The sequence below is a fragment of the Lolium rigidum genome, chromosome 2 (assembly GCF_022539505.1).
Source record: "Lolium rigidum isolate FL_2022 chromosome 2, APGP_CSIRO_Lrig_0.1, whole genome shotgun sequence".
Taxonomy (NCBI): Eukaryota; Viridiplantae; Streptophyta; class Magnoliopsida; order Poales; family Poaceae; genus Lolium; species Lolium rigidum.
In genome coordinates this window covers 109,617,178-109,672,061 of record NC_061509.1, presented here as the reverse complement: position 1 = coordinate 109,672,061, position 54,884 = coordinate 109,617,178, and the positions used below count along the sequence as shown (strand labels likewise).

At 43.8% G+C, this 54,884-nt stretch overlaps 2 long non-coding RNA genes across 4 annotated transcripts; one reads left to right on the top strand and one right to left on the bottom strand.

Annotated features, from left to right (window-relative positions):
• Positions 1 to 20,340: 20,340 nt before the first annotated feature.
• On the top strand, positions 20,341 to 31,321 carry LOC124687083. 3 transcript variants are annotated; one of them, XR_006998080.1, is made up of 4 exons: positions 20,341 to 20,430; positions 22,978 to 23,186; positions 23,412 to 23,543; positions 31,076 to 31,179. It is a non-coding gene; the product is annotated as an uncharacterized LOC124687083 (long non-coding RNA). The 3 variants fall into 3 exon arrangements; XR_006998081.1 differs by lacking the exons at positions 20,341 to 20,430; positions 31,076 to 31,179 and adding an exon at positions 31,238 to 31,321 and having other exon boundaries at positions 22,824 to 23,186; XR_006998079.1 differs by lacking the exon at positions 20,341 to 20,430 and having other exon boundaries at positions 22,824 to 23,186.
• Positions 31,322 to 35,367: 4,046 nt separating this feature from the next.
• Positions 35,368 to 38,113, bottom strand: LOC124692220. The gene is made up of 2 exons (XR_006999412.1): positions 37,078 to 38,113; positions 35,368 to 35,950 (listed from the first exon to the last, which is right to left on the bottom strand). It is a non-coding gene; the product is annotated as an uncharacterized LOC124692220 (long non-coding RNA).
• Positions 38,114 to 54,884: the final 16,771 nt, after the last annotated feature.

Here is a 54,884-nt window from a genome sequence, read left to right as displayed (position 1 = left end):
GCCGATCCTAGACAGGGCCTAAAAACCAACACGAGGTTGATCCCGGAACATCCTTTCTAGGGCTAGCAAACGTCACCCTACACGCCGCCGGATCCTCCAACCCTTTGTAAGGCCTAACTATTGCGGATGTTAAACTAATCCTTGATGAACAAGGAGCAATCGTAACGGATCAGATCTACTAAACTATGATCAGCGGGGTGCCGCCCCTACACCCGAGATAGGTGTAGGAGCGGCTAGATGTGCAAGGGTCGCATAACGAAAGCATGTAATTCGAAGAACAATGCTAACCCTAACACATCTAAGATAACTACGTTGCTCGCCATCAAAAAGGCTTCAGCACGAGCAACGCATGAACAACGTGGGCAGGCTTGTGTTTGCCTAGATCGCAAGATGCGATCCAGGCAGCATGGTGCTTACCGGAGAAACCCTCGAGACGAAGGAGTTGGCGATGCGCCGAGATTTGTTTGTGTTGAACGTTGGTTGTTGTTTATTCCATAAACCCTAGATACATATTTATAGTCCAACGGACTTTCTAATCGTGGCGTGCACTAAACCGTGCACGGGTAAAACTCTAACTTCTAAACTAAGACACGATCTAATATGTTACGGATACATGGGCGCTCTAGCCCAACTTGGTATAAAAGGCCGATTCACGTATTCCTTCTATGTATATTCTTCAACTCCATCTTGATCGCGGCCCACCTCTGACTCGGTCAAATTCTGGTGATAACACATGCCCCCCTGGTTTTGGAAATGACATTTCCAAAATCATTATGCTCTTCTTTCGTCGGGTCATGTCGTGGCAGAGCAACAAACCGCCGCAGAATCCTCATCATGATGCCTTGCCCCCTCCACTTCTCCACGTGGCCGCAAAATTTTCCTGTTGGGCAACATCTCCTCGGAAACTGCTGTGGCATTGAATCCCCCTCATATCCCTTTTATTTAACCGTTCTCAACAGCTTGCGCCTCCTTCGTCCTCCTCGCCTTAGCACCAAAAAACCCTCTGTGCCACCATGTCTTCTTCCTCCTCCTCCGAGCTTTCCTACGGGTCCTCCTCCTCCCGCGAGACGCCGCCGGAAATCCGTGCCCCAGAAAAATGGGACGAGGAGAGCCACGCCTCCTCTATTTGGTCCGAGGACGACAAGTCCTTGACCAGCGGGGATGAAGACCTCCAGTTCCTTGCCGACGGGGAACTGGAGCCAGAAAGCGAGGACGACCGTTTCCCCTGGGACGGCTGCCCCACCTCTGAAGAAGAGGAAGAAGAAGACGACGACGATGACGACGACTCCCCCGAGGGCTACCCGCCGGCGAAACGTCTCCGCATGTGGTGGGACGACGACAGCAGCGATGATGAAGACGGGGATGAAGCCCCCGTAGAGGGCTACGGGAGTAGCGACGAGGAGCCCATCGGCAGCAGTGCCGATGAGAGTTCCGAGGATGACGACGAGGGCAGTGATGGCCCGTAGATTAGGATCTACTAGTATAGGCCTAGCAGTAGTAGATTGGTCAATAGACCCCTCTTTTGTTCTTCCTTCTTGGAGCAATCGGTTCTTTCTTTGTAAGAAATCCTGTTTATTAATGAAGAAATCTCCCCAATTCGGTATTGCCGATTTCTTTTGAACCGATTCTCACTGAGCCGATGGCAACGCATCGGTCCCTCGTAATCCACACTTTATCTCTTCGACCACAGGGTGACTGGAATCTTGGTCAAAACTCAATAAGCCGATGTCAACACATCAAGTCTTCATGAATTATCCTTCATCCTCTCGAACAATGAATTTGAGCTTCGTCGAATCGCCACCCTTGACGAAAATCGCGGCGCAGGACTAGCCGATGACCACTCAATCGTACTCCAAAAACAGAACATCCACCAGGCCAGCTGCCCCCCGAGTCTCAGTCAAGACGAAACAGAGACGAGGACACGACCTTCAGACAAATGGACCTGGGCTAGATCATGTATGAGAGAACTGCTATGCAGAGCCAACCGATTCCCGACAAAATCGGCTTTTCAGAGTAGGGATCCCTCAGGGTGAGCTGCCCCCCGAGCTTCTTCAGTCCTCTTCTCTGTCTTTGCAGGTCAGCCATTGAGCCATTGAACCACTCCATCGAGGAGTTCTCCCATCACAGCCTTTCCTCGTGGTCCACTTCCTGCTCCATTGATCCTCTGACAGTTATACCTCTTGAGTCGATGGCCATGCATCGGCTTTTATATCCTTAAGTCGATGTCTGCTGCATCGGCTGTGCTTAACATCCGCCTGTCTGGTTCATAGTTCATTGTTTGAATTTTATTTTCGAAATTTTTGAATTTTTTACGGCCGATTTATGCATCGTCCCCCATACTTTAATACTCATCACCAAAGGATGAAACACTTCTACTGCATATCCTGTGTTTTATCCACCTGGGTGCCCCCCCGAGCCGATTCTGTCAAGAGAATTGATGGTATCGGCTCTGTTGGATTACATGTTGAACCCAGGCAAGGTGGATGGTGAGGATAATTTTGGCCGATTGCTGGAATCGGCCTCCACGTTGCTTGCTCGGTGAAGGTTTTGTAATGTCCCTTCGTAAATTTTTGGGGCCGATCACAAGGATCAGCCTCGCCACGTTTGCTCATTGACGTGCTCTTGCTACTCGTTCAGGCCGGTAGATAAAACCAGCCCAATTTCTGACTTTATCATGTTGGTGCGCTTGTTGCCGTCCACCTTGAGTGCATCGTGTAATCGTGGAGCACTAAGCTTCGTTGGAAGAACGAGCACCATGTTTGTGCCAGCCGATGTTTCATCATCGGCTTTCCTTTGCTTGGGGCGCCACTCCATTTTCCGTGGACGACCCTCTTCATCCAGGGTTCGCTGAACCTTCGCAGCCAGATCAGGCCTTGCCTTCCTTAATGTATGCAAGTATAACCTCTTTGCTTCCTCCAGGCCGCGCAATCGCTGAACCGTGCGTTTCTGGGAACGGCTGAGTCCATCAGGGCACCACCTTGGCAGGTGGTACCTGTCTTCTTCTTCTCCCTCGTCTTCTGAATCTTCGAGATCTTCCAACCGAGGGGACTCAGCGCGTTTGCTTTGTGGCGGGAGAGGCCCTAGGCGCTTGAACACGGACACGTTGGCTGTCTCCGTCTTCTTCCGGTTGCATTCAGGCAGTTGCCGATTGTGGGCAATCGGTTCATTCCCGAATCCCGAGCAGTTGTCCGAAGAAGGGACAGCCCCGAGTGCCTATCCTCGTCGACTCGCTCCCCAACTTATCCTTGGCACGGCGCACGTGCTCCTCCTCCTCACGATCATGCCGACGACGTCTCCTGTCGTCCCTAGCCAGACGATCTTCTTCATCATCGTCGTTGTATCGCCGACGTTGGTCATACTGACTCACATACTTGTTGAGGAGGTGATCAGAGAGAGGTCGTTGATACCTTATGTTTTTCACCTCTTCCTCTGTGACGTAGCGCTTGCCGTCTTGGCGGGGCCGATCGCGTGGAGCGGCTTCCTCTGTATCTTTGCTATGAGAGCAGCTGCCCTCATCTCCGTCCTTACCAGAGTGGTGTCCAGGTCCTATCATGTTGATATTGCATGAGAAATCCGGCTGGCACCCTCCATGGTAAGTGTACTCCACCATGTTTACGGCGGGGAGGGTGTGTGTCGACCTTCATGGCGTATTGGTTGAAAATTAACCGTCCGTTTTCTATCGCCATTTGGATCCGCTGCCGCCACACCCTGCAGTCGTTGGTGGTGTGGGTGAACGTGTTATGCCACTTGCGTATGGCTTTCCGTTCAGCTCTTGCACCGTGGGGATCTTGTGGCCTTCGGGTACCTTTATATGCTTCTCCGTGAGTAAGAGATCAAAAATCTGCTCCGTCTTGGTCACGTCGAAGTCGAACCCTTTTGGAGGGCCTTGTGGCTTCACCCATTTGCAGGTCACGGGGCCTCGCCGCTCGAGTCCATTCAGCCACCGCTACCTCTCGATCTCCCGCAGCACCTTCATCCTCGTCCGCCTCAACCAGGGTCACCGCACGCTTGAATTTGTCCCGGTAGACATCTCGGGTGGCGCCGTTCATATGCTGTCGCCTCGCACCATGTGCGCCAATGAAGGGTAGTCCGCTAGGGAGGCCACGTCCTTAATCGATGATGAGAGACCCACCACCGCCAACTCGACTTCCACCATGTTTACGGCGGGGAAGGGGTGTGTGTCGACCTTCATGGCGTATTGGTTGAAAATCAACCGTCCGCTTTCTATCGCCATTTGGATCTGCTGCCGCCACACCCTGCAGTCGTTGGTGGTGTGGGTGAACGTGTTATGCCACTTGCAGTATGGATTTCCGTTCAGCTCTTGCACCGTGGGGATCTTGTGGCCTTCGGGTACCTTTATATGCTTCTCCGTGAGTAAGAGATCAAAAATCCGCTCAGTCTTGGTCACGTCGAAGTCGAACCCTTTTGGAGGGCCCTGTGGCTTCACCCATTTGCAGGACACGGGGCCTGTCGCTCGAGTCCATTCAGCCACTGCTATCTCCCGATCTCCCGCAGCACCTTCATCCTCGTCTGCCTCAACCAGGGTCACCGCACGCTTGAATTTGTCCTGGTAAACATCCGGGTGGCGCCGCTCATATGCCGACAGCCTTCGCACCATGTGCGCCAATGAAGGGTAGTCCGCTTGGGAGGCCACGTCCTTAATCGATGATGAGAGACCCACCACCGCCAACTCGATCGCTTCTTTTTCACTTACATGAGCCGAAAAGCATCGGTTCCTAATGGTCCCGAAGCGCTGGACGTATTCCGACACCGTCTCCCCGCGCTTCGTCGTACTTGTGCTAGATCGGCAATACCAACATCGGAAGCCTCCGAGTGATACTCGCTCATGGAACTGCTCTTCCAACCGCTTCCAAGTCCGGATGGAGTTCGGTGGCAGCGATGTGTACCACCCGAAAGCCGATCCTGTGAGGGACTGTGCGAAGAACCTCACACGCAACTCGTCTGATGCTGAGATTGTGCCCAGCTGTGCCAAATATCGGCTCACATGCTCGATGGAGCTGGAACCATCTGATCCACTAAACTTCGTGAAGTCCGGGAGCCGATATTTGGGTGGTAGCGGGATCAGTTCGTAGTCGTTGGGGTACGGCTTGGTGTAGCCAAACGTCTTCCTTTTCGGCATCATGCCGAACGGATCTTTCAGGATTGCACAAATCTGATCCGCGGTGATGGCTGAAGGTGTCGAACCATGAAGATTCGCCGGGGTGGCATACTTAACCAGCCATGCTTGCTTTTCTGGTTCTAAGCCAACTGCAGGAGCTGGGCTCTGGAGGTTTGTCGTAGTGGCGTACTTAGCTAGCCACGTTTTCTTCTCAGGATCGGCTCCCGACGTTCCTCCTGCCGTCCTAGAGGCCCCTGCTGTTGCAGCCTGGTTCGAGAGCGCCCAGGTGTTGCAGTCTGGTACGTATGCGCACGCGTATCCGTGCGGGATCTCCTTGGGTGCCTCAAGTAGGAATTGGTAGTCACTAGGATCACCACCAATCTTGTAGACGACGTATGCCGATGAGTTCGGCAGTTCCGGTGCTGCCCATGCGAACGGATGGGGCTGGAGTGGCATCTCTCCTTTGAAAGTCCCCGTAGCTGGTCCCGACGGAGAATACCGGTGGCTCATGATTTCCTGGACCACGCGCGAGCGACACGCTCCAAAGTGTTCACCGAGCTCTCGAGTGGCGGTGCAGCGAATGAGCCACCATGTAGTTGATTTCCTGCCGCAGCGACTCGGTGCGTTCTTCCGACGGGGCGGACAGGTCCACTCCATCGAGTGCGCCTTCAGGTGTGAACCCCTTCCACCCGACGCCATGGGAGCGGGTTCGGTGGAATGAGCCGATGAGTTCGGCTTCGAGGGTTGCCTTGATCTCGTCATGTTTCTTCTTGAGCTCATCGAGCGGATCCTCGTACTTGACCGGAGTGCTTTCCGCCATCTCGGATGCGGACGGCGATGTGGTGGATGTCGAAGGTGGTCCCACCGGGCGTGCCGGAATGTGTTGACGTCGAAACCCCCCGGCGGGCGAGACGGGCAACACGAGTAGAGCCGGGAACAACTAGGGCTGCGGCTGGCCCCGGTCCCTCGGAGCGACGGCCCGCAAAGCCTCCCGGTCACACGTCCGATGCTATCGCAAGGGCGTGCCACCTGACCTATACCCGGTCGGGAAGGTGTGGATGATGCCTCGCTTAGTTTCCTGCATGGCATACACGTAAACATTAAATACGAGCCTCGATCGGCTCTCGGGTTATCCCGTGAATCGGCTCAAAGAGCCGATCCACCCATGATTCGAACAAGGTGTCCGAATATATGGTGGTCCTGCTTGATCAAGATAAAGCTAATGAGATCTACGACGATTTAGGGTTTTCACCGCATAATCGGATCATCCTACTCACGATTGGGCCTCGCGCTCGCGCACGGTGACCGTAAGCCGATCCTAGACAGGGCCTAAAAACCAACACGAGGTTGATCCCGGAACATCCTTTCTAGGGCTAGCAAACGTCACCCTACACGCCGCTGGATCCTCCAACCCTTTGTAAGGCCTAACTATTGCGGATGTTAAACTAATCCTTGATGAACAAGGAGCAACCGTAACGGATCAGATCTACTAAACTATGATCAAGCGGGGTGCTGCCCCTACACCTGAGATAGGTGTAAGGGCGGCTAGATGTGCAAGGGTTGCATAACGAAAGCATGTAATTCGAAGAACAATGCTAACCCTAACACATCTAAGATAACTACGTTGCTCGCCATCAAAAAGGCTTCGAGCACGAGCAACGCATGAACAACGTGGGCAGGCTTGTGCTGCCTAGATCGCAAGATGCGATCTAGGCAGCATGGTGCTTACCGGAGAAACCCTCGAGACGAAGGAGTTGGCGATGCGCCGAGATTTGTTTGTGTTGAACGTTGGTTGTTGTTTATTCCATAAACCCTAGATACATATTTATAGTCCAAGGGACTTTCTAATTTAGGCGTGCACCTAACCGTGCACGGGTAAAACTCTAACTCTTAACCGACACGTAATCTAATATGTTACAGATACAAGGGCAAACTAGCCCAAACTTTGCATGTAAGGCCGATTCACGTATTTCTTCTATATATAATCTTCAAGTCCATCTTGATCGCGGCCCACCTCTGACTCGGTCAAATTCTGGTGCTAACAGGTCCATTGTATCTCTCTAGGGATTGCTTTCACCCAGACCGACCCAAAGTTTAGAGCCAAAGCTTGTATGGAAAATTCCGAGCTCCCTGCAGTCGCTACACATTCCCCTTTAACAGGTTCACGACGTTGCCACCAAATATACCAAGCCGCCACCAGTATATTTCTTGAAGCCCCAGCTGACCAAGAATATACGATTTCCTTCTTGGGCTCCTCAGTATCTCCTCGAGAATTACCGATCCCGATCTGTCCTGGGAAACGGCTTCCCCTATAACATCATGCAAACCCAGCGCAACCCAGACGTCCTTTGCTCTTTGACACATGAAGATTAGTTGCTTAATATCCTCACATCCTTGTTTGCAAACCGGACATTGAGCTGATACCTTAATATGTCGATTAGCAAGGACACCCATTCCTGAGATCAAACCGTGTAAAGCTCTCCACGCGAAGATTTTAACCTTAGCTGGAACACTCAAACTCCAAAGAGTTTTCCATACTGGATTATGTCTCGATGGTCCCTGTTCACCATTTCTCCTTATTCTTCCACCATATTGATGCTCCCATTCCGTATAATATGCTGATCGGACGGAAAATGTATAAGATCTCGTTTTGTGCCAAGCCACAAAATCATCATCCAAATTCAGACTAATAGGTATTTGCAGGATTTTTTGAACTTCTAGGGGGTTAAAAATATCACGAAGAATGGCCTCATCCCATTGTCCCGTATATGGGTCAATCAGTTCGAAGAATGGCCTCATCTACAGTCCGAAGGACTACTTGACCCCTACATGAATCAATTTTCCTTGATATATTTCCGGGTACCCAATGATCCTTCCATATGTCAATGCTTCGGCCATTCCCGACTCTCCATATATGGCCTCTTCTGAAAGTGCGAAGACATGCTATGATACTCTGCCAACTGAAAGAAGAGCCTTTGTATGGTCCTACATTCCGTAAATTCCTATTTGGATAATGTTTTGCTCGAAGAACCTTTGCACATAGTGCGTCTGGATTGTTGAGGATTCTCTAGGTTTGTTTAGCAAGCATGGCAAGGTTAAAGGCATGTAGATCCCTAAATCCCATACCACCATCCTTCTTCGGGATTGTTATCACCAGATTTTGGCCAAATCAGGAGATGGGCCGTAGGTGAGATGGGCTTGAAGGATAAACGCGTGGAGGATCTCTAAAGCGGCCTGACATGAAGAAGTTGGGATAAATTGCCCATGTATCTGTATTATAGTAGATCGCATCTTAATTTAGAAGTTAGAGTTTTACCCGTGCACGGTTAAGTGCACACCTGAATTAGAAAGTCCCCCGGACTATAAATATGTATCTAGGGTTTATGAAATAAACAACAACCAACGTTCAACACAAATCAATCTCGGCGCATCGCCAACTCCTTCGTCTCGAGGGTTTCTTCCGGTAAGCACCATGCTGCCTAGATCGCATCTTGCGATCTAGGCAGCGTAAGCTTATTAAGTTGTTCACGCGTTGCTCGTACTGAAGCCTTTTTGATGGCGAGCAACGTAGTTATCTTAGATGTGTTAGGGTTAGCATTGTTCTTCGTATCATATGCTGTCGTAGTGCAACCCTTAGGCATCTAGCCGCCCTTACACCTATCTTAGGTGTAGGGGCGGCACCCCGCTTGATCATTGTTTAGTAGATCCGATCCGTTACGGTTGCTCCTTGTTCTTCAAGGATTAGTTTAATATCCGCAATAGTTAGGCCTTACAAAGGGTTGGAGGATCCAGCGGCGTGTAGGGTGTAGTTTGCTAGCCCTAGACAGGATGTTCCGGGGATCAACCTCGTGTTGGTTTTTAGGCCCTGTCTAGGATCGGCTTACGATCACCGTACGCGAGCGCGAGGCCCAATCGTGAGTAGGATGATCCGATTATGCGGTGAAAACCCTAAATCGTCGTAGGTCGCTTTAGCTTTATCTTGATCAAGCAGGACCACCATATATTCGTACACCTCGTACGAATCATGGGTGGATCGGCTCTTTGAGCCGATTCACGAGATAACCCGAGAGCCGATCGAGGCTCGTATTTAATGTTTACGTGTATGCCATGCGAGAAACTAAGCGAGGCATCATCCAACACCTTCCCGACCAGGTATAGGTCAGGTGGCACGCCCTTGCGACGAGCATCGGACGTGTGACCGGAAGGCTTTGCGGGCCGTCGCTCGGAGGGACCGAGGGCCAGCCGCGATCCCGGGAGATTCCCGGCTCTACGGTGTTGCCCGTCGCTGCCCGCCGGTGGGTTTCGACCGCAACACATTCCGGCACGCCCGGTGGGACAATCGTCTACATCCACCGCATCGCCATCTACATCCGAGATGGCGGAAGGCACTCCGGTCAAGTACGAGGATCCGGCCGATGAGCTCAAGAAGAAGCATGACGAGATCAAGGCGGTCCTCGAAGCCGACCTCATCGGCTCTTTCCACGGAACCCGCTCCCATGGCATCGGGTGGAAGGGGTTCTCACCTGAAGCGCGCTCGATGGAGTGGACCTGTCCGCCCCGTCAGAAGAACGCACCAGGTCGCTGCGTCAGGAGATCAACTTCATGGTGGCTCATTCGCCGCACCGCCACTCTGAGAGCCTGGTGAACACTTTGGAGCGTGTCGCTCTGCGCGTGATCCAGGAAATCATGAGCCACCAGTATTCTCCGTCAGGACCAGCTCTGGGGACTTACGAAGGAGAGATGCCTCTCCAGTCCCGTCCGCCGCTGCCGTTCGCGTTGGCAGCACCAGGAGGGCCGATTTCACCGGCATCCACCGTTAACATGGTGGAGCGCACTTACCCTGGAGGGTGCCAGCCAAGATCCTCATTCGACATCAACATGATAGGGCTCGGGCACCACCCTGGTAAGGACAGAGACGAGGGCAGCTGCTCTCACAGCGAAGACAAGGAAGAAGCCGTTCCACGCGACCGGCTCCGACACTATGTATGGGCAAACGCGGTAACGCCGATCCGTGAGATTGGCCCCAAAGATCTGTGAAGAAACATCGCCGGACCTTCATGGACCTACTAACATGGAGGCCGATTCCAGAAATCGGCCAAAATCATCCTCACCATGCATTCGGCCTGAGTTCAACGTCGATATAATGGGCAAGGGGATGCGTCGGCTGATGCACTGGAAGAAATCCACATTGTTCCTAACAAAGCCGACGTTCACATCGTAGTACCTTGGCTAACCATAGAGCCGATATCAGCAGTTACCTGGCATAATCGGCTCGGGGGGCACCTAGTCATATGAGCATGCGCGACACCGATCCATGTGCGGAGAAATATTGGTGGCCGATAGGGAAATCGGCCGGTAAAAAAAATATATATATATTGGTGGCCGATGCTCAGACATTGATTTCAGAATTTGATACACGTCCAACAACTTTAGACAAGTTCAGTAAACAATACATCAGTTTACACAAAGGCCCTACTGAAGAAAAGTGTTAAGGGCGTGAAGAGCATCGGCACGGATCCGATCCACATCGGCGATCTCGGCCTCGTCGTCCTCGTCCCTCCCCATCACCAGCTGACTGCCCAGGGCACGGATTTCGGCCAGATCGGTCTTCAGATCGGCTGTGAGACCTTCTGCTTCCTCTTGAAAGCGAGCAATGAGGGTTTCCTTGTCTTGGATAAGTTGTTTGGTCTCCCTGACCCTCTTTTCAAGGTCCTCCAGTTCCTTGTGCAAGGTCTCGAGTTCGACACTATGGGTAGAAGTGGCGGTCTTGGCATCTAAAGCTGCTTTCTTCTCGTTGAGCCGTTGACATTTATCGGCAATATCGGCTCTCAACGGGAGCTGGGCGCGGCGGAGAGTAATTCTTTGACGAGCCGACTGCACCCTTGACCTGAAAACCGACAAAGTCATAGCTGGCCAAAGCTTAACCTGCAGCGCCACTGGGAGACGTGGCTGAATGTCTTCGAGGATGCCTTTGATTGCCTCGGGGTTCTCGACCAGGGTTTCGACCGGGGAGGAGAGCAAAACCTTGAGACGCTGGAGCGGGCCATGGACCGCGCTAGGGTTTGGTTCTTCACCTGCTTTGGAAGAAGCTGGCTCGATGGAGTCGGGATCGAACGTCAGCAAGCTTGAAGGATCGCAGCCCTGACAGACGGACAAGAGCTGTATGAGCACAGGGCAAAAGGAAAAGGTAGGCCCGAGAGAGTGGAACTTACCTCTCCCAAGAAAGGAAGGGCAGCCGATGTTGTAACAATCGGCTTTGCGGTAGTCTGGGCCAGGGTAGCTACTTGGCCAGCCACGCTCGGCGAGTTGGATAGGCCGAGTGTAGCAGATGGCATCGGTACTTCTTCAACGTCCCCGCTAGAGGTCCCATTAGTCTGCAAGGGAAATGGTGAGGCAACCCAATTAGTAACGGGATGGTGTGGAATACGAGCTGTTGAGGTAATTACATTTGAAACTTCCTGGCTCGGCGAGGAAACTTGTGGGCCTTTGCGAGCCCTTTTGACGCATCGACGCTTCAGGCGTGACCCCGTTTTGATCGGAGCTTGAAGGTCAGCGAGGCTCGGGAGTCGACCTTTTCCTAGAAGCCGACGTTGGCGAGTCCGTCGGCTCGTGTGGTCGATCTCTGTATCGCCCGGGGAGGAGTCCCTTGGACTGGACTGTGCTCCCTCACTGGAGTTTTCTTCAGTAGAAGTCTGAAAGAAGAGGTACAACCATGTTACAAAGGGTAGGAAGGCAAATGTGTTCGGTCAAGACACGAATCAACTTACGTGCAAGCTTTCTTGGGCAGGAGCTTTGCGCTTCAGGGTCTTCCTGACAGCCACCTTCCTCACCGCCGTCCTCGCCTGAGTCGAGGCTCGGGGGGCAACTGGCCCCGAAGATGCTTTACTCTTGGGAGCCGATTTCGGCGAAATCGGCTGACTCTGCATTATGATTTTCTTCAGAGGTGGCGAGCTCTGGCAAAAGAGAACCACTGGGGCTGGAGGAAGGAATACAAAGGGGGAGCCATCGGCTTGCGTGGGAGCTGGGCCATCTTGTTGCTGCCAGGAGATGGAGTCAGGTCACAGACAATCACCATAAGCGGTTACAAGAAATATTTGAGTAATGGTACCTGGTCTGCGGGGACGTCATACTCGGCATCAAGTTGTCTCAACAGCGGTCCTAAAGCCCTTCTGAAGACATGGGTCTTCCACATGGACCACCAAGTCTCGAAACCATCGGTAGTGAAGGAGAAACGGAGGTCGTGGGGAATTGGAATGGCCAAAGCATCAAAGAAGGTATAACACCTTTGGCCAGTAAGGATGTCAGGCAATTCAGCTCTGCTTGCTGTCAGGTGGTGTAAGAAGAAGTGTGGAGGCACCTGCCCAAGACCGAGCTGTCGGGCTACCACTACCGGTTGATAACACTCATAACCAAGCTTGATGATCCGGTTCGAGGTACTCATGCCAACGGGGAGGAAGCAAGGACGAATCATGATGGAATACAGATGCTGGGTGCTAGCGTCATCGGCAAAGTTATCCAATCAAAAGGAGACTGGATTTTCAAAATTCTCCGGTTCAGTATAAGGAAAGAAAAGGGGGTTATCCAAACCTTGGAAGAAGATCTTGAACCACCCTGCTGCTTCCTTAGGGATCAGCCTGCTGCCTGGGAGACCGTACAAAGCTTGGCCATAGCCGGTGCATTGGATATCCTTTCCGTTAGCATCTGGAAAGGTGCAGGAGGTCAAAGGTGGGAAGTCTGGGATCTGGTTCTGAAAGTATAGCTGCGCCCATAACTGAATAAACCACCAGGGACCGCCAGTTTTAATTGTCTTTTGAGAGAACAGTTTGACAGACATCAGTTGAAGAGATCGATAGACCTCTCCAAGAAACAGTTTGCCTAGGCCAAGATGGGTGCCTTTGGCCAGTTCATAGGCTAGGGAAAGGTAATTCTTGGTAGGGGCAAGTGATGGGCCACAGAATATGAAGTGTTCCAACCAAAAGTTCAGGAAGGCTGTGTGTTCTCTCTCGGCACGGGGCCTTTGGTCTTCATATAACGATTGAGGTAGGCACCCCAGTCTGGTACACTCTTTTTTAGAAGAAAGGGTGAAAGGGACTTTCGGCAGTTTGAATGCGAAGGGCTTGGGGATGCAATGTCTAGGCCTGTGATCATGGCCACATCCAGCGGGGTTGGTGTCATAGGGCCATGGCCAAACATGAAGCGGTTCGATGCGTCGGACCGGAAGTAGCCGATGGTTTTCAGAATATTTTCATTCTTCTCAAGAGGAGACAATGATAATGACGGGGCATCGGCTATCCCTATGGCTTCCCGAGGTGGCATAATGGGTTTTGGATACTCTATTGTACCATGTCACCCAACCCTCGGGAGGATTAGGCCGGGCTCGCGAGCGGTCGGCCCGGGAGGTCGGATCTAAGTTCTGATTCACGAAGGGGATTCTGTTAGCCTCGCATGAAATTAAGAGGGCGGGACTCTCGGAAGAACGAGGACCGAGGCACATAGAATTTGCGAGAGAAGGATGTGGCAGCAGGATGTCTGAAACCTAAAATTGACAATGGAATAGAACATTAATTCAGGTGTTTGATGTTTACTCCTAGCATTGATGCACATGACAAGGAGGCTGTTGAGGATTACCTTCAGACCGGAGACCATGGCGTTGGCGTTGGATGATTCCGCCATTGGATGCGCTGAGGAATCGGGACGGCGCGGTTGAGATCTGAGATTCGTGGAGCTGCCGGGCGGCGATTTGGGGATCTGAGTTTCTCAGACGGAGGGCACAGGTTACCGTTTGGAGGGGCAGTTAGGTTGGCCTTACTCCTGTTTTATCATAGAGGCTGGGGTGATACCATCGGCTCTTTTGGGGAGTGCTTAATTCCAGCTATCGGCGAGGTTAAGTGAAGACATTCCTTCATTTTAAGATGGAGTTTTTAGATTGGTGATAAAGTCAAGGAGGCAAGACGCCACGACATGACCCGACGAAAGAAAACGTAATGATTTTGGAAATGTCATTTCCAAAACCAGAGGGGCATGTGTTATCACCAGATTTTGGCCAAATCAGGAGATGGGCCGTAGGTGAGATGGGCTTGAAGGATAAACGCGTGGAGGATCTCTAAAGCGGCCTGACATGAAGAAGTTGGGCTAAATTGCCCATGTATCTGTATTATAGTAGATCGCATCTTAATTTAGAAGTTAGAGTTTTACCCGTGCACGGTTAAGTGCACACCTGAATTAGAAAGTCCCCCGGACTATAAATATGTATCTAGGGTTTATGAAATAAACAACAACCAACGTTCAACACAAATCAATCTCGGCGCATCGCCAACTCCTTCGTCTCGAGGGTTTCTTCCGGTAAGCACCATGCTGCCTAGATCGCATCTTGCGATCTAGGCAGCGTAAGCTTATTAAGTTGCTCACGCGTTGCTCGTACTGAAGCCTTTTTGATGGCGAGCAACGTAGTTATCTTAGATTTGTTAGGGTTAGCATTGTTCTTCGTATCATATGCTGTCGTAGTGCAACCCTTAGGCATCTAGCCGCCCTTACACCTATCTTAGGTGTAGGGGCGGCACCCTGCTTGATCATTGTTTAGTAGATCCGATCCGTTACGGTTGCTCCTTGTTCTTCAAGGATTAGTTTAATATCCGCAATAGTTAGGCCTTACAAAGGGTTGGAGGATCCAGCGGCGTGTAGGGTGTAGTTTGCTAGCCCTAGACAGGATGTTCCGGGGATCAACCTCGTGTTGGTTTTTAGGCTCTGTCTAGGATCGGCTTACGATCACCGTACGCGAGCGCGAGGCCCAATCGTGAGTAGGATGATCCGATTATGCGGTGAAAACCCTAAATCGTCGTAGATCGCTTTAGCTTTATCTTGATCAAGCAGGACCACCATATATTCGTACACCTCGTACCAATCATGGGTGGATCGGCTCTTTGAGCCGATTCACAGGATAACCTGAGAGCCGATCGAGGCTCGTATTTAATGTTTACGTGTATGCCATGCAGGAAACTAAGCGAGGCATCATCCAACACCTTCCTGACCAGGTATAGGTCAGGTGGCACGCCCTTGCGACAGCATCGGACGTGTGACCAGAAGGCTTTGCGGGCCGTCGCTCGGAGGGACCAGGGCCAGCCGCAGTCCTGGGATATTCCCGGCTCTACGGTGTTGCCCGTCGCTGCCCGCCGGTGGGTTTCTGACCGCAACAGGGATACACATCCTCCACCACGCACACCAGAGCATTTTCTTCTGCTCCTCTGTATCACCCCACCAAAAGGAAGCCATAGCATCTATAAGTTGTTTACATATGCTTTTTGGTATCTTAAAAACAGCCATTGCAAACACAGTAATAGAATAGCGTGGCAACAAGTTGTTTCAAGAAGAGACCTAGACCGGGAGAATTAGCCACCTAATATCCACTGACGGAGCTTCTTAGGGGCAGACATGGGCCATGGCCCAACCAGATTTGTGATGAAAAAGTAATGTATGTCTAAACCACTAGGTCTGGCGGTGTTTCTTATTCACCGCCCAATGCGGCCACAGGGCGGGATTCCTCTGGCCCCTATTAGAGATGAGGATTATTTCGCGTTAAGTGTTTTCGCTGGTTCTTTTCACGTTTTCGCCAATCTCTACCGTTTTTTCTTTGGTTTAGGCTGGTTCCCTCAAATTTTGAGTTGGTTCAAATTTTATTTTTATTCAAATTTTGAATTTGTGCGGATTTCAAATTTGTTCAAATTTCGAATTTATTTTGTTTTAAAAATGTTCTGATTTTGAATTTTTCTAATTGTTCAAATTTTGAATTTGTTTTAAAAAAATTGTTCGGATTTTGAAATTGTTGAAATTTCAAATTTGTTCATATCTTAAACATGTTAAAATTTTGAATTTGTTTGATAAAATGTTCAGATTTCAAATTTGTTCGTTTCTAAAACTGTTTAGATTTCAAATTTGTTCGGTGTTAAAACTATTCAGATTTCGAATTTGTTCAGAAGAAACCGGAGTAAAAAAACAGGTAAGAACTGTTTTACAGAACAACAGGTAAGAACTGTTTCACAGGGACTCGCGAGCGATAGGGTCAGGATTTGTTGTGGTGCTTTAGTTTTTGTGTATAGGGCCGGTCCACGTCGTGTCCGCTTCAGGCGGCGGCAGTTGGACGCACCGCTTAAAGCGGCGGCGGTAGCTAGCTTTGTTACTTAGTTAATTTCCATCACTAGTCTAGCAGGGTCTCTAAATTTTTAGTTTCAGCGTTTTAAAGCATGAGTTTTCACTGAAAATTATCAAAATTCTTATATCATCTACAACAGCCCCTAAAAAATTGTCCACATTACTTCTATAAATGTTGAAAGACTACCCAGCCATCCAGGGGGTCTGAGAGGGGCAAATGCATCTGGTTCGTTCGTTTGGCAATGCACAGTAAAACTCCTATCCCGCTTTTCACTACAGCCGTCCGATCGGTGAATTCTTTTCTCACTTGCTGAGCTTCTCACTGAGTCAATGACGCCTGGGGCCAGCTACGTGCGGGGGCCAACGGTTAGAGACAGCCAGATACACTCGTTCGGGTCGCCTTACGTCTCCATCCGCGGGACAGTGAAAACCTAGATCGAGAGGGGCAAATCCGCTCCCCAATCCCCGCCCCGCCTCACCAATCCTCGTTTCACCTCCTCCCCAATCAGCGGAGTCCAGCGGCGCGCCGCCTCTCCCACGAGATCGAGCCGGTCGTGGGCAGGATGAGGTGTTGCAGGAGCGCACATAGAGGAGGAGGGCGGCGGCGACGCCTCGTCCTCTCGTCTTCCTCCGTCCTTGATGTCCCACGGCTTGGGCGGCCCATTCGGGTGGTGTCGTTGGGGACGGTGGGTGGAGGCGAGGCGGGCGCGGCCGGACACGGGCTGGTGCGGGGCGGATCCGCGGCAGCGGCGACCGGAGGTGCCGGGCACGGCCGGAGACAGTCCGGCGCGGGGCGGATCCGCAGCCGCAATGACCGGAGGGCGTGGCCGGAGAAGGGCTGGCGCGGGGCGGATCTGCGGCGGCAAGGCAGAGGAGGAATGGTCAAGAATCGCGGCAGGAGGGGCAGGATCCGGGGAGGACATGCGGGATCTGGTCATGCCAGTTCTCTTCTGCGTTGCTGCTTGCGCTGCTCCCTCCTCCTTGTGGCTGCCTCGTCTCCCCCAGGTAGGAAATCAAAGGCTCCACTTCTTCTCTTTTGTTTTCTTGATTCTCAGATGGATTCATCGGGTCTGCAAACTTTCTTTGCAGGCTTTGGAAGATTTGGATGGAGCACAGGTCGGGATTGGTGGTGCACAGGCGAGCTTGGACAGGGGCATGCACAGGCGAGCTCCACCTACAGCAGGGAGCGCCACATCCCAATATCTTTTCTGGTTCCACAATTAAATATCGAATTATATTCGCTGCTTGGTTCTTATCTGCATAGGTCTGCTTGTTCTTGAATCATTGTCAGTAGATGTGAACCTGGGAATGACAAATGAATAAACTTGTTATGACTATGCTGAGCCTACATGCTAATTTAGTTCCTCTTCCTTTAACATGCTTAACCTCTGTTTTCAGAAAAGTTCATGTGAGAATTACTGTGACCAATTTATCGAGTTCAGGGAAGATGGTATTTGTTTCCTACAAATAATCATGCCAATGCGTGAGGTGTCCTCTAACTCTATGCATATGTACACATTCAATATTGAAAAGATAATGTCAATCCACGAATGTGTGCTTCCTATGCTGCAGAAATGTACACAAACTTAATGGCCTCACAGGTATGTTGTTATTCTTTGGAAAAGGTAGAGTTTCTTCTATAATTTGAACGGAATTATGGTCCCGCATATCTTACATGTCTTACAAAGCTAGGAAGAATTTAATTTTTGGATAGTTGTGTTTCATCTCTGTACTATGATATTAGCAGTCTTACAAAGCTAGGAAGAATTTAATTTTTGGATATTTGTGTTTCATCTCTGTACTATGCTATTAGCAGTCTGTTTTGTGATAGCATTTCAGCCTCTATCTTGTATGCGTATGTTATTCTACATATTATAAGAAGACCTTAATCAAATTACATGTAGATATTCCTACTTACGGATAGTCTTTCCATCTAAGATTGACTATAGAATATACGCATTCTTTGTCACAGTATTTAACCTATTGTTTGTAGTTGCTTATCCTTACCACCTACATGCTTTAATTATTCTTCATTCTGGTTCATAGCTCTTTTATCCTCTACAGATGGCTATAAATAGGAGACAACCGTTGGAGTATCTATGTATCCGTCTCACTCTTGTGGCACCACCATGGTGGCATTGGTTAATGACTTGGCCAGACATGGCCGGATTTTTGGGTCATGATACAGATATCAGTGAGTGTCTAATCGCTGTGCTTTGCTCCCAACAGTATAGTGGAAATTTATTGCTTGGTACTGAAGGAAGGAGCACGAGATGGTGATTGAGGACTGACTGCGGCGGCCAAGAAGAAGCCCAGCAGCAATCTGACTCAAGTTTGGTGATTTCCCCCTAAAAAACAGAGGTATAATTCATCAGAGTTTACCTTGGTTTGTTTGTACCTAAGATTTCGTGAGGTTGAGCCTGAATGTGGCTGTATTTGAGGCCTTGAAGGCCATCGGGATGTAGATGCAGGATATTGCAACATCCTGGACAAATCTCTCTTTGGGTAACAGTTCGTTGCAGCTTATGAAGTGTACACGCAGATATCGCGGTAGGTCAACAATAAGGTACTACTATGCTGATCTGATTAGGCCGTGGTGTTGTATCTGGAATTGGTCAGTGTCCCTTGACTGATCAAGGGTATGTGTGTTGCCGATGGTTGCAGGAAGCGAAGGGTGGATGAGGGACAGGGAGAACGGAGACTGTTGCGCTGAGGAGAGGATGTCGACGCCGTGATGCGGCAGGCGAGGATACCGCACGTGGTCTTCCAGACGCTCATTTTCTTCCATGCCCTCGACACGGGTGCATGATTCCTCTTCCGGTGGCGACGCGGCCAATAGCGACGGCCTTGACTTCCGCCTTCGTGGCTTCTTCACTACCATTTGCGCCAGCCAGGGTGGTCGTCGTTTATGAGGAAGGTTTGTGCCGATTTTGATTCAACAAAGATTACATATATCCTTATCTGCATGTTGAGTTGTTTATATATCTTTGATAAATTATTTTACAGATGAATCTATGATATGTTGCTCCTTATTTACTCCGTTTCCCCTTAAGGGCTGATTGACAAGGGCGAGGTGGCGCGGCGGAGGTTCCTTGAAAGACGGTGATGATCCAGAGCATCTATCGGAGCTATCTTTGCCTGTTATTTGTGAGTATCATTTCAATCACTTTGTTTCGATGTTTATCACTTTTGGTCTTATTAAAATAAAATGTGCACCTCTAATATTCCTGTGCTCCTCAAATTTCAGTTTGTCACTTATCAAGTTCTCGCATTATCACTGTGCCTCAGAGGTTGTTTTTGTAGCAATGGAGTAGAGAACATCAGTTTTATATTTTCCCCACCAGATGTGTTCTTGCTGAGTCATTTCTTGGGAAGTTTTTATCATATTTTTTACCCTTTTCATATTTGTTTTTGCACATTCTGGATATATACATACTTCAGCAATATGTAATCTAAAGGAATCCTCTTAAGTTTCATTTTATTGTTCAAGTTTTGGTTTAGCCATAGAGAGGTATTCACAGTTGGGTCATTCATGAGTTCATTTTGCACCAATGTGTTGATGAGCTAGCTAACTTATCTATAATAATTGATAAATATAGCTTCTTTTGCTGGGATGTAAAACCTGTTGTTTTGGACTCATCTTGTAAGACATCTACCCACACATTCTTATCTAAGAACTGCCCTTTCGTTTTCGGGCCTAGGTGCTGACTTGAGTTGCTGATTTTGTTTTGAGGCTGATGCGGAGACCGACGAAGTGTACACGCAAATGACGCTGCAGCCGCTGAACCTGGTAAGGCAACCGATGCGGAGCCGACAAAGGTGAAACACAAAGAGTCCTTTGCGTTTTCTCGAGAAAAAAGACCATAGTCATGGTTTTTCAGATTGTGAATCACGATTATTCATGGTTCCTTAATTAATGGAATAGACATTTATGCATCCTTGCAAACTGTGGATCTACAGGCGTTTTCAGATCGTGAATCTACGGGCCTTATAAAAATCTCATCACTTGTTTCTATTAAGGATATTGAGCCTGACTAATTTTGTTGCTTGGTTCGCAGCTGGCTATTTCTGCGTGCAGCGCCATGAGGTGACAACAGGAACATCGGCTCAAGGCGTCTACAGCCACGGCCTGTGGGGCGGCCACCGACGAGGGCATGGATCCCACTGTATGTATGACTCCTCTCTTTCCTTTGGAAGTGAACATATATGTCTGTTTAGTCTTGTTGTAGCAAGTATAATTCTCTGCGTTTCTATTGGGAAAATTCAAATGACTTCGAAAATTAACGAGATAATATTTGTTTCATTCATTACGGTAAGCATAATTTGATATTTAAGTGATAGTGCTTATGAATTGGTAGAATTATCGGACTATCTCGGAAGTGTCGAATCATACTTAATTATCTATGAACATAATATATCCTATGTGACCATAGTAATACGTGCCCCTTTGTTTAAAAGCACTTGACCTGGTTGTTTGCCATTACCTTTGCTTCGAGAAGTTCTTCAATCTATGTTATTGCAATACACACTAAATAATCTGAAGGCATCGCTCTTTTCTTCTGCCATATTTTTGGATGGCTTGTGAAACAAAGATCTATTTTCACACATTGTCACTATGTCAATTACCATTGAGAAATGTCGACGAGATAAAACCTCGACATAAAAAAATATCTTAGTTTAAAGGTATATTTTAAACCGTTTTGACAAAAGTTATATGTTTCAGCCAACAAGAAGTATGTTGAGTTATATGGTTCAGACAACAAATGATATATGGATTGACTGAGTGTGTTGATCCAGTCCACCTCTGTTGGACTCCTGCTTTTTGAGTTACCTTTTATTCGGTGTTGTTACCAAGTAGAAATATTCCAGCCCTCTTCTTAATTGAAAACTTGACCTCGATGTGGTTTTCTTTGTGTTGGCTGATATTACTTGAGCTGCTTATATGTAGTGCATTTATTGCAACAATCCAAATATCATTGATGTATATTTCGTAATGGCATAACGTATTTGTTTGCTGACCATTGACCAATGGTCATAACTATCTGTCATCTTGAAATGAGAGTGCTATTTTCTTAAGCTTATTTTTTTTACTATAGGCTGATATGGAAGTGGAATTACTTGGATAATGGTACTAAGCTCTTGTTTGTACTCAATGCATATATAGAAGGTTCTTGATGGATAGTGGTTCTGCACTGCACTTCGGTTAATAGGTTCAATTTTGTAGAATTTATTAGCATACCATATAATGGATGGTTGAAGCACATCTAGAAACAAATGCTATATGCGCTGCCGACCTTATATCTTTTATCTTTGTGGAAGGGTGTGGAAAAGATGAATTTCCAGTATTCTTGTTTTCGATTAGTCTCTTAGATGGCATAATTTAAGCACACGAAAGGGCCACGGGCTCTAACCATACTTAGAGGGGAATAAAATTGTTACGAGAAGATGAGCATATATTTTACTTGATGCATTTGTTTTTTGTACTCCCTCCGATCCATATTAGTTGATGCTAAAATAGATGTATCTACAACTAAAATATGTCTAGATACATCTATATTAACATCAACTAATATGAGTCGGAGGGAGTACATTAATTGGTTAGTAGTAATACTAATCGTACTATTTCTACGCACAACTATTCTGAACTTATTGAATCAGTAGTATTCCATTCCAATGAAAGCTGAGATACATCATTGTTGTATAAATTTATCATGCTCAATTCATTTATGCCTCTTAGGTTCTTTTAATAGTAGCCACTGCAGACCTGCTTCATTCCTCTCTCTATTTTCATTATTTTAGTCAGCCCAACACGTTGAACTGATCTTAGTGGCATATTGTTGTCCCTATCATTGTACAATTCCTGAATTATTTATTAATCAATTTAGTGTCTGCGGAAATAAAATTCAGAATGTGCTATGTAAGGTATTTTCAGATCAACTTTTGGATTTTACTATGTATTGAGTGAGGTATAGCTAGCCTAGAGAAAGCTGCTTTGCTTAACAAGCATGGGTTTCTAAGGCTTCTGATGGTGGCAATCATTTGCTTTAGTGCCAAATCATAGGTACTTTTTTGGTCGTGTTAAAAGGGTCATTTGATGTTGATTTCATGCATGTTTGCCAAAATAAACATCTATTGAGGACATCTAAACTGCTCTATTTTGTTGGTACACATAACGTGAGCACATGCATGACTTCAGTTCTGGATTGGTAGCTTAAATTTAGTCCTTTTAAGAGGATTCTAGGATAGATTTCTTGTATCGACCTCATAAGAAATGTATTATGCCTTTGATCCTAATTGACACTTTCTATGTTGGATAATTTCAGCTTGCGCTGTTCCAAGATACATTTTCTACTGGAATACGTAACTTTGCTAGCATTCGGAAAATGATTGCTCGAACATTAACGAGTTAGTGACTGGATATGTGCCTCACCCAAAATGTTATTTCCCTGTTTGGTTTCAAGATCAGTCAGTATTTTAGATATGCAATGTGCTATGGTGCCACGAAGGTTTCAAGATTAGTATCTTAGTTTCACCCCAAATGTTACGTCACTTGGATCAACAAGATTAAATTATGTTATACTGTACTATGGTGATTATCCCTTAACAAATTTCATTACCACAATATCTATGTTCTTCCCAGACTCGGTTTCAGGAAGTTTCTCAGGGTGTTCTCCGTATGGCTCTCTTGCTAATGCTTAAGCTCACATTTGCAGCAATTTCTTCAGCTTGATGGGTGCTACTGCTTAAGGGTCTATTCAGGCTTTGGATATGATAATAAGTTCCAGAACGTGGCTGCGTATGTCAGGCTTGCGGTTGTTACATATAATTATAGTTTTGTCTTCAAATGTTGCTTTCTAAGGTTATCAGCGCTCGAAGAATTGGTATAACAGAATTCAGTGTCAAGCTTGCTGCTGTTATATTTGTGAGTAAAAATATTTCGTGAGTTTCCGGCCATTGATATTTTCAGCATGTTTAGTTTAGATTTTTGTTCACCACATGCCTCTTCGTCATAACATTTCCTGGCTGGTTTAATTTCGGTCTCAAATATTGCTTATATAATCTTGCAACTATTTTTTATGCTCAAATATTTTGGAAAGCTTTATCATGACATCAATATTAATTTCACCTTACTGCCATGCAATGCGAGAGGTTGGATGGAGCATCGAGCATTTCTTCCTTGAGATGATTAACAGATCGTCATGTGCATTACTGTCCACAGCTTTACTCTAAATTGGTTACCCTTTGAGCACTAAAGTGCATCCTTCATATTTTCTCCGAGGTTCATTTTCTTGGATAACCATGTGTATGCTTACGAACTTTTTCTTGGTACTGGACTCTTTAAACATAATAAATTATCAGTAGTGTACTAATGACAATTGACAATATGCTTTACCACCCATTTGAAATGCAAATGCTCGTGTCTTATTTTCTACAATAGTATCTGATGTAGGCCTCTTAATATGGTAGTAGTATCATATAAATATTTATTTACACAATTTATGCTTCGTTTGTTCTTGGATAACACGATAATAACATGATATACCTCTTAATTTATAGGAAATTCGGTCTTTGCGCTATCCGATTCTTCCTGGATGTTTCTCCTATGTTGCAATGTCCATGGCTGTGCAGATTATTGTGTTACTTTTGTTGAGTTGTGCGGGTATTGTCCGTGTGCAGCTAGCTTTTAGTAGACTCATGCCTAGCCTAGGGGACAGACATTTGTAAATTTTGGGCCTGGTGGCGTTGTCCAATTATTCATAAGAATGTTTAGATGTCTTTGTTGAATTCTTTAGTTCCTTCATTCTTGAAATGCCAAAAAAAATGTCCAATAGAGAAACCATACCCGTCGTTCATGATCATCTTGGTTTCCTTTGTCTCGGAATAAAAAAAAAACCATATTTCCATATATTCTAAACTGATTACAGCTAACTTTTGTTTATTAAGTTTGCCTTTTCATAGTTAACGAATTTTCCACGTGAGTTGTCATTGTTTCGCATATAAGAAGAATCTACGACTGAGGTACATTTTCATAAAATTTATTTCATCCGCCTCGCTTTTACCGGCTTATTAATTTATCTTCTCATTTATGGCGACGTTTTTATGGTGCGAGCACCTATTACCACCACGTTTCCTTTGTAGTTGTGTTTCATTTTTGGTGGTGAAAGCACATATTACATCCACGGTTCCTTTGAGTCGTAGCCTTTGAAGACCATGTTGCGACAATGTCCAGAGACAGATTGTGTAAATGTTGTTATCCCTATCTTGTGCTTCGTTTCATCTTAGCGACATCGTTTTGTAAAGCCTAAGAAATGAATTATCATATTAGCACTTATTTTTTATCGTCCTTATACAAAATAAACAAAGGCTGAAGCTTCACGGGATAAGTGCTTCATGTCGTTTATCTTAACCACTTTGGTGGACAAGACCACGTTAACAAAATTTGGAACAATCTTCTTAACTTTAAAGACATAGGATTTAGGCTTAATTATGCGGGTGCCGTCCTGGAAAAAATGGAGAAGATGAAAAAGGATTATTTCTATCAAATTCGTCACCAAGGTACATGAGTGCAACTTTATTGCATTTAACATGAATTAGTCTTCTACTTTTGTTGTCTCATTCGTTTAACTCCTAATTTAGTATTGGTTCATGGTGATGCAAACCCTAATTAGATATTTAAAGACCATGCCGTTGGATTCTAATGGAGCTTAGCCTGGATGGCCAGCCAACCCAGCGGCCCTCCCTTCACCATAGCGGTGGCGATAGGGGCAGAGCTCCGCTCCGAGCCTAAGCTGATCCTTATGGTTTAAATTCTGACTTCATTATGCCTGCGCGATAGCGCAGCGGGTCATCTAGTTCCTTCTATAAATGTTCCAAGAAGACCCGGCCAACCAGGCCATCTGGGAGGGGCAAATGCTTGTCAGTCGTCCGATCCGTGCGCACAGTAAATTGCTCCTCCCGCTTTTCACTACAACCGTTCGATGTGGTAATTTTTTGTGCACTTTTTTCTCTTTGAAACGAGCCAATGACTTATGGGACCAGTTGTCTGTGGTACCCACGGGTCGGAGGCAGCCACGCCCGCTCGTCTGAGTCACCTTCTTTCTCCTATGCGCGTGCGGCAGTAAAAACCCTAGATCGCGGGGCGCCCAATCCCCGCATCTCCTCTCCTCCCCAATCGCCGGTTCTCCTCTTTCCCCAAGCCGCCGCGCTGGCTGGCCGTGCGCGCCCTCGAGTTCGTCCACCGCGGCTGGCCGCGCACGCCGGCGGCGGAAGGAAGCAACCGAGCGGCGGCAGCTGCTGGCCACACGCGCCCTCGATTTCGTCCAGGCGTCCAGCGGCGGCGGCAGGAGGGAGCAAAAGAGCGGCGCCGGCTGGACGCGCGGTCGGGCGTGGTCGATTTCGTCCTCGGCACTCCTCGCGTGGACGATGGTGGCCGGCCGCGCGCGCGACGGCTGGACGATGGTGGTCTCGGCGACGCTCGTAAGCTCGTCCTCGTTCTCTTGGAGGACGGCGTCCTTGTGCGGGTCTCTGCGCTCACGGGAACGCCTCCACGCGCCACTACACGGCCTCCAGCGTGGTCCCGTAGCTTGACCCTCGCCGCCGGCCTGCCGCACGCTTCTCCCAGGCACCACGGTGTTGGGGACGGAGCGTCCACATGCGACCACATGCACTCGCTTGAGGGCGAGCTCGGCTGATGCCTATAACGTCAAGGTGAGCATCTCCCGACCCTTCTCCTCATATGCTCCTGATCTCGTTTGTACATTTAGGTAGTGCATGAAAGTAATCTGTACAGGTGCTTGCATTGCGTGGGATATCTCTGAGTTGTGAAGTGGTTATCCAAACGCCACAGATCTGGATTTTCCAGAACATTGTTGTACTATGCGGTTGTAGCTTAGACTTACATTTAGAAGAGGCCAATGAAATCTATATAACTGATGAAATGTTCCCGTTCTACAAATAATCAAAGCATGAGAGCCTTCTCTATTTTTCCCAATCAATTTTGTAGGTTTGTTGACTTTTGTCATTTGTTTCCCACTTGCAGAGGGTTTGCTGCAAGCACTTGCTCGGTTTCGAGGTAGTCCGGGTGAGGCGGGTTCAACACTTCAGCTCTGATCCATGACCTCCTTCATGCTCCGGATCAGGCCCTCCATCAAGGTGTGGAAAATATCACTCTCGATAAGATTATGGCGATTTCGGGATTGGTATCTCGAGTATTAAGCTTAATTAATGAACCAACCAAGTTGTTTTCGTAAAAAAGTACTATTAAGAATTTGCGTAACTATCTAGATTTGTAAGCGAGATTAGAATTAGAATATATAGTTTTTACTAATTGGCTTTGTTTTCTTAAGATAATTCGTTGATGGCTGATTTTTGGCGAGTATATGCTGCCCCTCCGAACAAGATTGGATTTTGATGAACCCAATCAGTACTCCTCTCTGAGTTTCTCTCATTTGTCAGGTAGTTTTATCCTTCCATTGTGTTTCCTTTTCATTCTAGATCTGTGTTCCTATTGTTTCATAAAGCACTCAGAGCTATAAAAATATTTTACCCGGTAGTTGGATAATTTATAAAGATGAAACTAGCTTTTACCGATGTTGGCAGCTTCTTTCTTTACATTTGCTTCTGCTTTCTGCTGATCGTTTGGAAGGACCTATTCAACTGAAAAATTAATAATAGTGTCCCACATTCAGGAGACCCAAAATGCTGCCGGTGCAATATTTGGGATACAGTATACCTTTTTAATCTGCGTATGTCGGTGAGCTGCAAGTGAATGCCCTGATTAGTGATGCACTGGCTCATGGTGTTGATAATGGTATAGCTTCCTTAAAAGTGCAGAAATAACATATATTGAAAATTAATTAAGGATCATCTACATGATTATACATCTATGATTGATTGAGTGTTGATTGAGTGTGTTATGGTTCAGTCTAAAGCTCACGAAATACAATGTGTGAATATTGGTGTTGCTCCCCTTCCCCAGGATAGATAATGTGAATATCTACTGCAGGCATGAACAATTAATATTAAGGTGTGGCCACAGCATGGCGGAGCAATCAGAAAATTAAGATTTGATGTTAAGTTGAAGCATGGGGTGAAAGTAACTTGTGCCCCTTCCCCATACTGCCTGCATATGCAGCTCACGCCCATGGCCTCACCGTCTAGGTACAGAGGTTTAATATTGTTGTAGTGTGCATAAATTGCAGAAACTTTATTTCTTGATATGTTTCGGTAGGGCTTGGATTTGGAGGAGGAAGAGAATACCCCGGTGAACATCGATGCTGGCAGTGGCTCAAGCGATGTGGGACGATATTGAGCACCGGTGAGCGCAGGGTGCAGTGCAGCAGTTTAGAAAAACGGTGGGGGCGGACTCCAAAGTAAGCTCCTGTCACTCAAAACTTGTGCAATGTGAATGACCTTCAGTTCTTGAGAGTGTATGGCTGATTATGCCAATGCTTTAGTAGGAATGAGATGGCAGGTTCTACTAGACCTGGTTCTTATGTTTCATTTGGCGAGGATCATTTGCTTTTCCTTTCCCGGACATAGTATAGTTAATGTGAAATGTGAACTCTATTCTTCTTGTCATTTTGTAGTTTCTGTCAAGTGTGACCTCTGCCTTTCTATTGCTAAGTTATTTTTCCTGATAGGAAAGTGTGAGCTCTCTCAGTATATATTGTTTAATGCTGAATTGTTCATATAATCTTGCAGCTATTTTTTGTACACGAATATTTAAGAAAGCTTTATCATGACATTAATATTGATTTTATATTACTGTCATGCATTTCGTGTGCCTTTGTTATTTTCTTTCCCTTGTTTCTGTAGCTTGCAAAGAAGGTCACCAATGGTGGTCGTTGGTCTGCTACTTAAAGGTGCCCTTGCTGGGTTCTTTTCATTACCTTTTTCATCATGTATTATCTTTGCTGTATGTGCGAGTAGAAATTTGGAGTAGTATAGCAGTTTCATGACAATAAAAAAACTGGGGCTAATTCTTGCGTTTTGAGTGATGGCAGTGTGTTAAAGAGTATTTTTGATGTGCCATTAGGTCAAGCTAAATAATGGGAGTAGGTCACGTTTAAATATTATCATCACTCCCTTCAGTTGGGAGAGTGACTATTATCTGTGGCCCTATAAACTGAATATAGGTAGCTTATGTTTATGGATTTATGTAGAGAATATCTACATGATTAGTTAGATATGAGATTACAAAGTTTGATTACTCTACCTTATTACAGACCCGTTTTAAAAATGTCGATTGGGTTTTGTTGTCAGTTCTCTTTACCTGCATATATGGCAGGTCTATCAAATCAACATAAATGGTTCGTATTTTTGATTATTTGGGAACTTTGTGGTATGTCATGTTATTAGAAATGGTTGTTTCATACCTAATGCTCTGCTAATTTCCTAGAAACCTGTATATTATCTTTGCGTGTTCTGTTTAGTGGGGAATCAGCTGAAGAATCTGTATTTTTGTTCCAGGGAATTATGTTGGTTTAAGCATTATAGATATTGAAAAGATAATGCCAATCCACGAATGTGTGCTTCCTATGCTGCAGAAATGTACACAAACTTAATGGCCTCGAGAGGTATGTTGTTATTCTTTGGAAAAGGTTGAGTTTCTTCTATAATTTGAACGGAATTATGGTCCCGCATATCTTACATGTCTTACAAAGCTAGGAAGAATTTAATTTTTGGATAGTTGTGTTTCATCTATGTACTATGCTATTAGCAGTCTTACAAAGCTAGGAATAATTTAATTTTTGGATATTTGTGTTTCATCTCTGTACTATGCTATTAGCAGTCTGTTTTGTGATAGCATTTCTGCCTCTATCTTGTATGCGCATGTTATTCTACATCTTATAAGAAGACCTTAATCAAATTACATGTAGATATTCCTACTTACGGATAGTCTTTCCATCTAAGATTGACTATAAAATATACGCATTCTTTGTCACAGTATTTAACCTATTATTTGTAGTTGCTTATGCTTACCAACTTCATGCTTTAATTGTTCTTCATTCTGTTTCATAGCTCTTTTATCCTCTACAGATGGCTACAAATAGGAGACAACCGTTGGAGTATCTATGTATCCGTCTCACTCTTGTGGCACCACCATGGTGGCATTGGTTAATGAATTGGCCAGACATGGCTGGATTTTTGGGTCATGATACAGATATCAGTGAGTGTCTAATCGCTGTGCTTTGCTCCCAGCAGTATAGTGGAATTTTTTTGCCTGGTAATGAAGGAAAGAGCACGAGCAGCAACCTGACTCAAGTTTGGTGATTTCCCCCTAAAAAACAGCAGTATAGTGGCTGTATTTGAGGCCTTGAAGGCCATCGGGATGTAGATGCAGGATATTACAACATCCTGGACAAATCTCTCTTTGGGTAACAGTTCGTTGCAGCGTATGAAGTGTACACGCAGATATCGCTGCAGGTCAACAATAAGGTACTACTATGCTGATCTAATTAGGCCGTGGTATTGTATCTGGAATTGGTCATTGTCCCTTGACTGATCAAGGGTATGTGTGTTGCCGATGGTTGCAGGAAGCGAAGGGTGGATGAGGGACAGGGAGAACGGAGACTGTTGCGACTCTGAGGAGAGGATGCCGACGCCGTGATGCGGCAGGCGAGGATACCGCACGTGTTCTTCAAGACGCTCATTTTCTTCCATGCCCTCGACACGGGTGCATGATTCCTCTTCTGGTGGCGACGCGGCCAATAGCGACGGCCTTGGCTTCCGCCTTCGTGGCTTCTTCACTACCACTTGCGCCAGCCAGGGTGGCCGTCGTTTAAGAGGAAGGTTTGTGCCGATTTTGATTCAACAAAGATTACATATATCCTTATCTGCCTGTTGAGTTGTTTATATATCTTTGATAAATTCTTTTACTGATGAATCTATGATGCTCCTTATTTTCTTTGTTTCCTCTTATAGGATGATTGACAAGGGCGAGGTGGCGCGGCGGAGGTTCCTTGAAAGACGGTGATGATCCAGAGCATCTATCGGAGCTATCTTTGCCTGTTATTTGTGAGTATCATTTCAATCACTTTGTTTCGATGTTTATCACTTTTGCTCTTATTAAAATAAAATGTGCACCTCTAATATTCCTGTGCTCCTCAAATTTCAGTTTGTCACTTGGAAGTGAACAGATATGTCTGTTTAGTCTTGTTGTAGCAGTATAATTCTCTGAGTTTCTATTGGGAAAATTCAAATGACTTCGAAAATTAACAGATAATATTTGTTTCATTCATTGCAGTAAGCATAATTTGATATTTAAGTGATAGTGCTTATGAATTGGTAGAATTATCAGACTATCTCGGAAGTGTCAGAACTATGTGACCATAGTAATACGTGCCTATTTGTTTAAAAGCACTTGACCTGGTTGTTTGCCATTACATTTGCTTCGAGAAGTTCTTCAATCTATGTTATTGCAATACACACTAAATAATCTGAAGGCATCGCTCTTTTCTTCTGCCATATTTTTGGATATTTTCACACATTGTCACTATGTCTGTAAGCCAGACAATCAAAATTACCATTGAGAAATGTCGACAGATAAAACCTCGACATAAAAAAATATCTTAGTTTAAAGGTATATTTTAAACCGTTTCGACAAAAGTTATATGTTTCAGCCAACAAGAAGTATTTTGAGTTATATGGTTCAGCCAACAAATGATATATGGATTGACTGAGTGTGTTGATCGAGTCCACCTCTGTTGGACTCCTGCTTTTTTGAGTTACCTTTTGTTCATTGTTGTTACCAAGTAGAAATATTCCAGCCTTTGAGCACTAAAGTGCATCCTTCATATTTTCTCCGAGGTTCGTTTTCTTGGATAACCATGTGTATGTTCTTGGTTAACCATGGATCATATTTTCTCATAGTTGGTTCCTCTGTTTACTCATAATAGTGTAGCCTTCTAGATTATGTACGAGTTCTGTATAGAGTTACTAATGTAGTTCTTGTATATGACTCTGATGCAGCCAAAAGAGTCCTGTGAGGAATGGACTATTTTTGCTATTATATATTTGCCTTGTGCTGTGAATGAGGAAATGGAGTTATTAGTCCAAGTATCATTTTTCATCGAGTGTTCATGGACAATTGTTCATGCTCTTCTCGGATTATGCGCATATGAGCTCACACGGTTTCGGTTATAGTGTCATCGGACCATGGCGATAGGTAGTGTCATGTTAATGTGAGACTTTGAGATAGATCTAGGGAACTAAATAAATGTAGACTTTCACAGGAGATGAATAAATTGTGGTTAGTGTATAAGTGACACAATTTCGGCTAGAGAAAAAAGGGAACCTTCTTATATATATAATATGCGTAACGAATTATTTTCCCCACGATGATTCAAAATTGAGCTATGCATGTTTCCAGTCCTTCTCACTGTGTTATTCGTGCATTCTAGATGTATTACTTCGGTATTCGGGGTGAGGTTACTACTAACTAACCAAAGAAAGAGAGATGGTTCTGTTCTATTCAAGTTTTTTCTGCATTCTATTTTTGTGAAACAATTACCGGAAGAAGATTTATCCCTATAAAATAAAGTATGTTATTACGACAGGTTTTGTGACTATTTGAGTTAGTTTTACATTGAAAGTTATTTACCTTGGTGCAAAATTTCGCAACGGATTTTTTTATTCGATGAAAAGTGACCAGTAGCAGAGGGACATTTCTAATGCCCACTGCCATTTGATGAAACACAGGTATTGGGTGTTCTGTTCACCCTTTGTTTCTCCATATATTGTTGGAGCTGATGAACACTTCTCTGCAGCTCATATTCTTGCTTAAATTTGCAGGTATACAATCTCTTTTCGCTATTCCAAAGTTTATCTTCAGGTACATTAGAACTGCCTCATGGTGCTAATATATGTTTAGTTGAATGATAAGGTTAGCTACAGCCCGAGTGTACAATTCAATAGTTTAGCAAATGATAAGGGGGGTGTGTGTATATTTCTTGCATTATTTTGCTTTGATTTTACTTCATGGTTTGATGAAGTTATTATCATCTTAGCTCTGTTTATTATCGGTAATTTTTCACGCCTTACTCGAATATACCAATTGACTTCACACTCGATATTTCCTGTTGGGTTATTCTCTTCTTGGTGGACTCGGTGGTTTGCAATTAACAATTGATGATTTTTAGAAGGTCCGTGATCAAATTCCCTTCCATAGAGATGTTGAGTGTACCGGAAAATATGGCATGGTAGAACCGCATGAAGTAAATCGGAGAGAGCAAAAGAAAAATGTATATGCACTTCTCTCGCTCCCTGTGCCACTCTCGAAATTTAGTGAAAGGATTCTCCAAAAAGAGAATTAGCTACAGAATTAGGTGAACCATGAGTATCCATGTGTGGGGACATATCGGTACTTTCGATGCGGGTCTAGCATTTGAAAAATCATCTAACACCCTTTTAGACCGGTCTCGTATATTTTACTGTAAGTGTATGCCTTTGCTTCTCGAATTTGAATTGTTAAACTAGAGATTATCATTCTACACAGATATGTTCCTTTAGAAAATGTCATTACACCCTTTTTAGATCTGTCTGCATTTTTTACTCCAAGTGTATGCCTTTGCTTCTCGCATTTGCATAGTTAAACCAAGTCTATGTTTTTGCTTCTCGAATTTGCACGGTTAATCTAAGTCTACCATTCTACACAGATATGTTCATTGAGAAAATGACAATTTTGTAATATAGGTACATTTTTCAGATATATCAGAATGGTGGAACTGGATGCAACCTTATGTCGTAGGCTGATCAGAACTCAAGAAACTAGCAGACCGCAATGGTATTGTTGCAGCGAAACATATAAGCATTCCTATTTGATAGCTTTTTTGGTCCTTTCTTAGTTGAAATATGAAATATATTTGCAAGATGCTGATGCAAAATGATATTTACTTGGCTACAATGGTGAAATTGACATGAACTACACTTCTCCACTTAGGTCTGTAGCCATATATGAGTCCTATTAAATTCTTGAAAGTTGTCCGACTAAGCCGATTCTCATTCATGTTTTATGTTACTCTTATTTTTATTTTGAATGTGCATGCATGATATGCTTACGAACTTTTTCTTGGTACTGGACTCTTTAAACATAATAAATTATCAATTATCAGTAGTGTACTAATGAAAATTGACAATATGCTTTACCACCCATTTGAAATGCAAATGCTCATGTCTTATTTTCTACGATAGTATCTGATGTAGGCCTCTTAATATGATAGTAGTATCATATAAATATTTATTTACACAATTTATGCTTCGTTTGTTCTTGGCTAACACAATAATAACATGATATACCTCTGATTTTATAGGAAATTCGGTCTTTGTGCTATCCGATTCTTCCTGGATGTTTCTCCTATGTTGCCATGTCCATGACTATGCAGATTATTGTGTTACTTTTGTTGAGTTGTGCGGGTATTGTCCGTGTGCAGCTAGCTTTTAGTAGACTCATGCCTAGCCTAGGAGACAGACATTTGTAAATTTTAGCATTGCTTCCATGCTTTTGTTGCTATCGTACAGACAAACAATAGTTAATTGCTATAATACCTATTTCTCCTATTTCCTGGTTGGTTTGTTTCTATGTTTATAATTTACCGCGGTTCGCAACGATTTGTAATACATAAAAAGATTATTAACAGTTTCTCGCTTATACACGGGATACACGGGATCGTGCGCCAAGGCGCACTATAAATCATGTTGACTATTTGAATTGTTTTAGCATCTATTTGAGATGAAATATCTTAGTTTTGTATTTCATATTTCTGTGTCTATAGTATTACATATTATAGTGGTTAGAACATGTGACTTCTGTGTTTAGATACACATGTTACTGTCAGTTTATGCTGGGCTAAAGGGACACCTTCTCAAACCATCTTCGTAAGTTGATGGATATAGTTGTTTGTTTGCCTGCTTGAAGATTTGCTTACCCCTTTCGGCATGTTTGATACAAATGGTTACCATCCAGGATCGTCGGCAGACGTCGAGTATAGAAGTGTTATTTGGACTCACCAAAAAAGATCTGTTCCTTCAACTATTATTGTATGTAGCTCCAGCCTTTTGTTAACCGGTGATGGATCTAGAGGCAGAAGAGTTTGGGCCATTCACAGTGATGGAACACTACAACACATGTGTTAATCTGGAAGTGGATGATTAGCAAATTCCTGAAGAATCGTTCCAGAAGGGTTTCAATGTTCCATTATAAATTTGAGAACATTTTCAGAGAATGCACACATAAGTACCATCATTTGAGTTCTATAATGTACCTATGGTAGTAGTATCCTTAAGTAATGTTTTGTACCTATGATATTGCTGGTCTACTTTATTTATGTATAAATTAGTTCGTACTTGCTGCCACGACTATTCACTGAGTAAGAAAAATGGTTGAATGTATATGTATAAAATCGACATCTGTTTTGTTACTTTGCTTGATAAATGTTTGCTATTCTATTTAATATTTCTTTCGCTTGTATCAAATAAATGTTCTTTAGTTTGCTTAATATATGTTCGGTCCACACCCCTAACAGTAAGGATATTGGGTGGGTCTAAGGGGTCGGAAGAGGAAGAGGAGGACGTACGAGAGGCGGAAGGAACTGTCGAATAGGGGTAGAGGGAGTAGCCAAAGGAGGGCAAAGGTGCTATCGAGGACATTTCCTCCAGTGCATGCCGTTGGATTCTAATGGAGCTCAGCCTGGTTGGCCAGCCAACCCAGCGGCCCTCCCTTCACCATAGCGGCGGCGATAGGGGCAGAGCTTCGCTCCGAGCCTACAATAAGCTGATCCTTATGGTTTAAATTCGGACTTGATTATGCCTGCGCGATAGCGCAGCGGGTCATCTAGTTTGTCTAAAATGTGACGGCTTTGTGCGGACGCCATCAGGCACCCTAGGGCGGCTCCTATAATATATACTAGATGGATTGCTCGCTTTGCCGCGCCGCCTACATTACGTTTTGGCATCACGTGGCTGATGCGGTACACTCGTATCCGCTTTGCTTTGTGACACCGTTGGGTGCAACACAGTAGATGTGTGTGAGCGACTCTGTGCATGGGCAGGCGATCTCTGTTGTGGCCACACCTCACAATGATAGGTGGATATCCAACTTAGGCTTCAAATGCAACACTAAATGACATTAAGCAAAGCAGAGCAAAATAAACACCATTCAATTCCAATTCTCTTACAATCCGTTGGGTCCTTGAATAGCGATAGATACAAAAGCTTTTTGGACTTGGAGGGCGTGGCTCTAAGTTTGGTAGCTCCTACCATAACACCAAGCTTTTATAGTTGTCTGCAACTTCTGTTCTGTAACACACAGGAGGAAAACCCTAAGTTTCTGTATCTATTGCAAAAAAAGGAAATGGATAATATATGAACTTTTTTGATCTAGATGACACAGCGCCTGGTAATTCACCTCACCTTGAAAGAACAAAATATTAATCTATGAAATACGAACGAACAATGTTTGGTCTTGCCTGAACATTCCAGCTGCTAAATCTTGTATTCTTTGTTCTGGAATGGGTCTGGCTGAGAGCTACCAGAACCTGAACCATGTTGGCTCTCTTGCAAATATCTCCAATATAGACACAGTTTGCAAATACAATTGAGAAATGCCTTTCAAACCCGAGTCTACCATCCTTCTGTGAGCGCAAGCCTTTCTCAGATGAACTACCAGTGTGTGGAATTGTCTTTCTCCTATTGACAACAAATTCAGGCTAAATAGATATAGAGATATGTGATGTGGTATTAGCTGCTTCTGGCCATCCAGAATGCAAAAAATACTAAATTAGTAGTACTCACAGTAACCGAATTTCAATTTGAATTTATAAATTAAACAAAAAACTCCTGCCTCATGTGCATGCTTGTTCATTTGCAAGGTCATTAATTAGCAAGGCTGGCCTAAAGATGCAAGTACGATAGTGAAAAATGCATCGACTTACATTTCAAAGGAAGGAATATGCACACTGGTACAAACCTTCTTCTAAAAACCATAAAAGTATAATGAGCAACATGAGAGAACAGAGTTACTCTATAAAAGATTGGTTGCTCTACAGATGTCAAATTAGCTTCAGTAAGAAACAAATCACATACATAAAACCAAAATATGGTAGATGTAGGGCAAACAGTATAACCAAGGAATGTATGTCCTTATACCATCAACCAGCAAGAAGTTTTAATTTCATAGCACAACACTTGCTAGAGAATAGGCAACTAAAATATTTTATTAAGTTAGTTCTTGACAACTAATGGCAAACCAACCATTTTAGTATTGCAATAAGACAACCAAGAATAATTACACTATAATAGCAACCTTCTACAAATATGCATGATCTGAAGCCCGGAATCATTTCAGTACCTTACACTTGACTGAAGTCAAGCACCAAATAGATTAATATGAGTGTCCAAAAAGTCCGTTCTTAGATGTGTGAATAACATGAATGAGCACAAAAGAAAGTAAACCACATATCTCTCCAAAATCTTACCCATGAATAACTAACTAATTCCTCATCAATATGATGTTGTGTTACATGCTATGCAATCATATTAAAAATACCCAATCCATGCAACGTACATGAATGTGCAAATATAGAAATCACAACACATCTTAAGGCAGATGCAAAACAGCGATTTGCCTCCTATGCAATAAGTGGCATCATGCACATCATCTTAAAAGATGTCGGATGTCAAAAGCATAACGAAATCCCTACTTTACGCTTTGGTTACATAGAACACACTTGCATGACCGTTATTCCTTTTTGATACATGGACAAAAGAAAGAAAGCTTATAAGAACTCAGTGGCAGAGCCAGCCGAGCCACATACCTGGGCAGAGGACGAACGCTCCTGGCTGACGGCATTTTCCCATAGGAAGAGTTGATTAATTCTCATTAGCAGCTGAACCTTCGGCAAGGGATTCTAGGCAGAGTGCGGGAAGCTGCCCAGACATACCGGGCTGAAGCTCTGCCACTGAAAGAAGCTATGGCATTATATAACATACAGTCAATCAACAAAATGGCATCTACAAAGAGTATTGAACAATTGATCTGAAAAAATATCAACTACAATAGAAGGAACCGAGACTATTATATTTTCTTTCTATTCCTCCTCGGAAAGAACCACTTATATTTTACATGTAGTCATGTTAAATATGATACAGAGTACTTGCTATTTGACATGTAGCCATGTTGGTTTTGACGACCATCTCACCTTAACATTCAGTTTCCATATATTTGTACTTCGTAGCCCCCTAAGAAACCATATTACTTGGACTATCAAGCAAGTGCAAGCAGGATTAAGAGTAGAAAACAAAAATCTTTCACATGAGTTTCCTAACTTTTGGCGGATCTCCAAGATGCGCATCTCTCCCTGCAGCTCACTCTCCTTCCCCGGTGTGCCCATCTACTGCAGCGGTGCTGAGAGATCGGCTCTAGTTTCCTTACCACCTTGCTCCCCACATATGTGTGTGGAAGAAGAAAAGCCGAAGTTGAAGTCAAACTCGCCCTCCCATGTTAGCATCACATCCGTCCCTCTGGAGTAGAAGGGCAAACTGCAGCGTGGCAGGAGAAGACGGCCGGCTTCCGCCGCCGCCGCCGCCCCACGGAGGTTTGATCCGGCACGTAGCCTGCGCCGATCCCGACTAGCCGCCGTTCGCCAGGCCAGTCCGCTGAAGGTGAGGGAATCGACGGGATCGCACCGGGAGCTGGTGAGGGAGGCAGCTGTTTGCACTCTGGCGGAGGGAATCGAGGCGAGGCGGGGCGGAGGCGGCTCCCCTGGCCCTGATTTGCTGCAGCTTTGCGGTCCATGAGAGAGGAAGCAGGGGGCCGCCGGGTCGGGAGGAGAGAGGGAAATCGGGGATGAGGATATCCCAAGTGCGAGTTCAGGTACTAGGTACCGCAGTAGTTTAGCTCGGTCGCTGTGTCGCGGGACCAGATCGTGTATGAGTACCTTGCCAACGGGCCGGCCCGGCCTCCGCTTCACGTACCAGGCACGGCCCGACGGGGTGCCCTATATATCGCTAGTTCCACGTTCACACGATCCAGGTTAGTTTGTTTCCTTTCGACCCTGGATGCTGGAGGATACGTTTTTAAAAACGAACTCGAACTCGGAATTTGCTCAAAATCAAATTCGAAAATTGCTCAAATTCAAATCTGTTCGGATTCAAAATTTGCTCGAATTCGGAATTTGCCTGAATTCGAAATTTGCTTAAATTCAAATTTGCTCAAATTCGAATCTGCTCGAATTCAAAATTTTCTTGAATTCAGAATTTTCTCAAAATCAAAATCAAAAATTGCTCAAATCCAAATCTATGCGAATTCAAATTCAAAATTGCTCAAAATCCAAATCTGTTCGAATTCAAAAAATATTTTTGTTAGAAATAAAAATTTGGTCAAAAACTTTTTTTGCTAAAAATTTATTTGCACAAAAATATTTTTGTTCAAAAAAAAATAAAAAAAGAGAAAAAAGAAAACCGAAGAAAAATCGGAAAGAACCAGAAGAACCACGAACCAGAAAAAACGAAAAACCGATCGAAATCGGGAAAACCAAAACAGTCACACTAAAATGTGCCTCGGCCCATGCCGTCCCATTAGCGTGCGCGCCGTATTAACGCACGCTAATGGGCGGGGAATAGGGATTGCCCGGCCCGACCCCCACGGCACAAATGGTTATTTAAGGGCCGGCACGTCGGCCCGTTTGGCTCGTGGAGCCGAAAGCAACTCGTTTTGTCTGTTTTGTTCCCTCTTTCTAACTTGAAACTATCAAAAAATTCAGAAAAAAGTAATATTTGACAATATTTTTTATGGGATAAAAAAGAGCTTTATTAGATGTTGCCTCGTTAAAAAAACATTACATCCCGTGATAAGGAATAACAGTACAGTCGTTCTAAAAATCTAAACTACATTGACGCTAATCGTTCATGCATGTTCTGGTGCCTGAGCAAGTGGCTAATCCCACCCCCGCGAATCAGGTTGAAATGTTGGTTACATGTATTACACACAACTCTACTTCTGTTTACACCATCCTCCACATGATCATGTTTGGTGAAGTGCTCTCATACGCGGGATACTCTTCTTCATCCTCTAGCTTGAGCTTCTTCACATGATCTTTCAGCATCTTCTTCATCCCTCTGGATATATCGAGCGTCGTGCCTCACCAAGTGGCCGCCATTATCTCCATAAGTGTGGTGACCCGGCATACCACTGCATGGTGTAGTATGCAAGTCTGATATAACACCATTGAAACACCGTTCCACTAGTATTGTATCGCTCAGAGTGGTACAACAGAAACATATGCGGGTTCAAGGCATGTCTATAGAATTACAACACTGACTCTTTACAAAAGATCCACACAGCCTCCTACTTTACAATGAGGTAAACTGCAACTAAACTCCAGAAGAATGACTCGTGATCTAATCTTATCACGAACTCTATTTGTAGAGTATTTAACTAGCTATAGAGACTATGAATAGATTCTAGCTAAATAAGAGTTAGGTTTAGGAAGTTAATTCCTTTCTATTGCTAAGCTAGATTTTATCCTTGTTGGATGTGGTGTTTGACTCTTCTGACAGGTTCCTGTCCCTTGAAGTAGTTGTTAACTCCTCGGTCTTCGAGTTGCACTGTAGATCCTCCTTCGATGTCTCCATATCTAAGCAGGGATTTAAGAGTGGGATGAGTACGAGCGTACTCAACAAGTTCATTATAGGAAAGAGGTGTTTAATGCACTAGCTATGGCATTAGACCAGAAAGTCTAATACCAATGCAGGTTTTCATAAGCATTTCTTCAAAAGGTTGCTTTTATTCAGAAGAACTATGTCCGCAGCCTTCACCGGTTTACTAGAACTTCATGGAGTTCCTTTCCGGCAGCGTTCGCAGTTCCAAATCCCAGAACAGGGAGTGACAGGTCACGATTCATTACACTCTGCAGAGGTGTGTTGCTTTACCCATAAGAGATCTTAACCTTCGTGCCAACCGGGCGTACTCCCCGTCCACACTTCCTTTGGTGTGAGGCCCGGTATAAGGTCATAGCCGATCATATTCCTCCGCTACCTCATACACCCACCCTTTGTTGCATCCCCGACCCTGGGTCCTCGCCGGTCCTCTTACACCAATTAAGGATGGACCCCGACCACGACGACAGTCTGGGATCGAACCAAACTCCTTCGCCGGTAGATGCAACCCCTCATAGACCGCAATACCGTGGGGACTTTGCTGGGACCCCCACCCTACAACCTGATCCTCGGGCGACAAGTGTAACTACGGTCTCTGCCGTGGGGACTTAAGGCTTCCCCAGCCTACCGCTTTCCCCCTTGGAATACAAGTGTTCTACGGTAAAGCGCGTCCGTTGATGTACAAGAGGTGGAAATACGATTGACTATTCCGTCCCACTCCATATCTTATGGTTAACACGGGTATTACGGCACAAGAATCACTGGACGACATTTGTTGTTTAATCCTAGATGGATATAAACCCTTGCAATGGAACCTCCACCATATCAACACAATCCATGGTTCCATTTCCCACCACTTAGTCATATTCATAGTTATGAAAATAGTGGTTTTGCTTTTTATGCAATAGTGATAAACATAGTACTTTGCAAGTAATTTGATAAAAATACTCAATTGGTATGAGCAAGCGATGAACTTGCCTTTCTTGACTGCAAGATTATGCAGGCAAGGTCTTCGATACGCAATAACTCCAAATTCTGAAATAGCATCATCGTCCGGTAAGGACGATGTTTAAAAGATTGGCAAGGATGCAATAATGCATAAGTATGAGATGCAATCGCTCTATGCGTGACCTAACCCCGATGATTTAGGATTAGTGAGTTGTAATGATTAGTTTCGGGTGTGTTGCACTTTTAGAGTGATTCACAAACAAGGTTCTTATTACGGTTGATTACTTGGTATCCTAAATAAGTAGTAGAATGCATAATAACAATCATACACACCAAGGGATAGTAGTTGTATAATAAGTAAAAGACAGTTGTCAATTTTAATTCCTATAGTGTATGGTTGGTGATTACTTGTTATATACTTCAAAAGAATAACTTTTGAAGAACATGTTCTTTAATAAAAACAAGTATGATAATATGGTTGTGGAGTTCTATGGTTTACTATAGTTTCCAATTTAGCTTCTTGAGTAGGTATTAGATGGATCCTAACAAGGTTGGAAGCACATCTTAGGCAATTCATTAAACATGGGTGCTATCAAGGTTGGTATACCTTGCTGGTGATGGCTGGCTAGGGTTTATAGATCCTATTAAGCAGGTTTGATGGTTACTCCTTATATACTTTAAAAGAATAACTTTTGAAGAACATACTTCTTAAGTAATAAGAAGTATTTCAATTAGGGTTGAGTTGGTCTATGTTTTACTATTGGATTCACTAAGTAAGGAATAATTGGCTCCTAAATAGGATGGTTCATAATTATGAAGTACTTGTAGAGTTTAGTGGACTATGGTTATGTAATGATAAATATTGGGCATAGATTCTATTGGAGTTCATCACCATGGTGTGGTGCTAATCAATGTTAATTAAGGATGAGATCCATGATCATAAGGATTAAGGTGGATCCTACTTAATCATCTAGAATCTATTAGGATGAACACATGGAATACCATTTTATTAGTGATAGGTCTCTATTATTTTATGAAGACATGACAAGTATTTGATTGCTTCTATGGATCAATGAATGTCAATGAAATATCATGATCATATACTCTAACCTAAGGTTAGGGTTAGAAGCAATTTAGGGTTCACATGTAATAATGGAGTTAGGGTTCTAAATGGATTTAGGGTTGTAGGGTTTCATATGAAATTATGAAACTAATATTTTATGTATCACGGAACTAGGGTTTCTTGATCTGCCATATAGTTCTTAAGGTAATAACTTCACTATAATGTTGAAGTTATTAATAACTTTGAAATAAAAAATAAGCTTGGATTTGACACTTTATTATTTTTAATAATTGAGATAATTATTAATCAGGTTTTAAGTCCCTCTAATAAGGATTTATCAAAATAACAAATAAAGAAAACTAGTTTTAATATTTTCTTTATTTATTTACTGGTTTGTATTTAATTTGGAAAGTTTTCCTAATTATTGAATTTTAATTGCATTTAGAATTAAAGAAAAGACTTAATTATTAAGTTTAAAACAATTAAATTTTTATTAAAAATAAAAATTTCATATTATATTTTTATTGGATAGAGTTTCCTTTTCTAAGAATTTTGATATCTTATTTATATTTTTCTGAGTTATAATGAATTTTCTACATATTTATAAAGTTTCAGTAATCATTGAATTGGCATTAAAATAAAGAAAACGGTTTGGTACCCTGGCAGAACCTAGGGCTAGACACTGACCCGTGGGACCAGTGCCACGTAGGCTGCCACGCAAGCGGCGACTGGTCAAAGTTGACCGGGCGTGTTGAACTCGCCGGCGTTTAAACGCCGGTGGCCACCTGGGGACAGCGCCGCCGATTTACGGCCTCCCCACACGCGCGGTTAGGCTCTACCGAACCATCATGACATGCTGAACACCATGGTGGTGCTGGATTTTCGAATGGGTCACCGGAGCATCGCCGGCAAACATGCCCGTGGCGCAGCAACTCCGGCGAAACTACGAAACCAAGCTACAGGCGATGATATGATGTGCGAATAGGCTCTAAAGAAGCGTGTGCTCACCTAGGTACTGATGGTATGGTCGATGTCGTTGAGTGTGGACGGAGACGGCGTGAAATTCGCCGATTCCGGCGAGATGCTGCAGAAGGGGATGTTGAAATTGGATCGATTCTTAGCTCCCCTGGATGCGTGCTTCTGCACAGAGGCTCTACGTGTCGAGGCGCATCTCCTGGACCTCTTGCCGGAGTCTGGGGCGGCTCCCATCATCGGCTTCTTCTCCGACGCCGGCGATAGAGCCAGACGGTTTGCGGTGAATATAGAGGGTCTGAGAGAGATTGGTTGGGCGGAGGTGAACAAGGAGAGCACAGCGGTCACTCTGATGCTTTTATAGGCCTCGAGATGGTCTGGAACGACGACGAGTCGTCGGCGACGAGCGGCCTGGATACGGTGGCGGTGCGACTAGGGTTTTCAATGCCCGAATCTTGATGATCCGACTGGCTTCGGACTCCACGGCCATGTGCTAGGGCTTTTGGACGAGGTTTGCATCCAGCTTGTGCTTATCGACGTCGAGGACGTGGCCGGCGAAGTCGGTCACGGCTTCTCGTGGCGTCCATGCGAGGAAGAAGGAGACAGTGTCTCCCCGCACGATTTTTAAAGCGTGAAACGGTATGGACTTCATGTTGGGCTGCGCTGGGCTGGTGTTGTTGGGCTGCTCGATGGGTTGCTGATGAGCTGTGGTGCTGGGCTGCGAATTGGGCTCCTCCCGGACTGCTCGGCCAGGTAAGGTCCAGGTGGGTTTTCTCCTCTTTTCTTTTTCTTTTCTATTTTCTGTTTTGAATTCTCATTTGTTGAATTCAAATTTGAATTCAATTCTGCTTTCAGATGCTTTTAATTATTTTTAATTAGGACTTAACAGCCATAGTAATTACATGGTTTTGTTGTTCTAAAGAAAGGTTTAGTATAGTTAAGCTTTATGTCAATTTCCATTTAGGTATTATTTTGTATTCTCATTTTACTTTCCCTTTTTCTTATGAATCAAATCCTTTGGAATGATTAGAGTTCATACTTTGAACTCAAAGTATTTCATAGATTGTTATTAGTGCTTGGTTTCTATTTGAGGAACTTGTCACTTACACATAATTTTATGTGAGCACTTGCTGGTTAAGGTCTTGTAGGTTTTATTATAACCATTTCCCAATGATAGTACTAGGATTATATTTAATAACACCTTGAATTACCTAGAGTAGATGTTACTCTCATCATGGTTTGGTTTTTTGTTTATGAGCACAGGTGGTTGATAAGTGGTTAATCAACACACATGGTTTTAGTCATAGGATTTAACACTAGGTTATTCTTAAGTTATCATTGAAGTAACTAAAGTGGTTATGGTTCTTTTTATAGTTAACTTTGGTTATATAGATGAATGGTTTCTCACCATATAAAGTGTAGAGTTTGACTCTAAGGTTTTCTTAGGTTCTTTAATTGAGGAATAAATGAAATATGGCTGTGACAGGATTGTACTTATGATCACCAAGTGATTCACAAGTTAAGGTTGGGATATAAGCCTAGGATTGCTTACTAGTGATCTCCCTACAATTTCATGTGGTGAATGATATCTACTTATCATATAGGGTTTATCTTATGGCTTATTCTTTTATTTCTCACAAGCATAATCATGGCATTATTATTAGCATCTTATTCTTAATAGCTCTTTACTTAATGTTCTTAGGGTTTATGATCATTACCAAGTGGTGATGATCAAAGGTTTGGCTTCCTAAAGTATTACTAAAAGTATTTGGATATGGTTATACCAATTACCCCTCTCATTCTACAAGGACTTGGACTATGATCTAGGTTTCTACTCAAGGAATGATGATATGATTATCTAAGCATGTGGTCTGCCTAAGAATTCTACCTTGCTATCTTTTGTAGCTTGTTCTTCAGGAATTCCGATAAACCCGCATCTTGTGGCATGCCTCCACCTCCTAGTCTGCTTCATCTTGAGCCTAACTATTTTATGGGGTGGCTCAATGTGTTGGTTTTCTTGCATCATGGTGCAAAATGATGAAATGGATGTGGTAGAGGGTTCCTTTTATAGGCTTGGGCATGCTCTAATATCTTGACACATAGGTGGATGACTCTTGTTTTAATTTGATTAGTAAGGTGCTTGGTTGTCATGCTCTCATCCATAGCAATCCTTTAAGCATGAGGTGGCATTGCTTAGGATGTAAGCTATGTAGATATTTTCATCCTAGGTGGCATTGGTATTATCCTCTCATGTGATTTATTTTTAGATAGCCAAGTGGCTTTTGTTACTAAATACCTTGTGAATGATTTTATGTTTGTGGGTGAGTCACTATATCATATTGTGATTGTATTATATTGTAATTGGGATCAGAATGTCAAAGACAAGGATTATATCCCAATTTTGAATGGTGATTGTTGATTTCACCAAGGCATGATCATGTGAGTTTCAAAATACTCATAGTTTATTTTATTCAAATAGTTTGAACTATAATTCGTAATGTAAATGAATTTAGTTTTGTGATATTCCACATATTTAATAAGTTATGATTAATATAAGAATGTGTGGCTTTTATGCACTTAAGTCCTTGTGTTTTGCTATATTTGGTATTTAGTTTTAAAGTGAATTCAATTGTACTTCAAGGTAGTTGCTTAACTTTTAAGTGTTAATAATTTAGAGTTTGCTTCTTATCTCTTTGATGGTTATAGGCTTCTCCCATCTCTAGGTTTTAATGATAAGCTTGTGTTGGTGTTGAGTTCAAGAATTTAGTTCAAGAATTACCATGAGGTTCATGGTAAGAACATGGGTTAGTTTAAGACATGGAAAAGATAAGTGAAGAATGGTTTCTCCATTTTATTGTTACTTGTTTAGCAATTGAATTGGTGTTCATATGTTATGACAAGGATTAACATATTATAATTTTTATAAGATCAAGCAACTGATCATTAAATAAAGTGTTGTTGTGTTGATTATTAGTTCCATTTGATCTAACCCCTTAGATCAAATCATCTCTACCCAAAACAAGGTTTTAACAAAGTCACATTGAGGTTTATAGCGCTTGACTTGATGAGCTACTTCAATTCCACCAAGATCAAGTGAAACTTCGATTCATCGTGATCTGTTTTACTTTAAAGCGCGAAAATTTCCCAGATTTTCTATGCATGAATGCAATGCACACATCTGTTTCCTCTATTTTTGTAACCCCATTTCCTGGGATATTACAATAAGGCAGAATGATATGGCAGCATTTGCACACCTCTACACGCCTTGTAACACCATCCACCTCCTCATCTTCATATGTGAAGTGTTCCTGAGTGGAAACAATATTTTTTCTCCCAAATCCAGACATGTCTGAGTTTGTGTGTGAGGAGCAAAGGTGAGGAGTGAGAGGAGTGGAGTGACTTGAGTGTGAGAAATAAGAAGGGTGGGATGCCCTATTTATAGCAAAATAATAGAGCTCAGGCTAATATGGCGACAAAGTTTGTGTGGGATAAAAAATGGCCTTTATTATTAGCTGCCTCATTAAAATCTTTCATCCCAGAGAAGTAAAAGAGTATAGATGATGCTAAAACTAAAAATAAAATTACAAAGGAAAGAATAAAATTACGAAATAAAAATAAAATACACTAACTACAACTAATCTTCTGGTTCTTCGCTCCAGCTCATAGATTCGAACGCGGCTACCACTTCATCATTGTTGGTAGAGAGTTGGGCTCTCCGTTTGGCTAGTTGACCTTCTTTCACGGTCATTAGACATTTCACCATATCCGGGGTAAGACTCTGTCTTCTATCATCAAGTATTCTTCCACACATACTAAAAGCAGACTCGGATGACACTGTTGAGACGGGCACCGATAGAACATCTTGTGCTAGTACGGATAGTGTCGTCGTGGTGAACTAAAAGATGCCATGGGTAGGCTTATGTTGGGGCCAAATGTACACCGAGGGGTCCGGAGGAGGGGATGATGGAGATGAAATACAAGCAAACATACACGAGACACACGATCTAACCAGGTTCCGGGCCCTTGTGAGGAGGTAAGATCCCTACTCCTGCATGTCTGTAGTATATGAGCTCAATGGGGAACTACAATGGTGTTCTTCAGCTCTTGGCCAAAGGTAGAAGATAGAGCTAGAGGGAGAAAACCCTAAGAGAGATGTAGAGTAGAACTCGCAGGAACCTCCGGAATCGTCACCTCCCGTGCAAGGGAGTGATACGTCTCAAACGTATCTATAATTTCTTATGTTCCATGCTACTTTTATGATGATACTCACATGTTTTATACACATTATATGTCATAATTATGCGTTTTCCGGAACTAACCTATTGAAGAGATGCCGAAGTGCCAGTTGCTGTTTTCTGCTATTTTTGGTTTCAGAAATCCTAGTAAGGAAATATTCTCGGAATCGGACGAAATCAACGCCCAGCATCTTAGAATTCCACGAAGCTTCCAGAACACCCGAGAGGGACCAGAGGAGGGCCACAGGGGGCCCACACATGGGGCTGGCGCGGCCCAGGAGGGGGGCGCGCCCCCCTATTGTGTGGCGGCTCCGTAGCCCCTCCGACTCCGCCTCTTCGCCTATTTAAAGGCCCCTGACCTAAATCTTCGTTACGAAAAAGCCACGGTACGAGAAACCTTCTAGAGCCGCCGCCATCGCGAAACCAAGATCTGGGGGACAGGAGTCTCTGTTCCGGCACGCCGCCGGGACGGGGAAGTGCCCCCGGAAGGCATCTCCATCGACACCACCGCCATCTTCATCAACGCTGCTGTCTCCAATGAGGAGGGAGTAGTTCTCCATCGAGGCTAAGGGCTGTACCGGTAGCTATGTGGTTAATCTCTCTCTCCATGTACTTCAATACAATGATCTCATGAGCTGCTTTACATGATTGAGATCCATATGATGAGCTTGTAATCTAGATGTCGTTATGCTATTCAAGTGGATTTTACTTATGTGATCTCCGGAGACTCCTTGTCCCACGTGTGTAAAGGTGACGAGTGTGTGCACCGTGTGGGTCTCTTAGGCTATATTTCACAGAATACTTATTCACCGAGTTATGATTTGAGTTGGATGTCTCTATGAAATTGTGGTGTGTTAGTACCTCCTATGAATGCTCACGAGTGACGGCGTGGGGTGTTTATTAGTACTTGGGAATACATCTTTAAGGTTTGCCTACATGATGAATTAGTGTTCGTTATCTTGCCGAGAGTAATTCAGAGTAGCATAGTGAAGTGCTTATTTATATTCCTTTATGATTGCAATGTTGAGAGTGTCCACTAGTGAAAGTATGATCCCTAGGCCTTGTTTCCAAATACTGCAATCATCGCTTATTTATTGTTTTACTGCATCTTTACTTCCTGCAATATTACTACCATCAACTGCACGCCGACAAGCTATTTTCTGGCACCGTTACTACTGCTCATATTCATTCATACCACTTGTATTTCACTATCTCTTCGCCGAACTAGTGCACCTATACATCTGACAAGTGTATTAGTGTGTTGGGGACACAAGAGACTTCTTGTATCGTGATTGCAGGGTTGCTTGAGAGGGATATCTTTGACCTCTTCCTCCCTGAGTTCGATAAACCTTGGGTGATCCACTTAAGGGAAACTTGCTGCTGTTCTACAAACCTCTGCTCTTTGAGGCCCAGCACTATCTACAAGAATAGAAGCGTGCGTAGACATCAAGCTATTTTCTGGCGCCGTTGCCGGGGAGGTAAGGTAAAAGGCACTCACATTCCGGTCCCAGGTAACTAAGTTATTTTCTGGTGCCGTTGTAAGTGCTCGAAGCTATTTCCTTTAGATCCTGCAATTGCATCTTTTTGTTTCTTGTTTTCACTAGTTAGGCTTAATGGAAAACAACAAAAATATGAGAGATCTTTATGAACTTTATCTTGAATTAGGACATGATGTGTTTAAAGAGAGAATTAAAAAACCCATGGAACTTTATATGCATGCTAATGGGAATGTTATTAATATGAATGCTTTGAACACCATTGTTGCTAATGCTATGGAAAATTCTAAGCTTGGGGAAGCTGGTTTTGATGAGCATGATATTTTTAGTCCCCCAAGCATTGAGGAGAAAATTTTCCTTGATGATACTTTGCCTCATATTTATGATGATTGTAATGATAGTGGTCTTTTGGTGCCGCCTACTATGGAGGATAAATTTAATTATGATTACAATATGCCTCCTATATTTGATGATAGCTACTTTGTTGAATTTGCTCCCACTACAATTAATAAGAATGACTATGCTTATGTTGGGAGTAGTAATAATTTTATGCATGAGACTCATGATAAGAATGCTTTATGTGATAGTTATATTGTTGAGTTTGCTCATTATGCTACTGAAAGTTATTATGAGAGAGGGAAACTTGGTTGTATGCATCTTAATAATATTAAGTTTCCCCTCTTTATGTTGAGAATCTTGAAATTGCGCTTGTGTTATCCTCCTATGCTTGTCACTTTGCTCCTAATGAATTTATTTGTTTACAAGATTCCTTCTCATAGGAAGTGGGTCAGGATTAAATTTGTTTCATACTTTCTTTTTGATGCTCTCTTTTGCTACAACTCTCATCCTTATGAGTGCATCATTAAAACTGCTGAGCCCATCTTAATGGCTATAAAGAAAGCAGTTCTTGGGAGATAACCCATGTCTTTATTTTAATACAGCAATTTTGTTTTATATTTGAGTCTTGGAAGTTGTTACTACTGTAGCAACCTCTCCTTATCTTTATTTTATTGCATTGTTGTGCCAAGTAAAGTCTTTGATAGTAAAGTCAATACTAGATTTGGATTACTGCGCAGAAACAGATTTCTTGCTGTCACGAATTTCAATATGCCTCTCTGTAGGTAACTCAGAAAAATCTGCCAATTTACGTGCGTGATCCTCAGATATGTACGCAACTTTCATTCAATTTGAGCTTTTTCATCTAAGCAAGTCTGGTGCCTCTAAAAAATTCGTCTTTACGGACTGTTCTGTTTTGACAGATTCTGCCTTTTATTTCGCATTGCCTGTTTTGCTATGTTTGATGGATTTCTTTGTTCCATTAACTTCCAGTAGCTTTGTGCAATGTCCAGAAGTGTTAAGAATGATTGTGTCACCTCTGAATATGTGAATTTTTGATTATGCACTAACCCTCTAATGAGTTTGTTTTGAGTTTGGTGTGGAGGAAGTTTTCAAGGGTCAAGAGAGGAGGATGATATAATATGATCAAGAAGAGTGAAAAGTCTAAGCTTGGGGATGCCCCCGTGGTTCATCCCTGCATATTTCAACAAGACTCAAGCATCTAAGCTTGGGGATGCCCAAGGCATCCCCTTCTTCATCGACAACTTATCAGGTCACCTCTAGTGAAACTATATTTTTATTCCGTCACATCTTATGTGCTTTACTTGGAGCGTCTGTGTGATTTTATTTTCGTTTTGTTATTTTCATTCTCTGAATAAATTCATGCTTGTGTGGGAGAGAGACACGCTCCGCTGTTGCAAATGAACACATGTGTTCTTAGCTTTACTTTTAATGTTCATGGCGAAGGTTGAAACTGCTTCGTTAATTGTTATATGGTTGGAAACGGAAAATGCCGCATGTGGTAAATGGTATAATGTCTTGAATAATGTGATACTTGGCAATTGTTGTGCTCGTATAGATCATGTTTAAGCTCTTGCATTATGTGCTTTGCACCCATTAATGAAGAACTACATAGAGCTTGTTAAAATTTGGTTTGCATGATTAGTTTCTCTAGAGTCTAGATATTTTCTGGTTAAGGTGTTTGAACAACAAGGAGACAATGTAAAGTCTTATAATGCTTGCAATATGTTCATATGTAAGCTTTGCTGCACCGTTTTATACTTGAGTTTGCTTCAAACAACCTTGCTAGCCTAGCCTTGTATTGAGAGGGAATTCTTCTCGTGCATCCAAATCCTTGAGCCAAACACTATGCCATTTGTGTCCACCATACCTACCTACTACATGGTATTTCTCTGCCATTCCAAAGTAAATTACTTGAGTGCTACCTTTAAAATTTCATTCCTTGTCTTTACAATATATAGCTCATGGGAAAATAGCCTTAAAAACTATTGTGGTGAAGAATATGTAGCTATGTATCTTATTTCTTATAAGTTGCTTGTTGAGCGGTAACCATGTTTCTGGGGACGCCACCAACTATTACACCTTTGTTGAATATCATGTGAGTTGCTATGCATGTTCGTCTTGTCACGAAGTAAGGGCGATTTTCATGATCAAATGGTTTGAGTATGCATATTGTTAGAGAAGAACATTGGGCCGCTAACTAAAGCCATGAATCATGGTGGAAGTTTCAGTTTGGACAATCAATCCTCAATCTCTTATGAGAATATTATCTGTTGTTCAATGCTTATGCATTAAAGAGGAGTCCATTATCTGTTGTCTATGTTGTCCCGGTATGGATGTCTAAGTTGAGAATAATCAAAAGCGAGAAATCCAATGCGAACTTTCTCCTTAGACCTTTGTACAGGCGGCATAGAGGTACCCCTTTGTGACACTTGGTTGAAACATATGCTATGCAATGATAATCCATGTTAATCCAAGCTAATTAGGACAAGGTGCGAGCACTATTGGTATACTATGCATGAGGCTTGCAACTTATAAGATGTCTCATACATAACACATATGATTTATTACTACCGTTGACAAAATTGTTTCTATGTTTTCAAAATGAAAAGCTCTAGCACAAAAATAGTAATCAATGCTTCCCTCTGCGAAGGGCCTATCTTCTACTTTATTGTTGAGTCAGTTAACCTACTTCTTTCTATCTTAGAAGCAAACACTTGTATGAACTATGTGCATTGATTCTTACATGTTTACCTATTGCACTTGTTATATTACTTTGTGTTGACAATTATCCATGAGATAAATATGTTGAAGTTGAAAGCAACCGCTGAAACTTATATCTTCCTTTGTGTTGTTTCAAAGCTTTCTACTAAGAATTTATTGCTTTATGAGTAACTCTTATGCAAGTCTTATTGATGCTTGTCTTGAAAGTATTATTCATGAAAAGTCTTTGCTATATGATTCATTTGTTTACTCATTATCTTCATCATTGCTTCGAATCGCTGCATTCATCTCATATGCTTCACAATAGTATTGATCAAGATTATGATAGCATGTCACTTCAGAAATTATCCTTGTTATCGTTTACCTACTCGAGGGCGAGTAGGAACTAAGCTTGGGGATGCTTGATACGTCTCAAACATATCTATAATTTCTTATGTTCCATGCTACTTTTATGCAGATACTCACATGTTTTATACACATTATATGTCATTATTATGCGTTTTCCAGAACTAACCTATTGACGAGATGCCGAAGTGCCAGTTGCTGTTTTCTGCTGTTTTTGGTTTCAGAAATCCTAGTAAGGAAATATTCTCGGAATCGGACGAAATCAACGCCCAGCATCTTAGAATTCCACGAAGCTTCCAGAACACTCGAGAGGGACCAGAGGTGGGCCACAGGGGGCCCACACATGGGGCTGGCGCGGCCCAGGAGGGGGGCGCGCCCCCCCTATTGTGTGGCGGCTCCGTAGCCCCTCCGACTCCGCCTCTTCGCCTATTTAAAGGTCCCTGACCTAAATCTTCGTTACGAAAAAGCCACGGTACGAGAAACCTTCCAGAGCCGCCGCCATCGCGAAGCCAAGATCTCGGGGACAGGAGTCTCTGTTCCGGCACGCCGCCGGGACGGGGAAGTGCCCCCGGAAGGCATCTCCATCGACACCACCGCCATCTTCATCAATGCCGCTGTCTCCCATGAGGAGGGAGTAGTTCTCCATCGAGGCTAAGGGCTGTACCGGTAGCTATGTGGTTAATCTCTCTCTCCATGTACTTCAATACAATGATCTCATGAGCTGCTTTACATGATTGAGATCCATATGATGAGCTTGTAATCTAGATGTCGTTATGCTATTCAAGTGGATTTTACTTATGTGATCTCCGGAGACTCCTTGTCCCACGTGTGTAAAGGTGACAGTGTGTGCACCGTGTGGGTCTCTTAGGCTATATTTCACAGAATACTTATTCACCGAGTTATGATTTGAGTTGGATGTCTCTATGAAATTGTGGTGTGTTAGTACCTCCTATGAATGCTCACAGTGACAGCGTGGGGTGTTTATTAGTACTTGGGAATACATCTTTAAGGTTTGCCTACATGATGAATTAGTGTTCGTTATCTTGCCAGAGAGTAATTCAGAGTAGCATAGTGAAGTGCTTATTTATATTCCTTTATGATTGCAATGTTGAGAGTGTCCACTAGTGAAAGTATGATCCCTAGGCCTTGTTTCCAAATACTGCAATCATCGCTTATTTACTGTTTTACTGCATCTTTACTTCCTGCAATATTACTACCATCAACTGCACGCCAGCAAGCTATTTTCTGGCACCGTTACTACTGCTCATATTCATTCATACCACTTGTATTTCACTATCTCTTCACCGAACTAGTGCACCTATACATCTGACAAGTGTATTAGGTGTGTTGGGGACACAAGAGACTTATTGTATCGTGATTGCAGGGTTGCTTGAGAGGGATATCTTTGACCTCTTCCTCCTTGAGCTCGATAAACCTTGGGTGATCCACTTAAGGGAAACTTGCTGCTGTTCTACAAACCTCTGCTCTTGGAGGCCCAACACTGTCTACAGGAATAGAAGCGTGCGTAGACATCAGGGAGCTACCCCTCTCCTTATATAGGGGAGATGAGGCTTACAAGGGAAGGAATTAGGGGAAAAGGGGAATCTTGGCCTTGGTCAGCTGGTCTTGGATCGTAGCTCCGACCGTCAGCCCGTGAAGTCTTTTCCATGTGTCCTCTGTGCGCTGACCTCTGCTGGTCTGTGCACTGTAGCACCTTCGTCACCTCTGCGCTCGGCCTCCAGTAAGATGCTAGTTGGGCTTCGTCATAAAGTTGATCATGCATATCTCTTCAATGTCCTGTAGCGCCATGAAGGAATCTTTGACCTTGGAACCAGCATATGACCGTTGCCCCTATGTCGGACCCCATAGTAATTTTATCCGGAGTAAACCGGAACTTCGCATTTTTTCCTCCTTAGGACTTTGGCTTAACTTCGATTCATCTGGCTTAGTTCACGCCGGTATCCCTTGTTCTGGCATACCCTTCCTGGTATACCGGACCGTACGAACCAGGAAACCTTTAATCAGGTTGCCCTTATCATTGATGAGTAGCATGCTTGTCCGGATTACTTTGTAAATCGGTTTCTAGTTACTTTACTTAGGCATATTTGCCATACTCTTGATCTACCGGGGGTCATCCCCCCGACATTAGTCCCCGAAACTGGTTTGTCCAGCGGTGCCAGCTGATGGGGCGCACTAGGTTATCATAACATTTGCACTGGATTAGTTCTTCCAGTTTCCATTCAAAATGGCAACACCTCTGCTTGCCAACCTCCAACTTGGTACTGCATTAAACCGGAAAGGTTCATATCTTAATCGATTCTTAACCGGCGGGCTCCCTAGGTTCTCCCGCCCTCGAGGGTGACAAGAATATCTTGAAACTTGCACCTTTAAGAGACATGCGCCACTGTTCCTGACGCCGTAGTGGTCAGTGAGAGTCTGTTATCACCAGAATTTGACCAAGTCAGAGGTGGGCCACGATCGAAGATGGGTGTGACGAAATATATATAGAAGAAGTATGTGGATCGGCCTTTTTACCAAGTTGGGCTTAATTGCCCGTGTATCTGTAACATATTAGATCTATTTTAGTTTAGAGATAGAATCTTAGTCGTGCACGGTTTAGTGCATGCCCACATTAGAAAGTCCCCTGGACTATAAATATGTACCTAGGGTTTATGGAATAAACAACAACTCACGTTCAACCCCAAAAACAAACCAATCTCGGCGCATCGCCAACTCCTTCGTCTCGAGGGTTTCTATCGGGTAAGCGACATGCTGCCTAGATCGCATCTTGCGATCTAGGCGGCACTAAGCCACGTTGTTCATGC